Source organism: Mercenaria mercenaria, chromosome 18 (genome assembly GCF_021730395.1).
Source record: "Mercenaria mercenaria strain notata chromosome 18, MADL_Memer_1, whole genome shotgun sequence".
Classification (NCBI taxonomy): domain Eukaryota; kingdom Metazoa; phylum Mollusca; class Bivalvia; order Venerida; family Veneridae; genus Mercenaria; species Mercenaria mercenaria.
The window spans coordinates 37,399,252-37,471,340 of NC_069378.1; the positions used below are offsets into that span (position 1 = coordinate 37,399,252).

Consider the following 72,089-nt stretch of genomic DNA (forward strand, 5'->3'; position numbering starts at 1 on the left):
TTTAATGGTTTTATATGGTGTATATAAATTGTAAATTTGATCAACTATCCACCTGGCACTAGGACGCTTCCATATTAAAACGATAGCTCTCTTTTGTAATAGAACAGAACGGAACAGAATTCTATTAAAGACTTGTACAAATGCATAATAAACAACATACTATTATAATACAATGTCACGTTAAAGCAAGATAATTAAAATAATCTACAACTTCTATCGGTTGGTTATTGTAAAACCATCTTTTTCTAGCGAAAGTAGTTCCCCTTTTTCTAAATACAACAATTTTAGTTTTTATAACATTAACTTCTAATACCCATTGTATACAGTTTGTGTGTAATAAATCAAGGATATTTTGCAGATCTTCCGGAGTTTTATACCCATAATTGCCATATCATCGGCAAAAAGTAATAGAATTAATACAAAGTCGTTAATCAATAAACCAGAACTAAAATTGCCTTGCATTCAAGAACTCAAGGTCTTCTACAAAGAGAGAAAAGAGTATAGGCGAAATTACCTCCCCTTGCCTAAGCCTATTGCATACTGGAAAAATTCAGAATATGAATTACAGCATCTTACGCACGATTTTACTTTATCATACATATCCTTTATAATACACAAAATTTTTCCTTGTCACCTTTTTTAAATACGGGTACAATACAGGGTTTCAGAAATCCCATGTCCGGAGCCCGGGGCCTACCAGAAAATTCTGTCGGGCTACTAAATATTTTCAGAGCGTGCCCGCCAAGCTACCTTAAAACCCTATATCGAGTAGCCCGGAAATCAATAATCTAGTCTTATAATATAATATAATAAGGAATTTGCAAGTTTAAAAAAAATTGACTATCTTTTCATGATTGTCACACTACAATAATCAGAGGGAGAAGAATTCCCAATCTAAATAGTTTTATCTTCTGAAGTGTAAAAAATAATGAGAGAAAAATAGTGTCAGGTGATATTAGTTATAGCTAAATTAGAGAACAAAATCTAGAACAACATACGAGTATGGCTGGAATTAAGAAACCTTATATTAATTTAAGCATTCCATCCCAACTGTAGACTACAGTATACAAGCACTTAGAAAATAATCCAAAACGGTCATTGCCAAATAAACTAAAATGTTCGGGCTACCAGACAAAAATATTGGTAGCCCAACGGGCTAACAGTAAATTTGCAGATTTCTGAAACCCTGTAATAATACCCTCTGTCCATTTGTCTGGGAAAAAAAAACAGACTAGAATAGCATTAAATACATCACCAAGATGAGAACAATGAAATACTCGTTTAAAAGACAGTCTGAACCTGCAGCTTCGTTTGACTGAAGCGACATTACAGCCTTCTGTATTTCTTCACATGTAATGGGGACATTCAATTCTTCATAACTGCAGTCCAGAGAATTAAAATCATGTTCATTACAAAAAGCTTTACATTCATCATTTTGGGACTGAAATACATTGTTTGAAAAATTTTCGAAATAATTTCTAAATTCATCTATAGATATATCTTCTTTTGTAACTGTATACGTATTTTTCTTAAAATGTTTCCAGAATTGCTTGGGATAACAAAACCGTAATCGTTCAATTTCAGAGTATTTCATTTTAATATAAGCTTTCTTTTTTCTACGAATTAGATCTTTATATTCCTTTTTATTTTCCTTTTATGCCGATAAAAATAGTTCGAAAACGTATTATAAAGATTTTTCTAATTTAGCCTTACATATTGCACTCGTCAGTAATAAAACAGCATATGATCTGAATCATTTTTTGTACTTGTATATACATGCGATTCTTCCTACCTGTCCCGATTCGAGCGGTAAGGGAGATCACTGCCTAGGAGTTGGCTGTATAAGAAACTGTTTAATTTCGTCTAAAAATAGATTAGATTTTTGAATTACTTCCCTTTATTCTTATTTTTTTCCTATTTTTGCACAACTTTTATAATGACCGATTCATATTATTTATTTCCTATATTTAATTTTATCTTTTAACAGTTTTTTCACGATTGATGTAAAATTGAGTCAAAATATTTGTTTAAGATTTCTTATTTTTATGTAAATATAGCTGTCGTATATATAGTGCTAATCTTCAAATCACTAGCCCCTCACCGATGTGGGTTTGAGCCTCACTCGGGGCGTTGAATTCGTCATGTGAGGAAGCCATCCAGCTGGCTTACGGAAGGTCGGTGGTTCTACCTAGGTGCCCGCTCGTGATGAAATAATGCACGGAGGGGCACCTGGGGTCTTCCTCCACCATCAAAGCTGGAAAGTCGCCATATGACCTATAATTGTGTCGGTGCGATGTTAAACCCAACAAAAACAAGAGCGTCGCTAATATACGCCCGAAGGGTTACATCAGAGGATGGGAATACAAGTTAAAGAACTTGACTGTTGAAGCCCAAAGGACAGGAACAACAAAAAGAAGAAATTCCAAAAAAAAAAATTCTAAGTCCCCAAAAACATTTTTACCAGGTAAAGTTATGTTAAAATACATCTAAAAAATGGAGGTACCATCCATGTTGTACCACAGAAAAATGGTCTCGGTTTTTCCCTACTGCCAATAATAAAAAAGTTTCAAAATAAGCTATTTATAGTAACAAAAAGGGAAGTAATTCAAAAAAATTATTGTAAGAGAACAAAAAGGGATCTGCCAAATAAAAACAAGAGCACTGCAATGCAGAGCAATATACACAAAGCAAAGTCATATATGACCTTTGACCCCTAAGTGTGACCTTGACCTTGAAGCGAGGCATCCAAAACATGCTCTCTTGCACGTCGCCTCAGTGTGGTGAACATTTGTGCCAAGTTTCTTTGAAATCCTTCAAGCAGTTTAAGAGTTACAGAGCGGACACGAAACACACTCATATGACCTTTGATTCTAAGTGTGACCTTGACCTTGAAATGAGACATCCAAAACATGCGCTCTGCACGTCGTCTCGGTGTGGTGATTCTTTGAAATTCTTCAAGGTGTTCAAGAGTTACAGAGCGGACACGAAATTGCTAACGGACGGACGGACGGACGGACAGACGGACACCGGGACCATAACATAATACGTCCCTTCGGGAAACTGAAACTGAGTAATTTGATTAAACGCCTATTTTTTATACAATGGTGTATTCAATGGCGCTGTACATAATAATAATAATAGTTATTATAACAATATTGATAATAACAATAATAATAATAACAGCCTTATCGTAACAAACAGTCACGACCGCACCCCTCCCCTTGAGGTCATTTTACCCCTGTTGCGAATACCAGTGCTACATTACTTCAATGCAGCAATATAAGTAATACGTTAAGCATGCAATCGTGCTGCATCTGCACCTTTTTATGTTACATATTTGTATCAATATGTAATATTAAATACTAGTAGACCAATTTTATTCTTTACAAGATAAATATTGGCATTCCCTGTAAATCGTAAATGTGTCTCGATTTTAGCAGTACTTGACGATGACGTTTAACAACATTTACGTTAGTTGCGAATTTGTATTACAATTGTTGAATTGAAAAATTTACTCGAAATTTGTCATTTTGATAAAGGCCATAAGGCCGAAACGTGAGTGAAAACAAAGAGTGAATTTTTTAAAATAGATCGTTAAGCAAAATAGAATCAAAGAAGTATAATAACGAGTGATTAGTTATGTAGAATATCACATGGGGGCGTTTGCATGATGTGAAGTTTCTTGATGTTGGCATACATATGTGTCCCCGATTAATGAAACTGTTTGATTTCATTTAAGCAAATTAGAATCAAAGCATCGCAAGGGGGCATTTGAGTCTACTCTCGATTCATGTGCCCCGCCAGCGCTTTGCTTAGTGACTTGCAGCTAGCTCTATACAAGTTCAATATATATATATATCTTCTGAAAAAAAAAAGAGAAAAAAAAACAGAGAAAAGGTCCGTATTCCTTAATTGTCAAAACATTCATAACACGATTTTCATGTGTATATTTCTTTTTTTTTTTATCTGAAAACTGTGCGGAAGTCGAAACAGCAGGATTTTGGGGTAGATAGATCTAGTTTCTAGTTTGGTGGACCCCACTGACTTCTACTGTTGTTTTAGCAGGGTCGGTCGTTTGTAGAAACTTTTTTTAAAAAGGTAGCGGAGTTTAAAGGCAACAGCCCATGAATTAAAGAAGTGGGGTGGCAGCACTTTTAATGTATTGGTGTCACGGATAAGTCGTGACATCAATACATTGTATTTCTAGGGTCGGCTAAACTAGAAGTTGATTTCGCAGAAATGTGTAGAATTATACAACCCGTGCTGCAAGAAATGTGAAATTTGGTGTATAATGTGATATCGTGTTGAATTTTGAAAAATAATTAGATTTTTTATTCTACTCGATACTGCCAACCCAGCTACATGAAAATTGTGTCTTCTAGCTTATAGTTAAGAATATATATTATTTGTTGTTGATGTAGCCCGATTTGTTCGTTAGTTTTCGAAACGCTATAAAATACTGTAATCCAAAGACCAACACGCAGATGTACAATCCTAGATGGTATACATGTGTAGCTTTTGAATTCTGAACCTTTTTCTGAACAGTCCTCACTTATGCCAACCCTGCTAGAACAATTGATAATCCTCGTTTAATTTACCTATCTATTTACCTCACAGTTTAGCAATTGTACAAATAAACTTGAAACCTGGCAAACATTGATAGTCTTGGGAGATGAGCAAATTTATAATCTTGGAGATCTGATTACTTGGAGAATGATCTTGAAGTTGAACGTTCGAGGTGTTGAATTCTTGGAGTTGAACTTTTCTGGGTGTTGTGGCTGCAGTAAGTGCATTCTGGTACTGTACGATGTGCATTGCCTGTAGTCGTCTGATTTTACGATATTATTTTCATATCCTTCTAATTTACGCTTGATAATTCTTTTGATTTACTAATTTATCACCACAATTTAGCAATTCTTGGAAATATGCTTCAACTTACAATTATAGAAAAAAACTTGACACATAGCAAACATAAATAATATTGGAGTTGAAATGTTGGAGATCTGATTACTTGGAGAATAGCGTCTGATACCCTGGTGAGCAGTAGGACCACAGTGACCCTTTTGTTTGTATTGTCTTTCTTAAATGATAAGCGCAGTTTGGGAACACCGGGAGCGCATTTATGTACACAACGATTTTGTAGTTACTATTGAATAAACATGGTTTGGAAAACATTGTCTGCCTAAGCGAGTCCGTCACCAGTGCCTTTGTTTCGGCTGCGTTGACCTACCCTCCATTGTTCTTATTGTTCAGGGTGCACAGACCTTGACTTACCCGCTATTTTTCTCGTTAAATCGTCTGCTCAGATTCTAGATCGATATCGGGGATATATTTTACTACTTTATTACATGTTAAACCTAGCTCTTTGTGTAGAAAAAAAAAAGATGCACATGACTACTTATGGGATTGAAGCCATGGTCACGTGACTGATACACGTGATGGAAACGCTAATATTGTATAGGTAGACATCAGGAAATACATACTTTCACCTTGATTTTACCAAACAGCTTCAACTTACTTTTTGGAAGCATATAACGTAGCTTAAAACATCAGCAGACATTCTTCTTTACAATCAAGCATCAATAAAGCTGATATTTGACATGAAAATAGCCTTTACTAGTCGGTATTATTGCACTATATATTAATATGGACTACATTTGAGTAGACCACGGTGGCATATCCGGCAAATAACTACCTTCATGTCTTTAATACCAGCTCCTGTGAAAGGGAAGGCTCCATACACACTTCTTACCAGAACAACATGTTTTTCTTCAGATCATAATTTGTTAAGGTTTCAACATTTCTGTTCTTTCAGCGCTTTGATAGACGGTTTGCCATAGAAAAATGTATAACTGGCAGAAGTGGTAAACTTGAACTCGAGGAGCTTAAATGTTTGTCGTGTATAAAAGGCTCGTTTGAAAATACACCGACGGCTTTAATGCTGTATTTCATGGCTGAAGTAAGTCAAGTTTGAACTACATAAAATAAGCCGCAAAGAAAGATCAAAAACGCCGGCGACGCGTATGAAGCGACGTTCTTTTAACCAAAACGAGCGCTTAAGATGCTAAAATGCAATAAAATGTAAAGCCTAAGTAGGTTAGGTGGCTATTTAAAGTTCTTCATTTGAACAATATCACCTTAAGGGGAAATGGGACAGTTGCCTATATGTGTATAGGCAAACATTTTCCTACGGGCAGAATTTCTATAAACTTCGTGTACTGACTAAAAATCAAGTTTAAAACGGAAATATGTATTAAAAATCATAGGTACCCAGGCTTGATCTTGAATTATCTGCCCTTGAAAATCAGAAAATACAAAAAAAAATACAATTTTCAAGGGCAGATAATACAAGATCAAGGCAAGAGAACTGTGTATTTTAATTTTTTTTTCTGTTTCAGACTTCATTTGCAATAAGTATACAAAGTTTAAAGAAATTCTGTCCATGGGAAAGACAAGGACTTTGCGATATCATGTTGTCATGTTCATAGTTAAGGACATTTGCAACAGTTTCTATATTGACATGGGGCAAAAAAATTCTTACAGAAATTTCTTCTTTAAACTTTTTTACTGACAATCAAATCAAAAACAGAAATATGAAATAAAACAAACCATAGGAACCCAGCCTTGGTCATGAATTATCTGCCATTGAAAGTCGGAAAATACTGAAAAAAACTCTACTTTCAATAGCAGATAATTCAAGACCAAGCCTGGGTACCTATGATTTATGAGACATATTTCAGTTTTAAACTTCTTTCAGTACACAAAGTTTAAAGAAATTCTGCCCGTAGGATTTTTTTCCCTATATACATATAGGCAACTATCCCATTTCCCCTTTAATGATGAGATTATCAAATTCGTTTTTGAAAAATTAGACTGATTTGTGTTTTATTTTTTTTATAATCGTGAATATAGAAAAAAACGTTAAAGGTAAGTGTAAATTTCATGGAATCATATAGTGCACAGCTAACACAGCCAGAGACACAGACAGCCGAATAGGCCTACCACAAATAGAAACACTTACGCACGCACGAGTACACAAACTGATAGCGAGGACAAAACGAACGGATATGTGTATATTGGGCATCCCTTGGTTAAAGTTTTCTAAAGAAGAAATTACACAGAGAAATGTCTCACAAGAACCAAAATGCCCAGATGGCAAACTTAAGTAGAAACATTCGAACAATGCAAGTGAAGCAAGTGTATTAAAACCCTGAAATGTTTAGAAAGTTTAATATGAGATGATCAATTAAAGTAAATTTGCAGTATTTTACAAGTTCGTGTTTATGTTGGGAGGAAAACCCCGGGTGCCTCCTTTGGACATAACTTTAGCCATGAACTGGTACTTGAATATAGACTCATCCACGCGTTAGATACTACATATTGTCTGTATTCGATAAGACAGATCAGTGAAACAGACTAACTTGAATATAGCCACAAAGCCAGCTTGATGGCTTGCTCGTATTAAAAAATAGACAAATCGTGCGGGGTTTCGAACATACAAAGATACGAGCGGATACAAGCTACAGACCATATCTCAAAGGTGATCCGAATTTTACATTTGAAAATATGAACAATTACTACGTTTACATTTAGTTTAGGTAAATATGCAATTAACAGTACAATGCAACAAGTTTAACATAAGACAAAATGAACAAAGTATAAATATTTATTACAAGTACAAAAAATCTAGCCAATGATTTATATTTAATATACATGTATACTAATTGGATGTTTTATACGTAGATAGGGGAATCAATTTGCGATTCTCTGTCATAAAAGAGATTCTATGTTGCATATCATGTGAGAAAGTCATCCAGCTGGCTTAGGGAAGGTCGGTGGTTCTACCTAGGTGGCCGCCCGTGATGAAATAATGCAAGGAGGGGCACCTGGGGTCTTCCTCCACCATCAAAGGTAGAAAGTTCCCATATGACCTAAATTTGTGTCGGTGCGTCGTAATACCCAACAAATCTATTGTGCATGCAAGTTACTACGGCAACGACCAAGCGCTCGTTTCTACCAACATATTACTATGTATATCCATTAAACCTCGATATACTCAATTTGGGCATATCTGAAAAATTTGTTAGCACAAAAACAGGACACCCGTCTTACTCTGCTGTCAAATTTCAAATGACATTTTTTCGTAAACCAAGAGAGCAGCAACAGAACAAAAGTTATCACAAAGAAAAGTTACGCTAAATTTAACACTCTTGGCGTGATATTGAGGATTTTTTTATGTGTTGCAATTAAATCTATCAAACTATATCTTAATCCAGATACCGAAATACCACTTAGCAATTTACGCAGTTTGAATTTGCGTTTGCAAATATTAGATGTTGTTTACAATAACTAGAACAAGAGCTGTCGGAGGACAGCAACGCTCGACTATTCAACAGCCTTGTCAATTGAATGAATACAAAAGTCAATAAAAGGGGCATAATTTTGTAAAAATGGGAAAAAGGGTTATGGAACCTTCACAGAGCTTTATAGCTCATAAAGTGAACAAGTGCGTGAAGTTCTAATAATTTCCCATAAGTGGATACTGAAATACCAGCTTACATACACAAACTTAACCAAAAACTGCTAAGTCGAAAAAGGGGCATAATTTTGAAAAAAATGCAAAGTAGAGTTAAGGGACCTACACAGTGCATGTCAGATCTTGACAGTGAACAAGTGTGTGAAGTTTCAATCCGTTCCCATTAGTGGGTACTGAGATACCAGCTTACATACAAAACCTTAACCAAGAATTTCTATGTCGAAAAGGGGACATAATTTTGTAAAAAAGCAAACTTGAGTGATGGAACCTGTCCAATGTAGGTCAGTGTATCACAGTGAATAAGTGTGTGAAGTTTCAATCCATTCCCACAAGTGGTTACTGAGATACCAGCTTACATACAAAACCTTAACCAAGAATTTCTAAGTCGAAAAGGGGACATAATTTTGTAAAAATGCAAAATAGAGTTATGGAACCTGTGCAATGTAGATCAGTTTATCACAGTGAATAAGTGTGTGAAGTTTCAATCCATTCCCACAAGTGGTTACTGAGATACCAGCTTACATACAAAACCTTAACCAAGAATTTCTAAGTTGAAAAAGGGGCATAATTTTGTAAAAAAGCAAAATAGAGTTATGGAACCTATGCAGTGTAGGTCAGTTTATCACAGTGAATAAGTGTGCGGAGTTTCAATCCATTCCCACAAGTGGTTACTGAGATACCAGCTTACATACAAAACCTTAACCAAATCGGGACGCGGACGCCGACGCGGACGCCGACGCATGGGTGAGTCCAATAGCTCTACTATTCTTTGAATAGTCGAGCTAAAAATGTTACGTTTCGCGTGAGAAAACTTAAAATATTTCCAATGTGTGGGTAGATACATTTATCAAAAACCTGACAAAATTCGAATGCAGAAGTCATGCATTAAATAAAACACTGATGAAGATTTCAAAAATGATAACAACAAACAAACTAGTACAAGTTAACGTTCCGTTCATTGCTTAATAAGTATGCAATCTTTACAATTGTAGAGGATATTAAATAATAAATAATGATAATAACAGCTTTGCACACGGTTCGAATATGCGATGTGGCATGTGTAGCAGTTGGGATTAGATAAGAGTTAAGATGCAGTTACCCTAACAGACACATTGCTAGGTCCATTTGGCGATACACAATATGCCTGCGCGGGTCTTAGCAGTTGTACAATAAAATATATCATAGAATGATAGTGTTTCAGTGACGCAAATATTTTGAGCATAACTATATATCTACTGTTTCTGTTGATTTAAAGTTGTTTTGCTCTGGAGTGTATTGTATAGAGCAATTCACATAACTTTGACTTTTCAACATATTAAGTCTGGCATAATTGTTATTTATCGTTGTATCGAAGTAATTCAAGGAAGTATCTGCGAAATAGATATTAAACATTTTAAAATCTTAGACAGAATTATTAATTATTAACGGGCCAAGTATCGTGCCAGAGCGATCGAGCACACACTTTCCAGGGTAAAGTTACATAGAACTCTATACGAAAAATGGTTATATGGGGCTGCTGCAGTCACTGTCAAAGATCCCTGCCTGTAAGCATGCGCGGTGTGATCAACTATGAATTTAAATGATTATCTTCGAAATATGTAGTACAAAATGAGACAAACAAAATATATGTACGCTGGAATATAGCAAGAGAACGCTTTTCAACATTTTCAAGGAGAGGCACCAAATACCCAGTCCGCCGGGAAGATGGAGACCACCTCCCTCACCTACCCCACACTTTCGCAGTTCGTAGCTATGCTGCTCATATGTGGCGTACAGTTCAAAATCAACAATGTACAAGTTATGGCCAATGAACTGCCAAATAACTAGACGTATTATCAGCTTGTGGCGCGCTCGAATGTATAACTAAATGTTTATTACCTACAGTCCTGAAAAAATACAGAAATGTTAATCTTTGATCTGCATGTTAATATGCAAATTTTTCACCTGCATGACTATAGTTGATCAGTTTTCAACGAGGGTCAAATTTTCACGCGTGGATGGATCATCAAATAATGGGCGGGGTCAATTTTCAACGTTGAAAATTGGTCAATACAGAATATTACAAATGCGTTAGAAGAAACTTTTGCTATGCTAACTATGCCAAATCTTGCCATCATCATCATTATTATTATCATTTTTATTATTAGTAGTAGTAGTATCATTACATTTTACTAAATGAACACCAGACAAATTCCCATGTAATTATAATGCATATACTTCCCCATTTAGTGTATTCTGTACCAATGAAAATGTATTGATATTTTCACAGCTTTGAAACAGTCAGCATTTCAATTTTTGTCACCGATATATATTCCAGAACTTCACGGGAAAAGCATATGATAAATAAGTATCATTATTTTAAACCTAAGACTTGAACTTATGCACTATAATGTGACCTGATGGACTTATTAACTAGAATTAATATATTAAATAGAGGCTTAAATCGTAACCTTCACAGGGTGTATCGAGATTTTTCCCCGTGAATCAAATGTAGACACACCTGATACGCTAGCATAACTAATCATTTGCCACTGGTTTCATAGACCGTACAAATGTTGAAATAGAAGCAAAAATGTAAACCAAAGCATCAAAGGTGTCGCTGCCCACACTAACATCCCAGATAACAGAGAAACTTTTTCGTGCAGATGCGTCGTAATTAATCACTCAGGCCTTCGGCATATGTGATAAGATTACTACGCGTCTGAACTCAAAACCGTGTTTTATTTGCAAACAAAACACAAAAAAACTAAAATCTATTTTACTTAGGCCAGCATTTTTTTTTATTTTCTGGTTTTACGGGAGCGCCGCCCCTATTTTATGACAAAACAAAATAAAAATAAAAGTCAATTTCAGTACTTTTATTTTCATTTTACCCGCCGACCGTCGATAATTGCTACTGCCAAAAATAAAAGTTTTACTGTAAGGTAGAGGGATTTTCATTTCATCAAAATCAGCAGATGCATGAAAAATGGCGGCCTGCATGAATGTAAATTGTGTGAAATTAAATAGGAAAAATATACAAGTAAACAGACAATAATCTTTGGAATAAGTTGGCAGAGTATTGTTAGTATTGTAAACAAATTGGATATGAGTAGAAATTAGACCAGCTGAAGCTCAACATTAGGAATAATCACGTAAAACTACCTGCACTATCAACGCTGTCCAGATGTTGAAAAATCTGGCGTATATTATAATTGGACAACGATCTAATTCATGTGCGACTGTCAGAAAAATACCACAATTGATAAAGAAAAAGGAAAGAAACCAAAGAAATGACAAAACGGAAGAGCAAAAACACTAGTACCAACTTGCAAACACATTTTTCTTTTTACTTTGAAATTGAAGTCTTGAGGGTCAGAGAAGAAAAAATAACTAATACCAGAATTTGTAGCAGTCAGGCTTGTGCCCAATTATAATGATAATTTGATTAATTATAATTAATTAACAAATTTGAAATAATTGAAAGTAATCATAAATTGAGACAAAAGTCAATTAAAAGAATTGTAATTAATTAATTACTGACTCAGATTTGACCAATTATTGTCAATTAAATCTAATTATTCTTAATTATTGTGTCTCATCTATTAGTGCTCAGGTGAAATTTCACACTGTAAAGTAGTCATAGTTTATACCTAATTAATTAGTTTATACCTAATTAATTACAATTATTCAGGACAATTAATTAATTATAATTAATTTTTATCAAAGCATGCCTTAAAGTTTCCACTAATGTATCTGTCAGCAAAATAAAACGTTTCAATGCAGTCAAGTTCATGGTGTGCCCAAACAAACCAGACTTATAAGTTATGTGTTTCCTTCAAGTTGGCCTGTGTATATGAAGTGACACTACTGTATTCACTGAAAATTACTCTACAGTTATATAAAATCATTTTATATTGGTAAACAGTACTGGACAAAAATTTGCTTCCCTGCTACTTTTTTCAATAGATTAAAAAAGGCAAGACCGAATTACTATCAGATACATTATTTTCATCAATACAATATTTTGTAAAGAAAAATAATGCATGTAATAAACATTTCAATTACTAAATGATAAGATGATACTTTTAACAACAAACAGTATTTCTTATACTCTAATCCACAACAGTTCATATTCATAAGCATATCAAATTTTAACACATTTGGTCTGTTATAAAATCTTGGTTTAATATATTTTTTTCTAGCATGAGAAAAGGAAGAACATTCTAATAAATAATGGTACTCGTCTCCAATATCACTTTGGCATAATGTACATTTTCTATTTTCTAAAGCTATACTGTTCCAATTTCCCGTTTCTACAGGTAGTCTGTTGTTTCTAGTCCTTCTAGTCCAGTAAATAATTTTCAAATTTGAAATCATGTTTGAACAGTTTATATATCTTACAATTACTACAATTTTCAAGTAAAGAGTACCAGTCATTTAAAAAAACAATTCTGTCAGTCGTTGCTTTACGATACTAGAAATTCATGTGATAACCATACGTCATGCATACCACATTCTTTAAATATACCTTGTAAATATTTTAACCATTTGAATAATGTTACATTTGTATGAAAGTTAAAATTTTCAAGCAATACAGAGGATAGTTTTCTATGTTCTGGCTTTACAAGTTTTGACCAAAAGGATATCATTCTGGTTTTAACATCGACTTTGATTGGCATCACACCAGTTTCGCCATAGACCATAACATTTGGCGTAGAGCTTTTCAGTTGCAGAATATGCTTCAGAAATTTGAGCTGCACTCGTTCAATAACATCAATATTTCCAAAGCCCCATATTTCACAACCGTATAAAAGAATAGGTTTGGCAATCTTTGAAAACAATTATTTTTGTAAATCTATAGAAAGACATAAATTCTGTGCTTTTTTAATAAGACCGTACATAGCTTTGGTTGCTTGTTTAGCTATCTCAAGCTTTGCTTTGTAAAACGAACCACTTCTGCTAAAAAGCGCACCTAAATACTTATACTCTGGAACAACTTCTAATTTCTCTGTTTTATAATAAAAATTACAGGTTCTTGGTCTACCTTTTCTAAAAATCAAAATTTTGGTTTTTGATACATTTAGCTGGAGTTTCCATTCTTCACAATATGATGCATATACATTTATTGCTGATTGCAGGTCTGTAGCTGATTCTGCAACAATAACTGTATCGTCACCATAAAGTAGTATAAATAATTTCAAATAATTTGTAAAAACATTTTCTACGGTTATATTATTGCATGAGACTCCTATTACATTTGCATTGTTTTCAAAATAGCTATGAAGGTCATTGAAAATAGTAAAGGTGATAAATTTTTTACCTTGTCTTACATCAACATTACAATTGAAAAAATCAGAGCATTTTAGATTCAAAAAAATATATGACTTAGCACTATTATACATGTTTTGCACGGTTTGCAAAAATTTACCATTTATATTTTCTCTGATCAATTTGGCCCAAAGACCCTGCCTCCATATTGTACCAAAGGCACTCTTTAAATCAATAAATGCACAAAAAAGAGTTTTCTTGCTATTACGTAGAATATCAATAAGAGATGATAGTCAAAACATATTATCTGCTGTTGTATACCCTTTCCGAAACCCTGCTTGATATTCATTATGATATCATTTTCAACTATGTATTTCTGTAATCTATTATTTAGAACTCCGGTATATAATTTACCAAGACAACTAAGTAACATAATAAGGCGATAATCTGCGGGATCACAAGGGTCACCTTTATTTTTGTATATAGGATTAATTCTCCCAATAGTCCATCCATCAGGAATTACACCAGTACTAAAAGTAACATTGAACAACTTCAAAAAATATATGCTTAGTTTTGGGTAAAGACATTTTTATATGCTCATTTAAGATTCCATCACTAGCTTTATTATTTTTCAAGGCATTTACCATTTTTGACATTTCATCTTCTGTAATAGACCTTTCTTACTTAAACGGACTTCGTAAATCGGAAATAAATGGGGTTTTTCTCAACACATTCATGCTGCTGTTTATGGGGAATTAGCCTGGCAACCACCACATGTGAAACAGTTAAGATCTGTTAGTCAACAATGGCATAGATTTATGAAAATGGAAACTAATAGAGTAAATCATAAAATTTTCAATACAGGTCTGTTGAAAAGTGGTCAGAGATGTAAAAATTGGCAATTTGAGTATCTTAGGTGTTTAAAGAAGTTAGATTTAGTTGAAGTTTCAAGACAGTGTGCCAATATGTCATCTAAAAACTACTGTAATAAAATTGTAGAAGCAGCTATGTTAGTTTATAAAGCTGAATGGAAAACTCTTATTAATCGAGACACTGGTACAAGCAGAAGAGGGGGAAACTAGAAAATGCTTTTGTAAAAAAGCGCATGTCTCCACCAATGCAAAGTCCTATAGGCAAGAAGACAATAGGGGTCAGGAGCGAAAGTCAAAGAGACACTGATGGTCGGCTGCAATAGGGATCATCTACTTGGCATGTCCAGTCATCCCGCTAAATTACAACACTCTTGGCCTAGTGGTTCTTAAGTCACTGTTCAGGCTCCTGTGACCTTGACCTTTGATGAAGTGACCTCAAAATAAATAGGGGTCATCTACTCTGCATGTCCAATCATCCTATTAAGTTTCAACATTGTAGGTCAAGTGGTTCTAAAGTTATTTCCAAAAAATGATTTTACATGAACAGGCCACTGTGACTTTGACCTTTAATAGACTGACCCCAAAATCAATAGGGGTCATCTACTCTGCATGTTCAATCATCCTATGAAGTTTCAACATTCTGGGTCAAGTGGTTCTCTAGTTCAGGCCCCTGTGACCTTGACCTTTAATGGAGTGACCCAAAAATCGATAGGGGTCATCTACTTTGCATGTACAATCATCCTATGAAGTTTCAACATTCTGGGTCAAGTGGTTCTCTAGTTATTAATCGGAAATGGTTTTCAATGTTCAGGCCCCTGTGACCTTGACCTTTGAGGGAGTGACCCCAAAATCAATATGGGTCATCTACTGTTCATGATCATCATCCTATGAAGTTTCAACATTCTGGGTCAAGTGGGTCTCTAGTTATTGATCGGAAATGGTTTTCCATGTTCAGGCCCCTGTGACCTTGACCTTTGACGGAGTGACCCCAAAATCAATAGAGGTCATCTACTTTTCATGAGCAATCATCCTATGAAGTTTCAACATTCTGGGTCAAGTGGTTCTCTAGTTATTGATTGGAAATGGTTTTCAATGTTCAGGCCCCTGTGACCTTGACCTTTGACGGAGTGACCCCAATATCAATAGGGGTCATCTACTCTTCATGATCAATCATCCTGTGAAGTTTCAACATTCTGGGTCAAGTGGTTCTCTAGTTATTGATTGGAAATGGTTTTCAATGTTCAGGCCCCTGTGACCTTGACCTTTGACGGAGTGACCCCAAAATCAATAGGGGTCATCTACTGTTCATGATCATCATCCTATGAAGTTTCAACATTCTGGGTCAAGTGGGTCTCTAGTTATTGATCGGAAATGGTTTTCCATGTTCAGGCCCCTGTGACCTTGACCTTTGACGGAGTGACCCCAAAATCAACAGGGGTCATCTACTTTTCATGAGCAATCATCCTATGAAGTTTCAACATTCTGGGTCAAGTGGTTCTCTAGTTATTGATCGGAAATGGTTTTCAATGTTCAGGCCCCTGTGACCTTGACCTTTGACGGAGTGACCCAAAAAACAATAGAGGTCGTCTACTCCAGCAGCCCTACAACCCTATGAAGTTTGAAGGTTCTAGGTCAAATGGTTCTCCAGTTATTGCTCGGAAATGAAGTGTGACGGACGGACGGACGGAAGGACGGACGGACGGACAGGGCAAAAACAATATGTCTCCTGGGGGAGACATAATAAACTAAGGACTTATAAATTACTAAAAGAGGACTTTGTAACTGAAGATTTATACGTGAGCTTGAATATGCCTTTAAAACACAGAGCCTCTCTCACTAAATTTAGATGTGGTGTAGCGCCAATTAGATAGAAAACCTCCCTATTGAAAACAGAATATGTCCTATTTGTAAATCGTCAGTAGAAAATGAAAAACAAGTACTTTTCGAATGTTGTTCATATAATGAATTAAGGCAACCAATGTTAAACAAAGCATCTAATATAAACATGAACAGAAGATGAAAAACTAGTTTTTGTACTCTCCAACAAAGATATGACTATTGTGACCGCAAAAACCTGCTACAGTATTCTTCAACTTAAATTTAACATCCTGTATAATTAGGTATAATATTTAACATTGTATAAAAAACACCGATGTTTTATCATTATAAATAATGTCTTGATGTAACATCTTGTTTTACTCTGTAGTATGTGTTGAGTATTTTTATCAAATCTGAGAAGCAGTTGCTAATTAGTTCATCCTTGATCTGATCCAGGGTGATATCTGATTTTTTAAAACCATTTCTTAATTGCGCGGTAGTGCCCATATTAGTGGTCAGATTCTTAATACCTTTTTTTGGTTTTAAGACTTTTTTAATTTTCAGTTAGCGACTGCTCCTGAGATTTTATCATATAAATATGGTTCATGTAAAAAGATGTATGTGTACAAATTAACAGTGATAATAATTAGTCTCCTGTAATTCTGTATTGATATACATACTAGTTTTGCATAGGAAGTACCTTAGTTGTTGTCAGAGGTAATACTTTACAAACACAGGCTCGCACACACACACATACATGCATGTACAACACAACACAAACACAACACAGTGCATACATACATACATACAACTTAAGTACACACAAGCACACACACACACAAACACCACTCGGAATGAACACAACACAAAATACAACAGAATACACTTGAAATAGTTTTACTGTGATTTTAATAGTGTAATGTACTTTTTAGCTCGACTTTTCAAAGAAAAGGTAGAGCTATTGCACTCGACCCGGCGTCGGCGTCGCCGTTGGTTAAACTTTCAAACTTAAAGTTTTTTGATAAAGTCAAATATCTCTCTTACTATCAGAGCTATTGACTTGAAACTAAAAATAGTTATTTACTATCAAAGTCTACACTAGGAGAAACAATCCTCATAACTCTGCTTTAAAGTTTGATGGAATTATGCCTCTTTTTAACTTAGAATTTTTGGTTAAAATTTTTGATAAAGTCAAGTCAAATATCTCTGTTACTATCAAAGCTATTGACTTGAAACTTAAAATACTTATTTACCATCCCAGGAGAAACAATCCCTATAACTCTGATTTGAATTTTGACAGAATTATGCAAAAATCTAAGTTAAAAAGGGTTTTAACTTAGTTTTTTATTAAAGCTTTGTACTTGAAACTCAAAATAGTTGTTTACAATCAAAGTCTACACCAGGAGACACAATTCCCATAACTCTGATTTGGATTTTGACAGAATTATGTCCCTTTTTAACTTAGTATTTTTGGTTAAAGTTTTTGATAAGTCAAATATCTCTGTTACTATCAAAGCTTTTGGCTTGAAACTGAAAATACTTACTTACCATCAAAGTCTACACCAGAAGAAACAATACCCATAACTCTGTTTTGGTTTTTGACAGAATTATGCCCCCTTTTAACTTAGAATTTTTTGTTAAAAGTCAAATATCTCTACTATGTTACTATTAAAGCTTTTGACTTGAAACTCTAATAGTAATTTACAATTAAGGTCTACACCAGGAGACACAATTCCCATAACTCTGATTTGAGTTCTGTCCCTTTTTAACTTGGAATGTTTTTACTGGCAAAGCTCTAATTCAGAGTCAAGCACTGAGAAAAGTCGAGCGCGCTGTCTTACGGACAGCTCTTGTTTTTTAGATAGTCTCTTGTAATTCCATATAGAATGGCCATTTACTGATGATATGTATGATTTTTATTGTTTGTATATATGTATAAAATGTAGATGGATGAGACTCAAATAAAATATTAAAACTTCATGTGACTAAAGTTGAGCTTTATAATCAACGTTTTGAAATATATTTCCTGACATGATCCTGACATGATTCCGCAATGCGTTGTTCTTTTACTTTTATTTTTCGTGTAGGTTAACGTAAGTCAGCAATGTATTGTTCTGTTTTACTTGATAATTACCATTAAATTCATTTCATTGCATAATGGTTAAACAAACTCCTCGTCTTTATTGGATTATGTTTTGGAATTCATTCGTAATTTTCAGTTGAAAGTGCAGGCTCAGTTTGCCTTTTTGTTGAAGTCATGTGGCGGAAATAACACTGAACCTGGTAAGACACGGATGCAAAGCCGCGAAACTCACTAACCGGTGCTAGGAGATTGACCAGAAAGCTTTACACGTTTTACGGACATTCTAAAACAAATAGCGATAGTGTCTATGTCAGTCACCTGAAGTACTTTTTTTAAATATTAGAAAATCCCGTCGACACGTTATGTCAGGTTCTTAAAGCTATGGGCTAATACTTGCACTTTTAAGAAACTATCTCCGATCTAACCTGAACTGACAATATATTCGCCACATCACGGTGGCAAAAAGGTAACGTAGGTTTCTCGCGCATTGCCTTCCTAAGGTAGGTATGCACGTGCATATACCTAAGGCCTAAACATTTATATATATATATATATATATATATATATATATATATATATATATATATATATATATATATATATATATATATATACAACTTATTAGAGATAACAACTTACTAAGCTTAACTATATTTCGGAGCGCGTTTGGAAACAGTTCTACTTACGTAGACCTATCAAACAGAATACAGAATGACATTGTATAATTATATGTACAGGTACATAAATTTTCTTTCCTTATCGACATGTGTCCGCTATTATCAGCAGCAGCAGTTTTTCTTTTGATCTTTCTTGCGTGGCGTGAGGGTATGGGCCATCAGGGGGGTAGGGTATGGATACTACAAAACATCATCAAGAAACACAAGATAAAATAAAAAGAACTGGGGTAAATCCCACATAAAACCCCAAAACACAAAGTCGGACGCACGGAGTGCAAATAGAAGTGACTCCTCTCCACCTCTGCTCCCTTCCCCCAACCCCCCCCCCCCCCCCCCCCCCGCGCCACCACCGAAAAAGAAAAAACAATACAAAACATACATGCTGTGAAAAAACATCATTGACTGTGCTCGCTGCTAAAATCATTTACGTGTTCATAAAAAAGACAGAAAAGCCTATTTTCTAAAAAAAAATATGATTTCAGCAATATATGTTGACATATTTAAACAAAATAATAATTCTGTTTGAAAAACAATTAAGTGTAGAAAAAATGATAAAAAAGAATACATATAATTGTCAGTTAATCATTTATTTCAAATTGTAATTTAATACAGATCGTTTTGTTTGTCACATCGAATTGAAATGACCCTGTCAGCACTAAGTAATGCGCAAAAATTCTGCTATGTTTCTTTCGGCAGGCCTACTTTGCGATGAATGAGTGTCACTATGTTCTGTGCTCAGGGCGTCCGGGAAATCTACCCTTACCTTTTAATTTTCTTATGTCAGAAAAAACGTGACTTAAGAGAGTCGAAAATGTTGCAAGATAAATAGAATAACTCAATAAGATAGGATCTCCGTTGAAAATGCTTTAGGAAAAATTTAGAAATATAAATCGACTAGCCATTCTATGCATCAGATTCGAATATGTCACAACTATTGGTATTTTTGGTGAGACGCCAAAAACAAAATGAAACAGCTTATGCATAAAATTCGCATTTTTTGCGGTGATCATAGTTCAAGTACGACTAAATTGTTGTAGATCAAGATTTTTTCGATTCGCAAAATTTAGATGATAGATATGATGAGTATAATGTTGAAATGACAAATTTTGAATCCCCTTCAAGTGTATACAAAAAACGTATAAACTCAGTAAATAATTATGGTTACAGATTAATAGATTTTCTACAGTTGAATAATTTGTATATTTTAAACGGAAGAACTAGGGGCGATGTACCAGGAAAAGTTACATGCAAGAATGTTAGTACTGTAGATTATTTCTTATGTACATCAAATTTGTTTAAGAATGTAAGTTCACTACAAGTGTTAGATTTTTGTCCTATGTATTCTGATGCACATAATCCGTTATGTATCTCGTTTGATATTGAACGTTGTCATGTTAAAAATGATACAACACCAAATGTTCCAACTGTAAAACTCTGGGATAATGCAAAATTGAATAATTTTGTTCAAAACTTTGATAGACTTGAAGTGCAAAAAATTCAAAATAAATTACAGGAGCTAGAACAACTTAATTCATTTAACCAAGAAACAGCAGATGATGTTGTAACATCAATATCTGAACTGTTTTTAAAATGTTCGCAGGAGTCTTTCGGTTATTATCATAATTATAATTCACTTAGTAACAAAAATAGCAATAAAACGTCTGACTGGTTTAGGTTACAATGTAAAAAGGCTAGAAGGGACTTCCATAGGGCTAAGTATTTATATAAATTAAGGAAAACTGAAAATAATATAAGTAATCTAAAAATACAAAGTAAGAAATATAAGAACACTATGAAAATTTTATCATGACAAATCCCATAAAAGATATATTAAAAAATTACGCAAACTTAAAAACTGTGACCCTGGGAAATATTCAATGGAAAGTTATAAATGAGAAAAATCAAAATAGTAAACCCGAAGCAAATATTACAGACCTGTATAATTATTTCAAAAATGTAAATTTTTCCGGCAATATCGAGGAAGGCATTACTGATATTGTACCAAATGAACAACTGAATAATAACATAAATATTCCAATTACGGAAAATGAAATTGATTTTGCAATAAAATCATTAAAAAGAGTAAAGCGAGCGGAGTGGATAAAATTGTAAACGAACATATTAAGGTATATATCTGAATCGTTTTAATCTTGTTTTTAATAGTGGAGTTCTTCCAGAATCGTGGACTGTTGGTATTATAAATTCCATTTACAAAAACAAAGGTGATATTTTAAAGCCAGAAAATTGCCGACCTATTACACTTCTAAGCTACTTGGGTAAATTGTTTACGTGTGTAATTAATAACAGATTGATTAAATACATAGAAGAAAATAATTTTTTGCACAACTGCCAAGCAGGATTAAGGAAAGAAATTTCAACATCTGATAACATGTTAATACTCCATCATTTAATTCAGTACCAAAGTACTAACAGGGGAAAATTGTTCTGTGCCTTTATTGATCTTAAACAAGCGTTTGATTTGTATGGCGAAACGGACTTTGGCAAAAACTTTTGAACCTTAATATAAACGGCAAATGTTTGAAATTAATCCAAAATATACATGTACCAAAACATAAAATCTTGCGTTAGAGTAAATTCTGATTGTTGGCAATGTTTTACATGCAATGTCGGCGTTCCACAAGGAGAAAACTTGTCACCTCTTTTGTTTTCATTATATCTAAATGATCTCAATGATTTCTTTCTTCAAAATAACTTTGAAAGTGGTGTTACTATTCCAAGCTATCAAAACGGTGCACTACGTGACTTTTTAAAGACTTTTTATATTACTCTATGCTGATTACACTGTTATATTATCAGAATTAGAAACAGGCCTGCAGAAAGCTTTAGACCTTTATGCCCAATATTGTATAACCAGTGGAAACTGACTGTAAATACTTCAAAGTCTAAAATAATAATTTTCTCTAAAGGACGTATGGAAATAGTAAATGAATATAAATATCTAGGTATTTTGTTTAGCAGAAATGGCTCTTTTAATAAGTGTAAATCCCATATTGCATCTCAAGCAACACGAGCTATGTACAGTTTGATTAGAAATTCACATAGCCTTGATCTACCAGTAGATCTTCAAATTGATTTATTTAATAAAACAATCAAGCCGATTTTGTTATATGGTTCTGAAATTTGGGGAACAGGAAATAATGACGTAATCGAACGAGTACAGTTGAAATTTCTAAAGTACGTTCTTAAACTTAAAAGGTCAACACCGGGTTACATGGTATATGGCGAGACAGGTTGCATGCCTATAAATATCGATATAGAAGAAAAATTATATCTTTCTGGTCAAGAATTGTCAAAAATAAAAATGATAATTTGCCAATCAAACTCTCCTCCATTATCTATAAAAATATGTATGCTATTAGCAGAAATTATAACCATGAATCTTTTAAGAAAAAAATGTCCGCGGCTGTATGCCGTTCAATCTATTTTAATTTAGTGCGGTTTTAATAATATATGGGATCAACAAACATTAACAAATAGCAGATGGCTTAAAATGGCAGTTAAGGACACGCCACGGCTGAGATAGTTTAGGGTGAAAACAAAACACTGACCGGACCACAGACTACTGACCAGTCAGTTAACAGACCAGGGGGTACAATCTACAGACCACTGACCACTGGTTTGCAGACCTAGTTAGATAACAAGTATGTAAGACTAATAAAAGAACTTCTTCTAATGGAGATAAAAACATCTGTTTAGATAACCTTGTTGAAATATTTTTTGACAAGTACAGTAGATTGTTGTGGTGTATGTTAAATTTTTATTGATTAATTTGATTGCTATTATGCAAATGAATCTAAAAATGTGGTATTTCTTCCAAATTGCTTTAACGAATAGGCCTAATTACATTTTGTTTTCAACATCTTTTTTTGTGAAAGTTGAAATATGGCATTGATAATTGGAGATAGTCAAGCTAAGTAATTTTAAGAGTATCTGAAAGATGATCATATTTTATGTATTTCACAATCGGGACCTAAACTTGAAGAAATTTTGTCCATTCCGAATATTCAAACTTCAATCAAGAAGGTGTCTGTATTTTTATTGTAATTTACGTTTGTTTAAAGATCCTATTTTTTGTAGTGTAGAAAGCTTTTGTTAAATGACTTGTAACAGTTTAAGTTTGAAATCAAAAAAAAAAAAAAAAAAAAAAAAAGTAATTTTTGAAAAAAAATCTATATTTTCTAGAACATGAAAATCAAAAATTGAAATGTTCTTTGACAAGTCTAATTGCCTAAAAATTCTCTTTGCATTCGGTAATAAAATTAAATAGCATCTATTTAAAAGAAGAAATTTAGCATTCAAACCAAAGGATTATTAAAACAAGAGCTGTCACTAATGGTGACAAATGCCCCCGCAGCGCCTTGACTTTTGACCTGGTGACCTTTGACCTGGTGACCCTAAAGTCAGTAGGGGTCGTGTACTCAATAAGTACTATCAGCATGTGAAGTTTGAAGGTCCTGGGTGCAGTGGTTCGCGAGTAAAGTGCCTTCATGCAAAAAGTTAACGTTGTGACGAACGAACGAACTAACGGACGGACAGTTGAAAACTAATATGCCTCCCTTCGATTTTTTTATACAGGCTAAAAGTGCAATATGTGAACAGAACATAAGAAATTTTGGTTTTTAGTTTGAATGTTATTCTTTAACTTTATCATAAGGACGTATTATGTGGTGTCCGTCTGTCTGTACGTGAGTAATTTCGTGTCCGCTCTGTAACTCTTGAACCCTTTGAAGGATTTCAAGGAAACTTGACACAAATGTTGACTTTGAATATTTTTGTTGTGGACTTAGATTTGTTTTTTGAAGTTTACCTTTTGTTGTTACACTCCTTTGGGCTACAACAGTCAAGTTCTTTAAATTTAGCTCCCATCCTATGATGTAATCCTTCGGGCGAATATTGCCCCGCTTGGCGGAGCTCTTGTTTTCAATGTTTAGGTCTAATCTGAATAAAAGTGATTCCTTTGCATTTTGACCGCGCAATTTGAGATGGATTTTAGTCAGAGTTTTTGAAGAGGATAATTAACAAAAAAAAATAAGTACTAAACAAATGGCGTTTGAAAAAAGAAAATGGACATCAAAACCTGAAGGGCTTAATGAGAATTTTTCATGTCAATGTTAAAACTACTTCATGAATATTTTCATTTACATGGACTTGACACTTTAGTTTAGTATTTGTTAAACTGCATAGCATGGGAGAGTATTCCACATACACTTTCCGAAACACTTTTGTATTAAACCATGTCAGTTTATATACTGAAGACTTCTTCAGACAGTTTTCATGAGTTTAAGGAACAAATCAACAAAAAAAAAAAAAAAAAAAAAAACAAAAAAAAAAAAAATTCAATTCAGTTTTTTCACTGATTTTGTGAGCTGCCTTGAATGACATAATTACTGTCATCTCCCTTCATTGACTATACAGTAGGGTACATTTTTTTAATTAAAAATTCATACATTTTATGTAATTAAATGTCCTCTGAACTTTTACAGAATCTATGCCATTTCAAACAGTAAATTTTTTCCCGAGATGTCAGAGTTTATTATTTTTTGATTTTACATTTTCTACATACTTGAACATGTCACATGATGTGCACTAAAAGGCTATTCATTTGGTAAAGAAATTAAATATTAGTACAATCTGGAACAACTGATACGTATTAGACCTTCCTGGTACAATATACCAATATATATGAGCGAAGCTACCTGAATGTGTAGGAGAAAGTGTTTAAAGAAACCAGATGTTGATCCACCCTCATGTATATGTAGAAACCCATTTATGCCTGAATTTTTATTTTTTGTTTAATGTTTGTAAATGTGAAGATAACCATAGTATAAGATGGTATTTGGGTTTATTTCAATTATATATACAGTGAGCATAATGTTATATGGTATTTTGATTTTGTATACTAAAGTCGACACTAGGCACAAGTGGGTACTGGTAAAACTGAACATGTAAATGTCTCAAAACTGGTAATCATTATTGATATAATGTTCTATATCACTCCTAAAATGTTATAGATCATATAATTATGTACATTTTTTTTAATCTTATGTCCTTGTTACATCATTTCATGACATGCGAACTTGTATAATGTGTCTTTGTCTCTTTTGAATTCATGACCTGTTCACTGTTGCAATCCACCATACAATTCTCATTATTGAGTATATCTGCACTGATCGCATTTAGACCACATGAAACTGTTCGAAACACTTCTGGTGGACACCAACATCACATATGGAGCACCTTGTCTTGCTCTGCTTACCAAAAAGAGCACATCTGACCATTTTTGAAGAACGAGGATAATGGTCTTTACCATCGAGACGGATCTCATCTAAGACGCGTTTACTTAGCGCCTTTGGTCGTTCCAGTGGTTGTCCTGGATGTGCACGCCTTCTACCACCAGCAAATAGCACAGTTGCCAGCTCTCGTCGTATCCCTAGTAGATCCAGTGGTCTTATCCTACTTTCATGCAAATGCCATGTCTGCTGAACGGTGAGGTCGATACAATAGGCAAATACTGGTCACCACCACTTCTTTGATCGAATAGAGATACGATATTTACCTACATTCTGATCCATTCGATCAACCCCTCCCGTGGTTTGATTGTACTGGCTTATCGCATCTGGCTGTTTGATCCGTATTCTTCTTCTCTCCGCTCTTGACCATCTAGATGCAGTTTGTACAGGTTCAACACCGTACACATTTGAAACCACATTGACAATGTTGTTGTCATTCCATCTTATAACGATCAATCCATTGTTTGTATCATAGGCCTTATCATACGTTCCTCTCTCTGTTTTTGCCATTTCCTTCACTGATCGTAATGGGCAATCTTCTACCCTGTTGGAACGTACTGTTCCAGTACATGCTATGCCCAACTTTGATAACTCATCTACCAAACGAAGCGATGTGAAAAGATTATCAAATGTCAAATGATTTGCATTGTCTTTGTTGAGTTCAACAAGCAAGTCCATCACTACTGCACCGCCCATACCAAGGCGGTTTGTGTCAGCTGCTTGGCGTCCTCTAGCTCCCTGGTATTGTTCATATTGCAACAAGTAACCAAGAGGTGTTGTGAGTGCCCACATCTTGTATCCAAAACGAACTGGCTTTCCTCTTATGAACTGCTTAGCTCCATGCCGTCCGTAGTAGGGAATCATACTCTCGTCTATCGATAGATTCTGCTGTTTCGGAAAATAAAGCAAGAAGCGTTCATTTAGTAGCGAAAGTAGTGGTCGCACTTTAGAAAACTTGTCATCTTGGTCTAAGCTGGCATTGTCACAAAGATGAATGTACCGCACCAACGTATCAAAGCGGTCTCGTGTCATGGTGCTTGCGATTGCATCGTTTCTTACATCAGTATCATGACTCCAGTACATCCTCCGGCGTGGAACAATGCTATAACCAGACACTATCAATATAGCCATAAAAACGCCCAATTCTTCTCTTGATGTAGTGAATGTGTGGTTCCCTTTTGATCCAGCATACCTAATGCTTTGTTCTACCATCATGTCAAGAATGTCGTCATCACAAAACAGTTCAAATATGCCCTTTGGTGTCTGGGGCAATCTTGATGTATCAGTATGTGGATCTCTCCAGGTAAATTTGTCAGCCTGTTGTCTAGGTATGTCCCGGTTTGACCATTTACGCTTAGTTGGTGGAGGTCGTTTAAGTCTCGGTGCAGAAGGAGGATCACGCAGAGCAACTCTTATGCCTGTCCTAGATGTTGAAGGACTTGATAGCACAGCAGGAACTTCATATTCATCTGTTTCTGAGCCAGAGGCCGTACTTCCAGTATCACTCTGCAAAGAAAGCGTAGGTCAGTCAAGAATACGCCCTTACTAACCTACGCATTGCTAAAATGTACAATTATGAAAAATAAGTAAATATTTTACAATATTTACAATATTTTATCAAATGATAATGTTTATAATATTGTTTATAATATTTTGCAATAATATCATTATTATATGGACACACCTACAAAATAGAGGAAAAGATATATGATTGCACTTCATGTGTATAAAAAAAATAATAATTACATTAGAATCCACAGCTCTATCAATAACTTGGCGGCCTTCAGGATGTATCAGAGTTACAGTAGCTGGCTGTTCCAGTTGTCGTCCACTTAGATTGTCGTAAGACACATCTTCATCTTCACTTCCACTGTCTTCATCTGTTAGTTCATCTGGAGGGGGCGGTAAAATATGTATATCAGCTCTCTGAAAACTGGCATCATCTTCTAACATGGACACAACTTCATTTACAGTGAACCTGCTGTAAATAAAAATAATCACACTGATAGTTTGCAATATAAATACATGTACCCTCTCAGTCCTAGTGTATACTTTGGTATACACTTATATAAAAAAACATAATAAATCAACGTCACACAAAATTGTACTAATACAGTCACTAAAAATACAAACAATGATTATATTATATAACTAATTATAATGTTTTATAATAAATGTAAAATGAAGAGTATTTTTTCACTCACCTTTTCTTTCTAGCCATTTTGTGTTTTGTTTACCAGAAAAATATAGACTTTCCTCAGAAAAATGACCGCTATCTCTGTTAATTGGTGATAAAATTAGCTTATTACCCATCCTAACCATTTTGTTGAGAAATTGCAGGTCAACCATCTGTAATGTTTACTAAAGTATACGCTAGGCTCAAATGGGTTTTAATTAATTAATCTTTGATTGACCATTATTCATATTTGTATATATGTTTGTATATTGTTATAGACCTGAAACTGTAAAGTTTAGAGTCTATTAAAACATTCTTCTTCTACTTCTTCTTTATAAAATCAATGAGATGGTTTTTACACAAAAGAGTTATATTTTGCCAACAGCAAAAGTTTTTTGAAAAAAAAAAACAACGCTAAAATAAATATATATACCAAAGCTTGTATTTGAAAAAGAAGGTCAGTAATGAATGAAAAACATCTTACAATTTTCTGTTTGCATAAACCAAATACCCACATGCTGATTCTTAATACACTATGGCTCAATTAATCAGCATGTTGATATATGTATGGTCTATGCAGAAAATTGCTATCATACCACTTGTCATTAACCCAGTTAATTGTAATTATGGCTCATTAGCATAATGATGGCTGTGAACTAAGCAACATTAATGATTTGATTCTTAAATGTAAAATAAATAAATAAATAAATAAATATATAAATAAATAAATAAATAAAAGTGGTCAATCTCTGTAGATATTTTTTGACAAGCGACATGGCTGGTTATGTAGATGTTTGAATGCATGATTATATCTTTTTTAATATTAATCTACCCCTGTGAAAAAGGTTCATGAACTTCATGAATTTATTCATGAACAAATTCATGAAATAGTTCATGAATAAATATTCATGAGAGTAAAAATTTATGTTTCATGAATTTCGATATTCATGAACTTGTTCATGAATTAAAAAAAAATACATGAACAAGTTCATGAATATTGAAATTCATGAAACATAAATTTTGATTCTCATGAATATCTATTCATAAATTTTACTTCATGAAGAAGTTCATTAATATCGAAATTCAGGAAACATAAATTTTGATTTTCATGAATTTTAGTTCATGAACACATTAAAATTCATGAAACATAACTTTTGATATTCACGAATTTTTTTTAATGAACTATTTCAGGATCGTGAAAAATTGTGACATTTTAAAAGGCTTTTATAGTTTTTAAAATGAATGATTTATGACAACACCATAATTACTTACTTGATATTCAGTATACTCATGTTCCTTTTAAACCATTCCTAACTGTACAGTAGTGTGATAAGTATTTCCTTCTTATTTGCTGCACAAACTTCTCAAAAATTGCTGAATCGCATGTGCAAAACATTTCCCAGCATGCAACAAAATAATGGAAACTGATCATGTGACATTAAAAAATTTAATGTTCATGAACATTTACGAACAGTTCATGAACTTATTCATTATTGTTAAAGGTAATAAACCTAGGTTTTATGTTTAATGAATGAACAGTTCAGAAACTCACAATTGGGTTCAAGATCTGGTACTGAACTAGAACTAGAAAAAGGTTTTGAATTTTAGTACTTTTAATGAACATGTGTTCATGAACAATTTTGGTTCTAATACCAACAGTAACTGTTCAGGAACTGGTAAAGTTCTGTAAGTTATTGAACTTTTGCAGTTTTTGAACCAATGGTCAAGAACCATCATTGCTCTAGAACCACAGTCTAAGAACTGTTATGCTGGTTCAGGAACAGTTTTTTTTAAATCTTCAGAAGTTCTTGAATGTTCAAGAACTTAATACTAGTTCTAGAAAATCTTTTACAGGGGAAAACCATAACCTTGTAGTTCCTGAATCACAATAACAATCATTATCTGAATTTCATTTTCAAGATCATGAATTTCTTAAATTATTTAATGGATTTTCTGAAATGTTCATGAACTACATTTACAAGTTCATGAAATGAAAGTAACATTCTTGAACTTGAGAGTTCATGAATTTAAGTAAGTGACCTTTTCCTTGTAGTTCATGAACTCTTGATAATTCATGAAATAATTCATGAATTTGATAATTCATAAAATAATTCATGAATTCTTACAAATTCATGAGTTCATGAACCTATTTCACAGGGGTTTGAAACTGCCTATATTTTATAGTCTTTCTATTTGCTTAAATGCATTTTCATTGAGTAGCCTATATCGTCACCTTAGCGCAAAAAGTGAATAAGTCCTTCTTTAAGTCAATGCAGTTATCTACTTCTTGCACTGAGGTGACGATATATTTGTTGGATGATTTTAGGTTGTTTTGTTTGCTTCTTGTTTATTAGGAATTAATTTATACCCAATTTATAATCTCCCTGTAAATACTCACAATATTGTATGTGGACTTCAGGTATGTATGTCGCAGATATTAAAGGTGACTTCTTAAATTTCTTATGAGATTTTATAACAGATATAACAAAATTTCCAACTGGTCACTCATCTTTCCAATAGAGAAGAACATTTCTTATCTTATGGACATACTACCAGATCAGTAGTATTAAATATAGCGTGGCGGAGCCCAATTTGACCCCATTTAACCTATGACCCTTGTTCAGGACTGGTCAATGCCGGACAATTCAAAAACCACAGGTTTTAAACTCAGTAAAAAGTTTTAAACACATATAATATAATGAGTTTACAGAATAAAATATATTGTTTGAAAGAAAGAAGATTTACTGATAATATAAACCCTCATTATGCTACAGCAAAAAACGGGAGAAAAATGATAATGGCTACCTGTTCATCTTGCGGAAAAATGAAATCAAAGTTTGTTAAAAGTACAGGAGGTAATTTAGATATTCATAAAGCAATTTTACCTATGTTACCTAAGAAAGGTTTAACACTCCCAGGATATAACTATTGTGGACCAGGAAATCCTTTGAATAACGGACCTCCTGTTAATGAACTGGACGCAGTATGTATGGACCATGACTTTTGCTACGGCAACGGTGTAAAAAAGTACATGTGACAAACAAATGCTTTCCAACTTAAAAAACACTAAATCAAAAACATTTGGGGAAAAGATAGCAAAACAATTAGTTGTGAAACCTATAATTAAAACGAAATACAAACTTGGGCTAGGACAAAAACGAAAGTCAAAAAACGGGAAAAGTGGGTAGAATATATCCCCGAAATCACTACACCAAGCTACCGCTGGAGTGATGAATTAGCAGAAGAATTACATAAACCAATTAAAAGAAAATTTAGGAAACGACAAGTGATTGTTAATGATATTGATGATACTTGGTCTGCTGATTTAGTTGACATGCAAGCTTTTTCAAAATATAATAAAGGTGTAAAGTACTTGTTAACCGTTATTGATATATTCAGTAAATATGCTTGGGTTATTCAATTAAAGAATAAAACTGGAGAATCTGTTACTGAAGCATTTGAAAAAATAATTTTAAAAGGTAGAACACCAAAAAATTTATGGGTAGATGAAGGAAAAGAATTTTATAATAAAAAGTTTGAATCATTTTTGAATAAATATAATATTAACATGTACCATACATTTAATGAAGGAAAAGCTGTCGTAGTCGAAAGATTTAATAGAAGTTTAAAAAGAATAATGTGGAAATATTTTACAGCAAATAATACTTATACTTATTTAGATAATTTGCAGGAAATGGTTGATAAATATAACAAAACAAAACATTCTAGTATAAAAATGACACCAACCGAAGCCAGTAAAAACTTAAATAAAGGTATTGTTTACTTTAACTTATATGGTAATTTAAAGATACCAAAAAGTAAACCAAAATTTAAAACTGGTGATCAAGTTCGCTTAAGCAAACTGAAAAGACATTTTGAAAAAGAATATACACCAAACTGGACAGAGGATATATTTATAATTTATAAAATTAATAATACAAATCCCAGAACATACACTATTAAAGATTTAAATGATGAATAATTCAAGGTTCATTTTATGAGCAAGAACTTTTACCTACTAAACAAGAGGTTTTTAGAATAGAAAAAGTTATTCGATGAGACTATAAGAAAAAACAAGCTTTAGTAAAATGGAAAGGTTACAATGAAAAAATTAATAGCTGGCTACCATTTAGTGAATTGAAAGAAATTTAAATTGAAAATGTATTATAGAAATGAGTGATAAAAATCTAACCTCTAAAAATGGAATAGAAACAATAGATCAATTAATTATCCACTTAACTAAACTAGCTGCTGCTTACAGAAAAGGTTATAAATTTTGTGGAAGAGTAAATACAGGATTACAGATTACAGCAGGTATTTTTGGTTGCTCGGCTGCATTAGCACTTGCTCCAGTTATTCCTATATTTGTAGCAGTTGCTGGCGCTGTTCCATCAATAATTACTATTTTTATTAATAGACTAAAAGTTGAAGACAAAAAAGCTATTTTAAAATTGCATCACCAGAAAATAAAACAACTAATAACAAAAGCACGGATCGGAAAAGTAAATAAAGAAGATCCAAATAAAGTTATTCAGGATATTTTTACAATACTGTTAGAAATGCAGAAAGAAAAAAACTATTCAATGCCTCTTGAAATGCATATGAAGGAATTTAAACTTAACGGATATAAAAGTAAAAAAGACGAAGAGCTGTATTAAATTTTACGTGCGTTTTTTAGAGATTTTTTCTATAAGTATATTATATATAGATGGTTAATAGAAAAGTAGATAGAATAATTATGCCAAAATTATCTAGTATTTTAGGAGAAATAATGAATCCAGACAATAATACATATAAAAAAGTACTCAAAAGAAGAAACGTTATTAAATCAAAACTTAATCAAATAGTTAGCGATGAATATAAAAATCATGTCATTGATAAATTACAAAATGTTATAGATCCTTATTTATTAGAAAAGAATTTATTTGAATGGGACTGTGGCTGTCTATTAACTGAAGAAGAAAATGTCGAAAGGTTATGTGATTGTCCCAGACCAAATAAACACCGAAACAACCCTAAAAGTGTTATTGCAACCGATTATGACACTAATGAAGAAAAAATATATAGAAGCACTTACTCAGCATTTAAAGACCTTAATATTAATTCTGGATTAATAAAAATGTGCTGCGAAGGGAAAAACAGAGTAAAAAGTGGAATATCAAAAACTAACGGAAAAAGATATAAATTTAAATATTTTATTTCTTCTTAAACTTTATTTATTTTATTATTTTTTTAACCCTTTTTTGCTTAACGAATTTTTTTTTCTAAATATAATATATAGATGGAAATTGAGAGATCAAAAAATCAATATTATAAGAAATTTGAAATTAAAGTTGAATATAGACAAGATCCAAAAAATCAATTATATTTAACTATAAACGACTCATTTGATATACTTCAATCTGAACTTAAAGCTTTAAAAGGTATAAAAATAAACGTTGTTTTAAAAATAACTTTTGTAAAAATGAGTGCAACAGATACAATATATAAATCAGCTTATTTTCAATCAAAGGCTTTAGAAATTATTAACACAAACGAAATAAAAAAACACTTTACGTGAAGCCTTTGATGAAATAATAAATAGAATTCGCAACTGGATTTCAGAAGGAAGCGGCTGGAGAATAGAATCAGTTGATGCTCATTATATAAATAGATATAAGTATAGTCCATCGGCTGCTTCAAGTTATTTAGAATTACCAAAACCATTACAAAATTCAATGAAAGGATTAATAAATATAAAGAATGATGATAACGAATGTTTTAGATGGTGTCATTTAGCTTACAAATTTCCTGTAACAAAACATTCTGAGAGAGTTTCAAATTATAAAAAAACATATAAACGATCTTGATTATACTGGAATAAAATTTCCTGTTACATTAAATCAAATACCTAAAATAGAAGTTTTAAATAAAATATCATTTAATATATTTGGTTATGAAGAACCTACAGGTATTTATCCATTGTGCATATCAAAATATCAATACAAAGAACACTGTGACATGTTGCTAATTAATAATAACGAAATAACTGATGATGACTGTAAGTGGGCTAAAGCCCCCGAGGGTTCCGAGGAACCGTCCTCAAGGACTGTAGTCCAACATTATGTTTGGATAAAAGACTTTAATAGATTAATGTTTAAAAAAAACAAAATATCAGCATAAAAAACATTTTTGTAAAAGCTGCCTGCAACATTTTTCTCAAGAAAGAATATTAAATGAACACATACCAAACTGTTTAGCTATTAATGGTACCCAAGGCGTAAAAATGCCAAAAGAGGGAAGTAAAGTACAATTTAAAAATTATCATAAAGGTTTAGCAGTACCTTTTGTAATTTATGCTGATTTTGAATCAATGACTAAGAAAGTTTTAACTGCTTTACCGTCACCTGAATCTTCATTTACTGAACCATATCAAAATCATATAGATTGTGGTAACGGCTATAAAGTTGTTTGTTGTTATGACAACAGTTATACTAAACCAACCCAGATTTATAAAGGCCCTAATGCAGTTTATAAATTTATTGAAAAAATGCTTGAGGAAGAGGAATATTGTAAAGAAATATTTAAAGAATATTTTAACAAAGATTTGAGAATGTCTAAAAAAGACGAAATTGAATTTAAAAAGCAGAAATCTTGTCACATTTGTGAAAAAGAATATAAGGAAAATGAAAATCCTGTCCGTGATCACTGTCATATAACAGGAAAATTTAGAGGAAGTGCTCACTCAGAATGTAATATTAATTTTAAACTAACACACAAAATTCCTGTTATTTTTCATAATTTAAGAGGTTATGACCGTCATTTTATTATGCAACAAATAGGGAAATTCAAAAAAGTGATTATGGTAACAGCTAGAACGGAGTACAAGACTTATATTAGAAAATGTAGATTTAATCATGATAAAGAGAAAACTTCAAAGTTGTTAAATGCTAGAGTTAAGAATGCGAAATTATACTGGTCTATGTTAAAAGATGCGGCAGGTGTGAAACAATCAAATATACCATTGTCAACCTTTGAAAAATATTTTAAAGCGGTTAACGATCCGGATGATAGATTTTTCTGTCCGAATGAAGATATTTTATTCTTCAATGAAAGGTATCAAAGTAAGGAATTTAGTATTATGTTTGAAGAGCTTAATGACTCGATTTCTACTGATGAAATACTGTCAGCTATTAAACAACTGAAAAATAATAAGTCCGGAGGTCCAGATTTATTGTTAAACGAGTTTTTTTTATTGTTGGTAAAAACACACTTGTTCCTGTCTTGTATATACTTTTAAATAAGATTTTTGAAATGCGTTATTTTCCTGAAAAGTGGTCAGATGGTTATGTCATTCCACTACACAAGAAAGGTAGTATTAATACTGTTGATAATTATCGTGGTATAACATTGTTGAGTTGTCTTGGAAAACTCTTTACACGTATCATTAACAACCGATTGAAAAGTTGGGCTGAATATTACAATGTATATGTAGAGGCACAGGCTGGATTTAGACCTAATATGAGTACCATTGACAATGTCTTTGTATTGAACGGTTTGATCAATCATGTTTTGAATCAGGGGAAACAACTTTTTTACAGTGTTTATAGACTACACAAAAGCGTTTGATTATGTTGTTAGAGATAATTTATGGTATAAAATGATACAATTAGGACTTCGTGGTAAAATTTTAAATATAATAAAATCCATGTACCAATCAGTCAAGTCACGTGTTAAATATTTAAATAAACTTAGTGAAGAATATACATGTACGCTCGGGGTCAGACAAGGGGAGTGCTTATCTCCCTTTCTCTTTACACTTTTCATAAATGATCTAGAAGACGTCTTTATTCGCAGTGGCACAGAGGGGATTGATGTTAATATGTTTAAGATATTTCTCCTATTATATGCAGATGACATTGTTATTTTTTTTCTAATTCAGCAGAAGAATTACAACATAGTCTATTTGTTTTAAGTGATTATTGTAGACCATGGCAACTTAAAGTAAATACAGCAAAAACAAAAGTTATGATTTTCAGAAAAGGTGGTATGTTACCAAGAAATTTATGTTTTTACTATGAGGGTGAACCAATTGAAATTGTTAATAAATTCTCATATCTAGGAGTACTATTTACATGTGGTGGTTCCTTAAGTACAGCCCAAAGTACTTTAGCTGGTCAGGCACAGAAGGCCATATTTAAGTTGAACAATATATACCGCCTAAACATAAATTGGAGTTATTTGATAAACTAGTAATACCGATATTAAGCTATTGTAGTGAAGTATGTGGTTTCGCAAAATATTTGTCTTTAGAAAGAGTGCATTTACAATTTTGTAAAAGTCTTTTAGGTGTGAAAAAAAAACAACATAAAAAGATTTTGTATATGGTGAGTTGGGCAGAACATCTGTGAAAGTTTTTAAGTTACACATAGTAATAAAATTATTAAATATTGGTTGAAAATTGTACAAACACCGGAAAACAAATATATTAAAATGGTATATAATATGTTAAAAGCTGATCTTGAAAGTGATCACCGAAATGTGAATTGGTGTTCTATGGTCAAAAATTTACTATGTACGCTTGGTTTTTATGAAGCGTGGTTGGAACAAAATGTTGGTGATGTAGATTTATTTTTGAATTTAGTTAAACAAAGATTAACAGATCAACTTAATTAAAACTGGCATAGTAGATTAAATGATTCTAGTAGAGCTTTGTTTTACAAAAATATTGCGTCTTTCAATTTTCAAACATATTTAGACTGCTTTTCAGTAAATAAATTTTGTCAAGCATTAGCTAGGTTAAGGACTATGCTATTTTGACAATGCAAAATTCCTATGTAAAACTGAGAATGTCGTAACAACACGAGAAATGCACGGGGATCAAAGAGAAAGTAATGATAATGAAAAAATGTATCTCCGAGTAAATTATAAAGTATCAGTGACACTCAAAAGCATGTCCCAACAGTGTACTAGAAGGAAATGCATAGAAATTTTCGGTGCAAGTATTTGGTACCACAAGTCTCTCATATTTATATAATATATATATTCATCAATCAGGGATATGTCAGTGTAAATGAGCTGAGCGTTAGTTTTCTAAGAAATCGTCGTTAAACTGTGTTACACAAATCACACGTGCACCGCTTTTTTACAAAAATATGTCAGCCATGTTTTCTTCAGAGAACGAAATAAAAGGAGTATTTTACCTTAGGTTTCCTTATTGTATAGTATGATTCACTTTCTAATCTAAATAAAGCATCACTTTTTTTATAACATTCCACTGTCCGATATTTCTGATCACTTAACGATCACTCACAATTACAAAATAAAATCAACGTGTCATCAAAATTATCACATTACACGGCTTCATGGACATCACACCCTACTAACATTAAATTTGTAATCATGCGCCAACCAAACAAATGATGAATGATCGGGACTTTTTCAAAGATATGTTTTATTTCCTGTAATTTTCTGATATTCTAACCTTTAAACAACCGAATTGTATGCACAGAAATAACGAAGAATTTATGGAATATAGCTTTTAGTTTAAATTTTGGACCTATCTTTTTCCAGCCCAACAACAGACATGTATATGTCACAAACCCGGCTTGTCCTCGAAATCAGTGTCAAAGGTTACTAGAACATAAATACAATAAATAAACAATCGCTTACTATGTTGTTAGATGAAACGGCCCGTGTTTATACATTCATATATATTCCGTATCGGGAACATTGACAATCACACTGTTCGATCTTTACCACGAACATGAAAACAGTTACTTTTATTCCTTTGTTTACATTTCAAACAAGACGATTCACATATACGTTTAAGAACGTAAATTCCGTGCTTTCCGACCCTCATGGTGTGTAAACTTTTGTAATTAAAAGTATGGTGTATTCGGCCAACCATTTGTAATTTCTGACGGTAAATATCATTATGAGTATCATTTATGTTCACGAAATTTAATTGAATATTTAAGTTTTATACTAGCAAAAGAAAAGCGTGATATACATGGTCGCTGGCTTTGAATTCCTCGCCCATCACCCACGTGGGATCGAAACCTCACTTGAGGTGTAAAACTTTTCACGTAAGGAAGCCATCCAGCTAGGTACTAGTCTGAGCTCCAAAAAAATGTCTGGAGGGGCACCTGGAGTCTTTCTCCACCAACAAAACCTGGGAAAAGTTCATTGTGTCGTTTCGGTGTTACTCTCAATCAAACAAAATAAACATTGTTCCCGCTTTGGTTTGTTTGTTTGTTTGTTTATATTTTTATATAAATGAATATGCAAAAAGGGTATTTGTTTGTTTCAGTGAAACGTCAAGACATGATATTACAATTATATATCAACAGTGAACGCCACATGCATTATATTTTCACGAGGGGTTAATGCCTTGATCTTACATGTAAAACGAACATATTCCTAGTGTATAAAGGTAAAGGTAAATATATATGTATATGTGTATGTACTCGCGGAATTAAATGTTAAGTGTAAAAAATATGTATTCACAGTGCAAATCATCCATGCTAAATAATACGTACGATATGTTTGCTTTCTCACTGTCTTACCTGTCCGAAATGGTCTATGCGATTTTTATCATAAGAGTTCTAGTTTAATTTTCATCTTAAATTAAAGCAAACGTGTTCAATATAATTTTAAACTTAAGCTTTGAAGTTTAGTAGGTTGTAGCATTCTCTAGGTCAAGAGTATTTTTATTACCTTCTGTAGTTAGTAATTATCTATTGTAAAAATGCTTTTTTAACCAAAGTGGAAGATATCAGGTACTTGAAAATGCAGCTTTCTAAAGGTCAGTTTGAATTCTCGATGTCATTTGTCAGACATACCTCATAAAAATAATATTATTACAAAATTAATACTGCTATTTCTTTTGTTGCACTTTGCGGACTTATGATAAAGTTATATATATATTTATCTGAGCAGTACAATCCGTGTAAATGAGCACTACGTAAGCGCTCAGGCCCTTCTCGCACACCATACCTATAGTTCGGACTTCTTTAATGTGTAAAGGCATATGCACAAAAATGACAAATTTTGCCATCACCTGGTAAATTGTAATGTGTTTTTTAGAAAAGTAATAAACGGAAATAGAAAAATAGCTCTCAGCTCATTTACACGGATAGTTCAGCTTTATTATGTATGCTATACTTTTTCGCAGTTATGCATGATTACATAGAATACTTGCACCGAAAATTGTGACATAACCATACTGATAACTTTTCCCACTTTAGTCTTTTAATTAAAGTAAGAGACCAGCACTTCATGGTTTTAATGTATTGTCACATTGGAATAACGTTTGTTTTACAGTACCTTCGAAATTCCTCAGAAATAATATCATGTACCCCACCCACCTAATTCATAATTTCGAAATAGCATAGTCCTTAAGAGTTTCTTCGCATAGGCTACAAATCGAGTCTGGAAGATGGATAAAACCAATACGTATTCCCGTAAATGAAAGAAAATTTTGCATTTGTAATGTGCTTGAAGATGAATTTCATTTTGTAATTGAATATCCATTATACAATGACTTACGAAAACAATTCATACCGTCTTACTTTTGGAAAAGACCAAACATGATGAAGTTTATAGATCTGATTAAGTCTGAAAATAGAATCGTGATAAAGAAGTTAGGAATGTATGTTCACAATGCATTTACCGTAAGAAATGAATATATGTTTTAGGGCTAGAAATTGTTGTAAACATGTTTATATCTATATATCTTGTGAGTTATGTAATTACGTTAGATGTTTTGGTTGTATGGAAATATTACTGCGGTTGCAAAGACTTAGTCATATCGTTTTAAATATATGTTATTACTTCATTGTCTCTGTGAGACACATCCCTTAAAGATTAATTATACATATGAGAATAGCCAACATGTTAACCTTTATGTGTTTCGTTTTCGATAAAGGTCGACTGTAGTTGGAGTACTATTCCCATTATACGCTAGATACATCTGTTACGTCATATTAGAATTACGTATTTTCCTGTTCCTTTTAATTTAATAATTTTCTAAAAATGTTAATAACGTATTAGTATATAACACTTTGTTATTGATATGAATGTAACCTTCTCCGACATGCAGTGTATGATATATGTATGTATTATGTATTTGCATTTTTCACTGTTCGTCATACATGTATTGAACTGTTGTCCTCATGGGCTTATGAGCCTAATGGATCTAATAAATAAACTTGAAACTATTACAAACTATTGAAACTATTTAAATTGGAACAACTTATAAATACTGAAAATAAAAAAGAATTTTTAAAACTGTGCAAATTTGTTAAAATAATATTGTCACAGTTACGATAAATGGTATTTTGTATTTTCATCTCCGTAGATCTAATTATACATTTTGTGACTCTCCGATGCCCGAATGGGGGCATCATTTATTTATTTATTTATTTATTATAGTGTAATACTGGCATATTACATCTAGATATGAAAGGCGTTTGTGTAAAAATTCATCTTATTTTGTTAGAATTGAATTGTATTATTATTTTCTTATGAGCCTCCAACATAAGTTAAAAATCTCACCTCATTATTCATGAAATGAGTGAAATAAAGTTTTTGACTTGACTTTTTTGGACTTGACTTTTCTCAGTTAAGGTATTAGGTCACTAATAGAGAACCTCCTTTTTGAAGAGTATTCATTTCCTACCATAAACCTACTTTTACTGCAATTCTTAGGGGGGCGTAGGTTCAAGCCCTACTGGGACCAAATTTTTTTTTCCTTATTTTCCTTTTTTTTTCTAGTAAGTTTTTACTTCTTTCAAGACTTATTATTGATTTTTTATACAAAAATGGAAAAAGATGAATCTTATAAGCGATTTCTTGGTGTTCAAAGTGAATTTACTACTTAAACAGAAGGGGTAGAGTTACACATCTTTAAAAATATTGAGTTACACGCGGTGAAAGTTCTCTATTTTGCTGTCACTCTTAGATTATATATTCTGGAAGAAATTTAGGTAGGTTTTACGTCTGCCCTAAGGTTATTTTTAAATGAAGAAAGCAAAATTCAAAACAGAAACACAGCATTCGACCTTATTTTTTCAATGTTGAAGTATGAATTCTGTCTCCTTAAATCTGTTTACTTGAGACACCATAGAAAAAATGATATTGACATTTTTATTTTGTGTTTTATAATTGTTTACCAATAGTTTGATGTTTCTTTTATTGGAATTAATGGTAAAATAAGTTCTCTGCAAACGTTTTGGATAGTGGCTATCACTTTGAAATTTGTCTCTACTTGAGCTTGAGAAGATACCATAAGTTATTCAAAACTTATAAAAAACGGCACGGTAAAAGTTGTTTAAAATTTGCAAAATAGTGCAAAACACGGTTACCTTTCAGAATATACCAAGCAAAGGCCATTTTGTAAACATTACTATTAGTGACCTAATACCTTAATAATTATTTTCAATTATTTCAAATGTGTTAATTAATTATAATTAATTAAATTATAATTATAACTGGGCACAAGCCTGACTTCTACAAATTGTGGTATTAATTATTTCTTCTTCTCTGACCCTCAAGACTTCAATTTCAAAGTAAAAAGAAAAATGTGTTTGCAAGTTGGTACTCACTTTTGCTCTTCCGTTTTGTCATTTCTTTGGTTTCTTTCCTTTTTATCAATTGTGGTATTTTTCTGACAGTTCCACATGAATTTGATCGTTGTCCAATTATAATATACAGACAACAAATCTCGTACATGTAATACGCCAGATTTTTCAACATCTGGACAGCGTTGGTCAATTGATAGTGCAGGTAGTTTTACGTGATTATTCCTATTGTTGAGCTTCAGCTGGTCTACATTTCTACTCGTATCCAATTTGTTTACAATACTTGTTATACTCTGCCAACTTATTCCAAAGATTATTGTCTGTTTAAACTTGTATATTTTTGGCTTGGAACTGGGGAGCTGCCGCAACCCGAGATCAATATGTTACTAATTCAGTGGTTGGTTGCAGCAACAAGTGACCTGTGACGTAAGTAATCTGGTTCCCTGTCCAATATTGGTTCCCATTCAAAATGGCTTCCAATTATTGGATCAGGTAACCACTAAGGTAGCAGATGGCGGTTTTTTCTAGTACTTCAGACTTCCGAGCGATGTGGCCAAGTCAGACGGCTTCCGATATCTTACGAGATGCAGACCTGAAAATAAAAAGATACCGGTTTACATCTTACTTGAAGAAGAAATAAAATACATAGTAAACTTCATACAAAGCATAGATTTTTAAATCCACAAGCCACCTGAAAGATAATTTCAGCCCGCGAAAATACATGACATTTCAGCCCAAATTAGCCATATCTCCAACTGGCCTTAAAATGTTAGGGGAATGGATAGAGACAAATGGCCACTTGCATTCTGTACTCAGTTTCAAGTATTACTTGCAGAGCTGGACAAAAATACCTGTCAACCGATTACTTTTTTCACTATTTTCAACTGTGTGAGGCCTATATGACATTTGACAGTTCACGAGACGCTCAATGCTGATAGTGGCATATATGCATTTCAAGCAGTTATATGAAAATGATGCCATCAAGCTTACATTCGCATCTGCCAGAATTTCTGCAACATACCATTCTTAAACTTGTTAATCACAAACTCACATCAACAAATATTTCAAACACCAAAACTGCCTTCACTTCAAGGTTTTATCTCTAATGACAGATTTTGACCCTGGCCAATTCGAATCTGTGGCTGGAAACTACCAACTGCTACCTTAAGGACCAAGACATGCATCTCCATGGACTGTCTGGCACCTGATTCTAAGAAAATGATCTATGACAAATAAAATCTTACCAATATTTAAACAATGCTTTGTTCTTCTTGCAAATTGCACATGTCCAAACAATGTCTACAATATTGTGGATTTGGCCCCATTTTACACACATATTTCTTACTGCATCTATCTTTCTGACATTAAAAAAAAGACTTACCTACTATTACATGATGGCCATAAATGTACTGTATTAGCATTGTGCACAGCCCTGCATACTTGAGGAACAGAATTAAAAGCAGCACAGCTTACTTACCCAAGACTAACTGTACTTCAAATCCGCAAGCTCAGGAAAAGCCGCCCCTGTTTACAAGTACTTTTTCATATTACCTTACATACAGTAAGTATAAAATAGCTTTAAATAAATATTTTACAATGCACTTTTGTTGTTGTTGTTGTTTTTGTTGTTGTTGTTGTTGTTGTTGTTGTTGTTGTTGCCAAACTTACCTATTTTAACGAATTCGAGCAATCTCCCAGTACATCTCCGAGAAACCGTATCTTCTCTTAATTAAAAACAAATATCTGCAAATGTTCCCTCACTCCAGGACCTTAAATGCACCCAAGATGTATCCACTCTCTACACTTTTCTTCTGTCGTCATGTCCTGACACCGATAAAGCCACAATAGAAATTTGTAAGAACTAAAATCATACCTGCCACTCGAGAAATATCTTCGAAAGAAATATCACCACAGAATCCAGTTCCGAGCCTTGTGAAACAGCCATGTGTTTACAAAATGCCAAAAAGTTGCACCTATATTTCCTTTAAATAGTCCTTCTTCCTTTAAATTTGATATAAACTACAAAAGAAATGTGTTTCCCGCTAGAAATTTTAAGAAAACCCTACACTACAAACAAAAATAAGATTTACTTACCCGGTAAAATCAGAGTTACCTCCCCTTAACTTCTACCATATCAAACAACATCTGTCTATGTTATGAATCCATTCAGCTCGGATTTTTAAATAACACATACTGGAGAGCTTGAACAACACAAAAGAAAGCATGAAATAGTACTTACAAAAATTGACAAATGTCTTAAGGTAGCAGATGGCGTTTTTTCTAGTACTTCAGACTTCCGAGCGATGTGGCCAAGTCAGACGGCTTCCGATATCTTACGAGATGCAGACCTGAAAATAAAAGATACCGGTTTACATCTTACTTGAAGAAGAAATAAAATACATAGTAAACTTCATACAAAGCATAGATTTTTAAATCCACAAGCCACCTGAAAGATAATTTCAGCCCGCGAAAATACATGACATTTCAGCCCAAATTAGCCATATCTCCAACTGGCCTTAAAATGTTAGGGAATGGATAGAGACAAATGGCCACTTGCATTCTGTACTCAGTTTCAAGTATTACTTGCAGAGCTGGACAAAAATACCTGTCAACCGATTACTTTTTTCACTATTTTCAACTGTGTGAGGCCTATAAGACATTTGACAGTTCACGAGACGCTCAATGCTGATAGTGGCATATATGCATTTCAAGCAGTTATATGAAAATGATGCCATCAAGCTTACATTCGCATCTGCCAGAATTTCTGCAACATACCATTCTTAAACTTGTTAATCACAAACTCACATCAACAAATATTTCAAACATCAAAACTGCCTTCACTTCAAGGTTTTATCTCTAATGACAGATTTTGACCCTGGCCAATTCGAATCTGTGGCTGGAAACTACCAACTGCTACCTAAGCAAAATACAGAGTTGGTGCGCCCGTGATATATTACAGACTCCGGTATATACCGTATTAACTAAATTTGAACAAAAATACCTTAAATGTATATATTTTGTAACCATGGTGATTCTAACCCTAACCTTTAGTCAGTATATTGTGCACATTATACCCTAAATGCGTGCGGACATGCAAAAATATGAGTATTTTTGCCGTGCGTTCCATTTGATAATAATTCCGCGCAAGCGCAGAACGGCTGCACCAACTCTGCAATGAGAAACATTCAAGCAAGGCTAAATAGCCAAAATTGTGGCTAACAGACTGCGTCGTATAATAATATTTGAACAAAGCTGATTCCGTAATCGAAATATGAGCCGTGCCGTGGGAAAACCAACATAGTGGGTATGCGACCAGCATGGATCCAGACCAGCCTGCGCATCCGCGCAGTCTGGTCAGGATCCATGCTGTTCGCTAATAGTTTCTCCAATTCCAATAGCACACTCTCGTATGTAAGGATCTGTGACGTCACCGATAAGGTCTGCTATCTAAAAATAGCACAGGACTCAATTTGCGGACAAACAATCAGTGCTTTTATTGTACAATAGCATAAGGAAACCATAGATTTTGCATTTATTTCGTTATTTTTGTTCGGGTTTCTAGCCTGCACATCGCAAACAAATGTTTTTTCTTTATTTTTAATTTCAGTAAACTAGCCAAGAAACTCTTTATTTTATATCCATGTTAGAAATAACATACCGCTTTTTCATCAATATATATGTATGAATTGATAATGTTATTATATTATTCTGTTCATTTTGTGACACATCCAGTTTTGAAAAAGAATATTTAGAAAAAATAGAATAACGCGGAAAAATGTATTAATACCAAATGGAAAGCGTTATTTTTAACAAAAACGTATTCACAGATCGAAATTGTTCTTCTTAGTTACCGTCCGGCATTATATTAACATTACATTTTTGTAAAAAATTCTTCCGTTTTAAGTGTTTAGAAATTTAATAGATCTACCTGCCAATGTAAAAAGAAGTCTTATGATCGCATAATTTAAATTTATTGAAATTTCGAAATGTGATGAACAACATGTATATTCTAAAGTAAACTGTCATACACATTATAATTTTCGGTCACATATTCAGTTATTCGTTGAAACAATTAACACTTCTGTGATATACATATGTTGTGTTTTATTACAAATGACCCCTTAGTGTGACATTAATAAATTAAAGATATTTGACTTTTGATAATAATATTTAGATGTTATCTGATAATAAACATGTTGTTAATCTAATGCAAGGTCATTATTTTCTGCCAAATCATGCATACTGTATATATGTATTTGAATAAGGAAATGTTCGACAAGTCCGCACCGACCACAGCTGACATCGGGGATCATAATCAAGTTTGGCTGATACATTGAATTAACATTATAAGTTTTAACCACAAGTTCTCTTCGGTGTGTCGCATTCGAAAACATTGTATTTTTTTCTTAAAACTGTAACCGTTCATCTGATGCAAGATTTTAAAAGTATTATATGGGGTAATGTGCATGCATTGTGCCTTTAAACAGTGCTCTTTATTTGCTTAGTAGGCCAGTTTTGAATCGTTTTTGTTAAAATAATATGTCTGTATATTTTGAGCTGATCTTCCGTACATTCGTTCCAATATATTTCTTTAATTAGCCATTTATAGTTTCATCTCTTTTATTTATTCTGTTAACAGGTGCGACAATTTTATACAAGTAGCATGTTACTTTTTTAATTCCCATATAGTTGATGAATCTTTCTATATAGAAAACGCTCCCTTGTCCGCAATTCGCGCATTGCATTATGGTATAACTGCCGTATGTTCTATTTATAGAACACGAGAGAGCGCTATAGGCTTTAAAAGCGAACAGCATGGAGCCTGACCAGACTGCGCGGATGCGCAGGCTGGTCTGGATCCATGCTGGTCGCATACCCACTATGTTGGTTTTCTCATGGCACGGCTCATATATACCAGCCAAGCACCTGAATAGCTCGGCCAATGAGATAGTGTCCTAGATTTTACCAACCAATGAAATCGTGTCCTTGTTTCCAAGGTAATTAAAGAATGACATATCGACAACAACAACATGAAAACTTTTTCCCTCGATTCATTTGGAAAAATTTGAATTTCTATGACGAAAGTACTTCATTTCGTTGTATTTTATGCATGATCATCAGATAAAAACACAACTTATGCCTCAATGTCTTTGTTCAACAAATGAAGAAAAGCTGAAACTACCAGAAAATGCTGCCCAAAAAGGGACACCTGCACTTTACCGGTACGCACATTTAATAAATACACCCCATTTTTTCCAACTGCCCCGTTTTTCTTTAATGAATAAATTATTGTTACAATTTACTGGGACACCTGTACTTTACCGGTACGCACATTTAATAATACTCCCCATTTCGTCTTATGGGGGCTACTGCCCCCCACACCCATGTTTTTCTTTTTTCTTTAAAGAATAGATTATTGTTACAATTTATTTAAGGAAGTGTCTAGAGGTACGGATCCGTACCTCTAGAATCAGATTCTAGAGGTACGGATCCGTACCTCTAGACAAGCCTGTTAGGGGTTTTCTAGGGGTACGGACCTCCTTTTTTTCTAGAGATTTAGGGTTATTTATATCTTAATTTTTGTTGAAAATGAAATAACAGGTAAGTTTTAACTAGTCTTCACTTAAAACTTGGATCTAATTGGTTTACAGATACCAGTGTTCACCCGATTGTTTACCTTCTCTTTCAAAACCTAGCAAACCGAGGATTTCCAAATTAATAAACTGTTCCGTGCCGATTAGTTTGTTGTCAAATAAACTGTTGATAACAGTTAGATTAATGAATGAATCTAGATCTATCCCTTAAATAAAGTCTATTTCAAATTAAGCAAAAAAAATAAATAAATATTAGGCATAATAATATGCACCATTTAATTTTGCCAGTTTGAATCCTCATGATTTATTTGGTGTTCCTCGGTTATTTACGTTCCGAAAGAAAATGTAACAAATCGGATGAACGTTGTTATCTGTAAACCATTTAGATCCAAGTTTAAGGTGAAATCTGGTGAAATGTTATTTGTTATTTCATTTTCAACAAAATTTGAAATGTAAATGACCCGTAATCTCTAGAAAAACGGAGGTCCGTACCCCTAGAAAACACCTAACAGGCTTGTCTAGAGGTACGGATCCGTACCTCTAGAATCAGATTCTAGAGGTACTGATCCGTACCCCTAGACACTTCCTTTATTTAAATGATTGTAACGAGCACATCCTGCCTTTTAAAATCCTAGCTGGAAGTGCGTACCAGTAAAGTGCATTCTAGCCAATTTATTTAAATGATTGTAACAAGCATGTCCTGCCTTTTAAAATCCTAGCAGTAAAGTGCATTCTAGCCCCCCCCCCCCCCCCCCCCCCCCCACACACACCACCAAAAAAAAAAAATAGGCATGCCAGTGACACATGTTGACTCTTGTCAGTCTTGAATTTTGCCCAATAAATTTTATTATATTAGATATTTACAAGTCTTGTCTTTTCAAAATAAGTTCTTTGATAAATGTGCAAAGTCAAAGCTTGTCAGGTTGTTCATGCATAAAACAGTCTCCCAACGTTTATAATCATCATAAATTATATTTGCGAAAATGTGACAAAACCCTTATTTATTTTCATTTATACCTACAATAAATCCCCTCCCCAGTCTCCTTCAAAACAAAACCAGAGATTTGCAGTTATAACTTAATTGTCTTCAATACTGAATGTCCATTCACTTGAAAATGCATATTTTGCATAAAATGCCAATTAAATGTTCATGTACTATTAAATCACTCACAACTAGAATCACTAGTCATGATCAAATACACCCATAGCTTACATTATGTGTGTCATGCATCTTCACTACAGGAATGTGCATGTCACATGATGGCTGAAGGCTGACAATTTTCAATGGAATGCAGTTTATCATAATGTGATACCTGCTATAAGGACCACATTCAGTATTTTGGTTTATGAAGTTGCAAAGTTTCTTGAGGATTCCAAGCATATGACCCCTTGGAACATTGTGTAAACATACCTGAAATGGTGCAAACTGACTTATATTTGAGGCAGTTTGAGCAGGGTGTTTTTTACAAAATGTCACAAGTAAATAAACATCACAGTGAGATGTGCACTTACAGCACAGCTATAACTACTGAACAAATTTTGCAGTCTTGACTATCACTTCAAAGAGTACTTTTCTTTTATTAGCCCACCATCATCAGATGGTGGGCTATTAAAATCACTCTGCGTCCGTGGTCCGTCCGTCCGTCATTCCGTCTGTCCGTCCGTTAACAATTTCTCGTTATCGCATCTCCTCAGAAACTACTGGGGGGGGATTTTGACCAAACTTTGTCAGAATGATGTATTGGTACCCTAGTTGTGTCCCCCTGAAAATCAGACTGGTTCAACAATTTATGAGTGAGTTATGGCCCTTTGTTTATTTCTATATTTTACATAGATTTATATAGGGAAAAACTTTGAAAACCTTCTTGTCCAAAACCACAGAGCCTAGGGCTTTGATATTTGGTTTAAAGCATCATCTAGTGGTCCTCTACCAAGATTATTCAAATTATTTCTCTGGGGTCAAATATGGCCCCGCCCTGGGGGTCACATGGTTTATATAGACTTATATAGGGAAAAAAAATTGAAAAACCTCTGGTCCAAAACCACAGAGCCTAGGGCTTTGATATTTGGTTTGAAGCATCATCTAGTGGTCCTCTACCAAGATTATTCAAATTATTTCTCTGGGGTCAAATATGGCCCCCCCCCTGGGGGTCACATGGTCTATATAGACTTATATAGGGAAAAACTTTGAAAAACCTCTTGTCCAAAACCACAGGGTCTAGGGCTTTGATATTTTGTATGTGACATCATCTAGTGGTCTTCAACTAAGATTGTTCAAATTATACCCCTAGGGTCAAATATGGCCCCGCCCTGGGGGTCATATGGTTTACATAGACTTATATAGGGAAAAACTTTGAAAATCTTCTTGTCCAAACCACAAGGCTTTGATACTTGTAATGTAGCATCATCTAGTGGTTCTCTACCAAGTTTGTTCAAATTATGCCCCTAGGGTCAAAAATGGCCCCGCCCCGGGGGTCACATGGTTCATATAGACTTATATAGGGAAAAGCTTTTAAAATGTTCTTGTCAATAACTACAGCCTTCAAATTTGGACCACATGTATATTTTTGAGTGGCAAGATGAACCTTGACATGAGTTGACCTTGATTTTGACCTTGTGACCTACTTTCACATTTCTGTAGCTACAGCCTTCAAATTTGGACCACATGCATAGTTTTGTGCACTGGAAAAAACTTTGACCTTGATTTTGACCTAGTGACCTACTTTCACATTTTTGAAGGTACAGGCGTCAAATTTGGACCATATGGATAGTTCCGTGTTTCAAAATTAAATTTGACATTGATTTTGACCTAGTGACCTACGTACACATTTCTCAAGCTACAGCCTTCAAATTTGGACCACATGCATAGTTTTGTGTACTGAAAAAAACTTTGACCTTCACATTGACCTAGTGACCTACTTTCACATTTTTGAAGGTACAGGCTTCAAATTTGGACCACATGCATAGTTTTGTATTCAGAAATAAAATTTGACCGTGATTTTGACCTAGTGACCTACTTTTACATTTCTCAAGCTACAGCCTTCAAATTTTGACCACTTGCATAGTTTTGTGTACTGAAATGAACTTTGACCTTTACATTGACCTAGTGACCTACTGTCACATTTTTAAGGTACAGGCTTCAAATTTGGACCACATGCATTGTTTTGTATTCCGAAATAAAATTTGACCTTGATTTTGACCTAGTGACCTACTTTTACATTTTTCAAGCTACAGCCTTCAAATTTGGACCACATGCATAGTTTTGTGTACCAAAACAAACTGACCTTTACATTGACCTAGTGACCTACTTTCACATTTTTGAAGGTACAGGCTTCAAATTTGGACCACATGCATAGTTTTGTATTCCAAAATAAAATTTGACCTTGATTTTGACCTAGTGACCTACTTTTACATTTCTCAAGCTACAGCTTTCAAATTTAGACCACTTGCATAGTTTTGTGTACCGAAATGAACTTTGACCTTAAGATTGACCTAGTGACCTACTTTCACATTTCTGTAGCTATAGGCTTCAAATTTAGACCACATGCATAGGATTGTGTACCGAAACAGACTTTGACCTTGACATTGACCTAGTGACCTACTTTCACATTTCTCAAGCTACAGCTTTCAGTGTTGTGTACGGAAATAAAATTTGACCTTGAGCTAGTCAATAAGTCTTGAAATTTGGAACACTCAAAAATGGCACATTGGTGGGCGCCAAGATCACTCTGTGATCTCTTGTATTTTTTTTTTATTCATTTAATAATTATGACTTGGCCATATCTAAAAGATTTAATAAAATATATATTAACTGTTTACATAAGTAACAGATTGGTCAACACATTCTGGTGTTCTCCAATGAAAAACTTGCATTTGGTCAATCTCATTTAAGAAACATGTTATATATGGCATTTAAAATGAAAAATAGGCATATTCTTATACAACTGGCATCAGTTCCAAGAAATCATTCATAGAACATCCAAAATCATTTTTATGTCTCAGCTGCAAAAAAAGAAAGAAAAAACTATTCCACTATTTTCCATATACTACATACTCTTATGCATTCTTAAGTTTCCTCAAATATGAATCTTCAAAAATTACTTTGCCTGCAGTGCATATAAATTAAAACCAAAATGACTTATAAAGGGAAAATAAAATGTTTTTTTTTTTGTTTTTTAGTAATAAAAATTATAAAAAATATTGTTTGTTTGCAGTGCTCTGAATTATAGATGCTTTTCCCCCATTTCTGCCAACACAGACATGACAAAAATACAGACAAAGAAAATTCGAGCTGTCAATATTTAGGCTAATAATGAATAAATTATTACATTCTACAGAAATAAGTAAATAGTTAATACAATTTTTTCTGTATGCCAGGGATTCCTGCTAGGATTTGAACCTAGAATTCTTACTGAAGTAAGCGTGTTTCCTTACACTACAAGAAGTAACCCCATAGCAACACAGACATTTTAGAGCATCCTAACACTTTCATTTATATATAATATAAAAGTGCAATTAGTTCCCAAATCTGCAATACCATATAGCAGGTTATTTCTACGGGGGTAATGTTTATGCGTTTCTGCGGTCTCTCGGTAGAATCGCAAAAATATTTCCAGCAGAATATTCATCCAGCAAAAATTTAAAACGCAAAAAATCTGCATTATTTTTACCAACATTGTTTCACGCTATGTTTCCTTAGGTAATCCGAAGTTCACAATGGCATGGTCTTATTATTGGAGATTACCGTCGCCATCTGACAATTACCGATAATGGTATAATTAGGTGTGAAGGTCAATCAAAGTCCTAACTGTTAATCCCTCAGGAAACATTTTTCTTCTGTGAATGAAATAAACTGAGTGAATTTCACTTGTGTTATTAATCCCTTGTGAAGATCTTCCGAACTTTACTTTAGTAACCTTTATATAAGCAGTGTAACCGTTATGCCGATATACCGTAGTTTGAAGTTGTTGTTTGTGCAATTGTTGTTAGACTTATATTTTTTCAATTCACATGTTATTATATCCTTCAATGTAATCCTTAAATGCAAAGTTATTTTACAACAGTTACCAGTAATTTAGCTTATTGTTTTCATACGCTATCATTCTCACAACGCCCGAATATGCGAGGAGTTACCTCCTCTTTGGCATAAAAACGCAGAAATTTCTCTTCCTTTTATGTGAAAACGCAGAAATTAAACACGTAGAAATTTGTTTCTGAAGTTTTGGGGCCAAAACGCAGAATATTTTGACCGCAGAAATAACCCGCTATAGGGTAACAGATGATAACTGAAAAGACATATACAAAATGGCAAACCTATATTATATATGTGACGGTGATACTTGTAAATATTTCAACGAAACAAAATTTAATACATCATGCACTGTTGTGATATGTGCTGATAAATTAACAACACTTGGTAGTATGTACATGTAAAAATAGCAAAATGAACCACGCCATAAGAAAACCAACATAGTGTGTTTGCGACCAGCATCCGTGCAGTCTGGTCAGGATCCATGCTGTTCGCTTTCAATGCCTCTTGCAATTAGAGAAACCGTTAGTGAACAGCATGGATTCATGCTGGTTGCAAAATCACTATTTTGGTTAGATCTATACACAGATCTCTGAATTCGGCTACCCCTGTCGGGCCGCAGTCAGATAAAATATAGCGATCAGCTGTTTAGATGGCATAGAAGCTATGAATATATTTTGGTCTTCTCAATCTCATGGTGCAGCTCAAATGCAAGTGGATTTTGTAATTTATTGTTGTTGAATCTTAAGTGTCAGAATTGAAAATACGTTATGTATCATATTTATAAACAAACGGATGCGGTAACCGGATCCCTTGACCCTATGTCTACCGGTCTCAATGTCTACGTCCCCCCAAGGGGTTCGACGGTCACGGAAGATAGATAGTCTGGGTATGTTATAATTTACTGGTAATTGCTATTGGGGAAAACCTGAAGTAAGTTAACTTATCATCAAAATTGCCTCTTTCCATTTGTTATTAAAGAATCTATACATTTGTATGAAAAACAAATATCTATGAGGCATTAGACTTGAACTTAGATTAATAATTAAATGATTAAATCAATTATTTTGGGACGAACTGTCAAAACAAGAGCGAGTTGACTGGGGGCGAATCGGCAGTATGTCATCATTTACGCGTATTTTTAAGACCTTCGTCTACTTAACATTAAACAAACAATGAAGACAGTAAATCTATAACATTTAAATGAAATGGGATTTGTAACTGCCTGTATTGTTTTGAAACAAACCTACATTTCGTCAGAAAATAAAAACTCTCTCGCAGCCGCCACCATATTTATTTACCAAAATCCCATCAGCCAATCAGGCTACAGAAGTTGCTGGTGGTTACCTGTCGTACTTTTTTGAAGTTCGCAGGGGACCAGTCTATGACGTAAGCTGCGCAATGCGGAAATATTGGAAGTTTTCCGATTGCAGTTGCTCTTTTGTTTGTCTATTATTAAAATGGGGGTGTACAGCAATATGAATATAACTATAAAACGTAAGTCCGTACGATAAACTGACAACTTCTCAATTTTGACGTTAACATTATTCTTGATTGAGTTTACATTTATCCATTGTAGTAATTGTTAAAAAAGATTTAACGGGCAGTTGTAAAAATTTGTTAGAGAACACCTCCCCTGAAAGGATGTAACCTGCCAAAAGGTGTCTCAAAAGACATTTTGCCGCCAATTTTTGACAGGACTATTATGGTTGGTTTGACTGTTGTTGTAGGGGTGTTATTAAAACAAGTTAAGGAAGTAGCTCTGCAAGGTATATTAAACCAATTTTTTTTTTCACAATACCACCGTATTTTGTATATCAGTGTTTATAGCAGAGCTACCGGCGCCGCAAAGCGGCGCCGACAGCGTCGCATTACGGTTAGACGTATGAAAAAGAAAATGAATAGAGAGATCTAACTGTGTATACTATCGAGTTGAAAATTCGTGGTACTTTTTGAAATCGGTGTTGTTTGGATTTTTTCAAGTACATTATGCACATAGTAATTAATCAGTAAAGACGTCAGTACCCTTACAGAAGCAAGCCTCTGTGGCGTACATGCTGCGTATTTGCTGTGTATATGCCGCGAACACAGTAGTACGCCAGAGGAGTACATTTTACATACACCGCATGCCGCGTACATGCCGCGTACTATTTCGACGAGTACACAGCATGTACGCAGGAGGTCACTAGTACACTTCAAGTACGCAGCACAGACTCTGAAAATTTAAGGAGTACACTGCATGTACGCAGGAGGGACTTGTACAAGAAAATAGTACACTGCATGTACACCGCAGATACTTTGAAATTTATAACACTTATATTTAGTTGCATTAAAGTTGTTTCCCCTTGATGCAGTTACGCCATTTTCTTCAGATGTTTACCAAATTACATGCTACAAAAATTGATTTATTTCATTGAAAAGTGGATGAAGAAAAGCATACTAATTGATTTGATAACATCAATCTACATTATTTTGGTAAGGGTAAATACTTATTGATGCATGTCACTTATCTTTTTTCTGTTTTTTTCTGTCCAAATGATCAGCATTTGCATAAGAAAGTTGGTGGGGTAAGGAATTTACACTATCACAGCAGTATCGCCATAAGAGTACACAGCATATATGCAGCAGGAGTACACAGCATGTACGCCGCAGGACTCGGGCCAGGAGTACACAGAATGTACGCCGCAGGAGTACACAGCATGTACGCCGCAGGAGTACACAGCATGTACGCCGCATGGGTAGTACACCGCAGGCTCATTTGCATGTGAAAAGTGTATGTGCCGCGTACATGCTGCGTACTATTTCCCGCATACTAAATTCCTCCAGCGTACATCCTGTGTACTATGTAGTCCACAGCATGTACACAGCAAGTAGTACGCGGCAGAGCGCATTTGCATGTCAAAAGTGTACTACAAACGTACTATCGGTGTATGTGCGGTGTATATCCTGCGTACTGTTTAAAGCCCTTGATTTCAGTACACATCATGTATGCATCATATACGCTGTATGTACACAGCAAGAGTACGCAGCTGGCCTTTTTCTTCTGTAAGGGTAGACGCTTACTGTTTACGGTTGACAAAAGCGTCTCGCTTACTGTTTTGAATATTGAATAAAAATTCAAATGAGCGTTCGATAATAAGAAATAAGTGCTAAATACATTTTCTACTATGTAAAAAGAAATAAAATACAATATTTTTAATTTTGAAACGACTTTCGTCACGCTGCCATTACTGAACTTTATTATATATACTTATGTTTGTCCCTCTGACGTCATACTCCACAATGGTGCAGTGGTTAACGAGTTCGCGTTGTAATCCAGAGGTCGTGAGTTCGAACCTTACCTGGACCAGTTTTTTTTTAATTTTAATTTTTTTATCTCATTTTTATTGTATTATTTTGAGTTTTGAAAATATAGTATAACTAAAGTCATTCATGTGAAATTTAACCACACTGGCCATAGCTTTATCAGATCAAGTGGTTCCAACGTTGTTTGAGCGGTGAATTTTACGCCGATCAGATGGAGAAATATGGACGATACTACAAATATCCGGAATTGTAAGTATGATTTAAAGGAATTTCTACCCGTTAAATAACGAATCAAATGAAACCGATGGGTGCACCTGGAGCGCAAATGTGTCTATATTTTAGCACATGTGTCTATTTAGCTGAGATTTGTGTCGTTTATTTAAACACTTCTGTACAGTCCGGCGGGGGAAGGAGATTTTTGACAGTTTTTGACAGTATCGCCTCAAATTTAGTGTTTTTCGGGAGCAAGTAACTGTTAAAACACTTTTTATGTAAAGGGCTACCTCTTAAAACAAAACGTGTGCATTTTCATAGAATTATTCAGGGTTGTTTCTGAACAATTGGCCGAAAAACCTAATGCAACGCCGTTTCGAGTGGGTCGCTATGCAACGCAATCAAGTGGATACCGTTCTGTGTCTTACTTGCGAAGTCTTATTCGTCTTAAAAACAGTCATTAAAGCCTAACAATGAATAAATTTAGTGAGTTTTATATCATTATAATGATCCCGCCATTTCTAATATCTTGTACTAAATATATATATAATACATTTTTATGCTCGCTTAACATTTAACATATTTTTGCATTGTCAAAAACATCAACACAAAAACATAAAGCAAGGATGAACATCGAACAATATCATTAAGTAAATGATAGTAATAGTTTGTAAAAACAAGAACCAGTTCAAGGACATTTATCTCCTCCACAAATGGTATACTGAACAGCATGTCAAAAGCGGGTTGACTCTTTATGAGGATTGTTCAAATATGAATGCATCTGAGCACATAAAAATGTATCCTTGATAGATTTCAATTAAAATTTTATTTGGTCCCCTCGAAGTATTCACCTCCAACAGATTTGCAAAATTTCAGTCTTCTAATCCAATCCTTGAAGCCTTTTTGAAGACACAGCTAAAGTGAACGGATTTTAATGGGTGTGGTATCAATGTATAAATGTACAAATGAAATACAGACACCAATGAAAGAAAATAAACGGACTAGCAATACTAAGAGAGACGTGTTACATTTGTACTATTTAACTGTCTCCAACAAAACTTTTTTTTTTCATTGGTGTCTGTATTTCATTTGTATTTTCATTTTTAAACGGCGGCCATAGAGTTTTATTACATCGTTTCTGTTTTCTGGAGGACAAATAAAATCTTGCCTTTTCCCTGGCCAATTTTAACGGTCTCTGTGATTTATCTCTCTGAAAATAAATGAACGTTTCACCAGGAATATGAATGAAAATATATACAAACAACCGATCAATACTTTTATCATGGACCAAACTTTATTTATTTTGTATGAACAGCTTAAATGCACAACAGATCAGTAATGAAATCACAATGTATTGGTTTTAAGGGATTAAAAGTGACCAACTGTAACTATACTGATTTAAAGAGCCAACCCGATTTCGGCATGCTGTTCAGTTCCATTCGTGGAGGAGAAAAATATCCGTGAACTGGTTCTTGTTTTAACGAACTAATACTATTATTTACTTAATGATATTGTTCGATGTTCATCCTTGCTTTATGTTTATAAATGTGTTGATGTTTTTTGACAATGTCCGCAAAAATATGTGAAATGTTAAGTGAGCATAAAAATGTAAAAGTACAATATATTAGAAATGGCGGGATCATTATGATGATATAAAACTCTCCAAATTAATTTATTCATTGTTAGACTTTGAAAATAATGACTGTTTTTAAGACGAATAAGACTTCGCAAGTAAGACACAGAACGGTATCCACTTGATTGCGTTGCATAGGGACCCACTCGAAACGGCGTTGTATTAGGTTTTCGGCCGATTGTTCAGAAACAACCCTGAATAATTCTATGAAAATACACACGCTTTGTTTTAAGAGGTAGCCCTTTACATAAAAAGTGTTTTAACAGTTACTTGCTCCCGAAAAACACTAAATTTGAGGCGATATTGTCAAAAACTGTCAAAAATCTCCTTCCCCCGCCGGACTGTAAAAGAAGTGTTTAAATAAACGACACAAATCTCAGCTAAATAGACACATGTGCTAAAATATAGACACATTTGCGCTCCAGGTGCACCCATCGTTTTCATTTGATTCGTTATCTAACGGGTAGAAATTCCTTTAACTCATACTTACAATTCCGGAAATTTGTAGTATCGGCCATATTTCTCCATCTGATCGGCGTAAAATTCACCGCTCAAACAACGTTGGAACCACTTGATCTGATAAAGCTATGGCCAGTGTGTTAACATGTGTTTAGTTTTGATGTCAGGTTCCACTGTAGTGCCTGTGTAGTAGTCAGTAGACATAACTTTAAAAAGTTTTAATAAGAATAACAGAAATTATTCAAATACGTATTTTTTTCTTTATCTTGGTGCAAATGTTAATCTATACCGAACTTTCTTTTGATTATATACAGAATATTTGTGGAGTTTTCACATGTCGAGAATTAATCTTGATGCAGTCTAAAACATGCATTCAGAAATCATGAATTACCATTAATACTTATAATTTTAATAGATCTAATAGAACATAAACTTCCTAAACGAATCCATAATTCCAGATAATTCCAGCACCACTCCTTTAATTTTTAACGGGCAATGGTGATTTTTCATGGGAGCTCTGCCTTTCAGGTAGCACCTAATTTCATATTATTTCTGCGTTCGTATTGTAATTACTGGTGAATGCCACGGCAAATCTGGGTTGTTTTTCGTATGTGCACCTTTCTTATGTAATGACCCCTACCCCTACTTGTCCAGTTATATAGATTATGCCAAAACCAGCCATGCCTTTCCTTTTTAGAAGGAAACTTTATTCCTGTTTAATTTCACACAATTTACAGGTATGAAGGTATTAAATGCATCCGCTGCTATTTTCTATATAAAATTAACAACTTATAACATATTTTTATCAAGATTTCTAGCCTTTCACTTCCTGCGAGACTACCCTTGTCTTGAAGGTCTGTCTTTAGGCAATCAAAATATACCCAAAAAATATGGGGTTGACCATAATGCAGTGAAACCATGGTCACGTGACTGAGACACGTGATGAAAACGTTAATATTGCGTAGGTAGACATCAGGAAATACCTACTTCCACTTTCATTTTACAAGGCAGCTTCCAATCATCTTCTGAAGCATATAACGTAGCTTAAAATCATCTGCGGACATTCCTTTTTACAATCAAGCACAAATAAAGCTTATATCTGGCATGAAAATGGCCTTTACTAGGCGGGAAAATTGCACTATATATTGATATGGACTACATTCGAGTGGACCACGGAGGCATATCCGGCTAATTGCCCCCTTCATGCCTACATTCATGCAGGCCGCCATTTTTCATGCGTCTGCTGACATTGATGAAACGAAAATCCTGTACCATACAGCAGTCCAACAAATTTTGACGTGATCCTGGGATAATTTTTTCATATGGGCAATATCCCCACTCATCTGTCACAAATATAAAACAAAACAATCTGAACGTCGAATTATTTTGACTATACCATACAGTAAAACTTTTATTTTAGGCAGTAGCAATTATGGACGGATATTAATAAAGATTAATATATCGTTGGGAGCCCCTGAGGCGTTCCTTCACTTGACCCGCCACCTTAATTGATCTTGATTGGTTACGGTGAAACATAATGAAACATTTACTCACCACGCCTGTGTCAAGTTTCTAATATTTTAGAATTCACCCCCTCTGACTGCTGATATAAATGTGGATACTGGATTGGTTGCTGTCATGTATTTACTGATTAAATCCAGAGGTAGAGTCCCAATCACAGACTGTATTTGGAATGAAGCTTATTTTGATGTATTAGTTCTTGCATAAATTCTGTTGAAATGGTCACTATGCATATTCTTTGTAAAACGAGATGGTCGTTGCAGGTTATCAAGTGGAAGATTTGCCATAGAATTGAGTCCTTTGCAGAAAAGAATTAATCTGTTTTGCTTTCTTCTTTCTATCAATGGAGTAATTTCCAGTTCGCTTAAAATTTTCGTCATAGAACCAGGTTCGTAAATGTAGTTGGAAGAAATAAATCTAGCTGATCTTTTTTGGACGTTTTCCAACTTGTCTTGTAAATACATCTGATGTGGATCCCAAGCTGAACTAGCATATTCCAAGACTGGACGAATTAACCCTTTGTAGGCTTGAAGTTTAACTTCACAGGGACACACAGATAAATTCCTTTTTAGTAATCCTAGGGTTCTATATGCTTTGTTGCAGACTTCATTGATATGTTTATTCCAGTTTAAATCATTTGTGATGTGTACTCCTAGGTATTTAATAGATGTCAGAAATTCAAGACTTATTCCACCTAAAGTGTACATGTAGTTATATTTAACAATATTTTTCTTTCTGGAAAGCGTCATCATATTACATTTAGCAGGTTGGAATCTCATACCCCAAGATTTGGCCCAATTACCAAGTTTATTAATATCTGACTGTAGGTCCAAACAGTCCTGCTGGTTTTTAATTTCCCTATAACAAACACAATCGTCGGCAAACAGCCTTAAATTTGAAGAAATGTCATTTGATATATCATTTATATGGACTAAAAATAAAATTGGTCCTAACACCGTTCCTTGAGGCACTCCTGAGTGAAGAATCTGAACTGGACCTGTTGACTATAACTCGTTGGTTTCTGTTAACTAAGAATGCGTCTATCCACTGTAAAATGTTCGTTGGAATTCCGTATTTGTGTAATTATAATTTTAACAGTTCGTGGGGTACGGTGTCGAAAGCTTTTTCGAAATAAAGTATAAATATATCAACTTGTTTAGAATTGTCTATTGAAGTAGCCCAATCATTTATCACTGTGACAAGTTGGGTTTCACAACTATGATGTTTACGGAAAGCGTGTTGATTTTTGTTTAAAACAGAATGTTTATCAAAATGACTCATTAGGTTTGAGCAAACTATATGTTCCAGAATTTTACAACATATACACGTAAGAGATACCGGTCTATAATTACTTGGTAGAGACCTATCGTTTTTCTTATAAAGAGGACATATATTAGCAGATTTCCAGTCACTTGGGATTATAAGCTGTCAATTGACTTTTGAAATAAATGTGCTAAAACACCTGCAATACTAGGTGCAAGTTCTTTTAATACTCCTGGATGGAGGCCGTCTGGGCCCATGGCTTTGGAAACATATTTAGACCTGCCAGTATTTTTTCAACGCCTTTATTTGTAATAATAATATGATTCATTTTGTCTACTGAAGGTTTCTCATAAGGCAAAGAAGAATATTCTGTTCTAGTAAAAACACTAGTAAACTGATTGTTCAGGGCTTCTGCCTTAGCTTGATCTGATTCTGCAGTTTCACCGTTTTTAGTTTTCAAAGTGGGGATTCCTTGTTTGTCACTTTTTGGCTGTTTATATATTTCCAAAATGGTTTAGTATCCTGTCTAATTTCACCTATCAAGTTGTTTACATAGAATAATCCATCAAAAGCGATTTAGTTTCTTCAACAGTTCTGTTATTATGATATCCTTTAAAATACTGTTTATCGTGAGCGGATTTGACCAATTCCTTTATCTGACGCCTTAATAGTTGCCACTTATTTTTTAATCTGTTATTACCAGTTTTTTTGAAATTTGCATGGGTCTTATTTCTACCTTTCACCATACATCTTATTTCACGAGTAATCCATCGAAGCGCTTTAGATACTTTAGAAACTTTACTAGGTACTTGGGATGTCACTATTTTCAATATAAGGTTTTTAATTAATTGCCAATTTTTTTCAACAGTTCTGTTATTATGATATCCGTTAAAATACTGTTCCTGAGCAAACTTATGGGTTTCCTCCCTCATGGTTTCGTAATCACCTTTAGAGTATTGGAAATAAGTCCGTTTTGGTTGTTTTTTCTGTGGAATGTTACATTTCAACGTTCCCGTAATAATATCATGATCACTTAGTTTGTCAAGGGATTTGACATTTTCATTTTGACCAGGCAGAGTAGTAATTAATAAATCCAAAGTGTTGCTTTCTGTAGTAGGAAATTCAATAAGTTGTTCTGCGCTATGTTCGTGTAGTATATCAACTAATGTTTGGCCATCACTATCGGCAAGACAAGAAGAGGTTAATTTATTGAGTTTACATTTCCAGTCAATTTTTCTAAAGTTAAAATCACCAAGCACATGTATGCCGGGAGTAACATTTGATTTAACCAATGACTTAATTTTGTCCATCTGTTGTTTAAAAAGGTCCATATGATCTACTGGCGCGTCAGGCTCTCTGTACCAACTACCAAAAAATTGGTCTTTACTGTTTAAGGTTAATTTAGCCCACACTAGCCGGATTCTGAACCGTTTTCGACCAGCTTCAATGGCGCTGAACTAAGGTGCCGCCCCCATTTAAGGTCCTATCATTTCTGTAGATGTCGTATCCTAAACTATCATGAATTACCTCATTTGAATTAATACTACTATCAATTTTTGTCTCTTGTATTGCTACAATGTCTGGGTTTTCAGTGTCTAAGAAAGATTGAAATTCAAGCTTTTTCCACCTTAATCCGTTGATATTTACAGATACTAAAACAAGTGTATCACTATTTATTCACGGTTTCTGTATAGCAGCAGGTTTCCATGACTCAGATAATACTTCAAAAGAGTTACGAGATTCAAAATTTGACAATGTACTTGATAAAGAAGTTGATACATTATTTGTTTCACAGTCTGGGCACGCCCAAGCACAATTAGTGGCTTGAATAATCATGTAATCCTCAGGGCTAGCGCATGCACATTTACAATGAATCCACTTTTTACATGAATCACATTCAATGGCGGGGTCATCCCCAGAGACATGTCTGTTGCAGATACCACAAGGCAATACAATGTATATGACACTATGATCGGATTTTTTGCCATCGACTTTTTTTTCATTTGACTAACATATATAAAGTATATTTGTTTGAAGAAAAATTATATTTAACACTGTTAAACAAAAAAATGTACACTGGACCTGTGCCTGTGCCTGTAACAACTTTAAGGGACAGGGTACTAGGCAAAGTTGATCATGAAACACCAGTTCATGGAAAAACACCAATATTTTCCAAAGAGGAAGAGCTTAAGTTAAAAAATCACTTTAAATTGCTGGCAAGTCTTACATCTCTCTATTTATGACAATATTATACATACCAAAATTTATGACAAGAGGGATGATTTTAATTTTAGTATTGTAAATTTTCCCCATTTGGATGGGGATGTACCTCAGGCTACATCTTATGGGGTATATATTTCTCAATTAATTCGGTTTGCCAGAGCGTGTAGTCATGTCAAGCATTTCAATGAACGTAATCAATATATTACAAGTAAACTTCTTCAGCAAGGTTACCGTTATTACAAATTGCGTAAATATTTTACTAATTTTATTATCGTAATTCTGATTTAGTTTTAAAATTCAATAGTAATTTAAAGACACTTCTGCGAGAAGGTATTTCTAAACCCGTTTTTTATGGGGATGTGGTTTACAAACTTCGTAAGATCTTGGGTCATGGTAATTTTCCAAATGTATTTGGAAAGATTATCAAACGTTTTATTAAAAGAGGTTACGACCCAACTGTTTTGAGACATACCGCATGTTTAGTGTTCAACCCGTTTACAGTTGGACACTACGCTTCCCTCTTTGATTGCGTCTGACGGAAGAGGGGGAGGACTCTATGATGAGCAGTTTTTTAAATCCTACCAGGACTGAACTGTTTTGATATTTGTCTTCTGACCTGTTTCGTCGGGCCCTTAAGGGTGTTTCTCTTGTTGCTCTGTCTTCTGAAAAGGCATTGAGTACATACGTTTTTGGTTCTTAAGGTTTGCTTTTATATATTTATACACGAGCATTTTTGTGTTTTACATGCCATGCCTTTTTGTTTCCATTACGTGTGTTAGAGATTCACCTGGAGGGGATTACTTTTATTTACACTGTCCCATGTCTTTGGAACATGGTGGGGGTAAGAGTGAGGTTGGGTGCGCACCATAAACCGGTTTAAGCTCCCCAGTGGTGTTTTTGCCACTGACCGTTCCAAGGCGGTGCCCCACTGTGTTCCTTTGTTTGTTCGTTTTGTCCTTGTGTGTTGACTTTGTGTACGTGCGTGTGTGTATGCTTATTGTTCGTCTTGTCCTTATGTGTTGGCTTTGAGTGTGTGTGTGTGTGTTGTTCGTTTTGTCCTGATGTGTAAGCTTTGAGTGTGTGTGTGTGTGTGTGTGTGGTGCACACGTTTGCGTGCTAGGGGGTTCGTTTTGAGGAGGCTGCGCTTTTGGTGCGTGGCATTCCCTGTTTGATATTTCTCTTTGTTTTTAGCTCACCTGTCACAAAGTGACAACGTGAGCTTTTGTGATCGCGCAGCGTCCATCGTCCGTCCCTCCGTCCGTGCGTAAACTTTTGCTTGTGACCACTCTAGAGGTCACATTTTTCATGGAGTCTTTATGAAAATCTGTCAGAATGTTCACCTTGATGATATCTAGGTCAAGTTCGAAACTGGGTCATGTTCGGTGAAAAACTAGGTCAGTAGGTCTAAAAATAGAAAAACCTTGTGACCTCTCTAGAGGCAATATATTTCACAAGATCTTCATGAAAATTGGTCAGAATGTTCACCTTGATGATATCTAGGTCAAGTTCGAAACTCGGTTACGTGCCTTCAAAAACTAGGTCAGTAGGTCAAATAATAGAAAAACCTTGTGACCACTCTAGAGGTCACATTTTTCATGGGGTCTTTATGAAAATTGGTCAGACTGTTCATCTTGATAATATCTAGGTCAAGTTCGAAACTGGGTTACATGCGGTCAAAAACTAGGTCAGTAGGTCTAAAAATAGAAAAACCTTGTGACCTCTCTAGAGGCAATATATTTCACAAGATCTTCATGCAAGTTTGTCAGAATGTTCACCTTGATGATATCTAGGTCAAGTTCGAAACTCGGTTACGTGCCTTCAAAAACTAGGTCAGTAGGTCAAATAATAGAAAAACCTTGTGACCATTCTAGAAGTCACATTTTTCATGGGGTCTTTATGAAAATTGGTCAGAATGTTCACCTTGATGATATCTAGGTCAAGTTCGAAACTGCATCACATGCGGTAAAAAACTAGGTCAGTAGGTCTAAAAATAGAAAAACCTTGTGACCTCTCTAGAGGCCATATATTTCACAAGTTCTTCATGAAAAATGGTCAGAATGTTCACCTTGATGATATCTAGGTCAAGTTCGAAACTGGGTTACGTGCCATCAAAAGCTTGGTCAGTAGGTCAAATAATAGAAAAACCTTGTGACCACTTTAGAGGTCACATTTTTCATGGGGTCTTTATGAAAATTGGTCAGAATGTTCACCTTGATGATATCTAGGTCAAATTCGAAACTGGGTCACGTGCAGTCAAAAACTAGGTCAGTAGGTCAAATAATAGAAAAACATTGTGACCTCTCTAAAGGCCATATTTTTCATGGGATCTGTATGAAAGTTGGTCTGAATGTTAACCTTGATGATATCTAGGTCAAGTTCGAAACTGGGTGACGTGCGGTCAAAAGCTAGGTCAGTAGGTCTAAAAATAGAAAAACCTTGTGACCTCTTTAGAGGCCATACTTTTGAATGGATCTTCATAAAAATTGGTCAGAATGTTCATCATGATGATATCTAGGTCAATTTCGAAACTGGGTCACGTGCCATCAAAAACTAGGTCAGTAGGTCAAATAATGAAAAAACCTTGTGACCTCTCTAGAGGCCATATTTTTCATGGGATGTGTATGAAAGTTGGTCTGACTGTTCATCTTGATGATATATAGGTCGAGTTTGAAACTGGGTCAACTGCGATCAAAAACTAGGTCAGTAGGTCTAAAATTAGAAAAATCTTTTGACCTCTCTAGAGGCCATATTTTTCAATAGATCTTCATGAAAATTGGTCTGAATATTCATCTTGATGGTATCTAGGTTAGTTTCGAAACTGGGTCACGTGTGGTCAAAAACTAGGCCAGTAGGTATAAAAATAGAAAAACCTTGTGACCTCTCTAGAGGCCATATTTTTCATGAGATCTTCATGAAAATTAGTGAGAACGTTCATCTTGATGATATCTAGGTCAGGTTCAAAACAGGGTCATGTACCTTTGAAAGCTAGGTCAATAGGTCGAATAATAGAAAAACCTTGTGACCTCTCTAGAGGCCATATTTTTCAATGGATCTTCATGAAAATTGGTCAGAATTTTTATCTTGATGATATCTAAATCAAATTCAAAACTGGGTCACATGAGCTCAAAAACTAGGTGACTATGTCAAATAATAGAAAAAACGACGTCATACTCAAAACTGGGTCATGTGGGAACAGGTGAGCGATTCAGGACCATCATGGTCCTCTTGTTTTGTTTTGAAATGGCTATACCCGTTCAGAATGTGTTGACATTGCTGCTGATTTTGCATTTCAGCTAGGTAAAAGAACAAAAGATAGGCCATTAACAATTAAATGGATTCAGGTTTTTTTTGAGAAGATGGCTTGAACCTAGAGTTCTAAAGCCAAGGGGGTTAGAATATGCCCGTGCTAGAAAGGCATCAGAAGCTGTTGTCCAGCAGTACTTTGCAAATTTAAAGAATACTCTTGAAGAACATGACTTTCTACATAACCCCCACCTGATCTATAATATCGATGAGAAAGGGCTCACCATTGACCACAAGTCCCCACATATAGTAGCCAGCGGTGATTACTGTCCAGTTGCTGTTACCTCTGGTAAAGGGAAAACCGTCACTTTGATAGGGGGTGCAAGTGCATGTGGGTCAAGTATACCACCGTTTTTTGTATTTCCGGGTAAAAGACTTGATCAAGAACTGTTGCAAGGAAAATCCCCTGGTGCTGATGGTGCGTTAAGTGACTCAGGCTGGTCAAACCTTGCGCTTTTTAGGCAGTATCTGGCAACACACTTTATAAAATATGTCCCAGGTCGTGAAGGACAGAAGTTGCTGGTTTTGCTTGATGGCCACCGGTCTTATGGTCCAGTTGGTTTGTGTGAGTGGGCTAGGGATCACGGAATTGTATTATTTATTTTGCCTGCCCACACCTCGCACATACTTCAGCCATTGGATGTTTCCTGTTACGGGCCTTTCCAGCGAATGTATGACGCTGCATGCCACAAGCTGATGAGGCAGACAACATCTGTAATCAGTAGGTACAATGTTTGTGAAATAGCATGCAAAGTCTATTCCAAAGCCCTTTCCACAGACAATATGCAGTCTGGTATCAAGAAAACAGGCATATGTCCCTTCAATTCTGATGCTATTCCTCATGAGTACCTGATACCAGCAGAAGTGTATCAAGAATCAAGCAATGAATTAGATCACTGCAGCCAAGATATTGTGCCTGGAGGCATCATTGATCAAGGTAGCCAAGATACCTTACCTGGAGGTATCATCATTGACCATGTATCACCACAGCAAGAGGATCTCTTCAGGCAGAAGGAGAAAAAGCTTAGAGAAGTGAAAAGTAAAGAAAAGAAAACACGTAACACTATTTGTAAAGTTGTGTCAGGTCGAGAAATCACAGATTGTATTTTGATCAAACTGAAAGATCATGAATCTGAGCAAAATGTCCGACCCAAGAAAACAAAACAGGAAACTTTGAAACCAAACAGTATGAATCCGAAGAAACAAGAAAAGCACAGTTACAACACCACTGAGCCTCAGCCAGGTCCATCGCATATTAATATTCAAGACAGCGATGAAGAAACATTATCAGACAGCGACAAAGAGGAAGATAAGTGTTGTGTGTGCAAAAAATTCTCCCCTTCAGAAGTGTCAAAAAGTGTTTCATTGATCTTCGTGAAATGGGCTCAGTGTGACGGCTTAAGAAATGGCCAGCCGTGCAAGCATTGGGTCCACTTAACATACTGCACACCAGTGAGAGTTGTCAGAAGAGGTGATCTGTTTGTTTGTTTGTTTGTTTGTTTTGGGTTTAACGCCGTTTTTCAACAGTATTTCAGGCATGTAACGGCGGGCAGTCAACCTAACCAGTTTTCCTGGATTCTGTACTTTTTTCCTGCACACACTGTAAAAAAGAAGAATAAAATTAAAATGTGTTCATAGTTTTGAAAGTTTTGTTTAACTTTGAAGAGTTTTAACATTTACAGTTAACTGAGAAACACATGAAATAATAACTTTTTATGTCATCGGAATATGGACTCTCGAGGATATATATGTTTGCACTCATTAAAAAGTTTTCTTTTTGAAGTTTGCTAAAGTGAAATATGGATTATGCAGATTGATTTCTTTTATGTTTCTTTGATGTATACCTCCTGAAAATGGTAGGATTTTTGGGTTCTCTAGTCTTAGTCAAATATTTGTTACTCGTTATTCCATTAACATCATTAGATTTTAGAGTTGCATCACTTACATTCTAAATAGATGTTATGATCTGCTTTTCAATGGGAAAAATATAAAGAAGAAATTCATCACTTAACGTTCCCAGTTAAATCCTTTGATCGATAATTATATTTGAAGATGATTTTATTTACAAGAAGTACTTGATAATAAAATTTACTTTTCTTTCAGAAATTTATAGTATAATCTAAAGATTAAATGAAGTAGAGTTCAATCTAAATTAAATGTTTGATTGGATTATCCGCATAATAAATGTGGCATTTACCACCTTCAGTAATTACCATTTAACACCTTATTAAGTGAATGCGTGGATCCTTTTCTGTAACATTCATCAAGGGAATTGTCAGTACAATTTGTTTACACTCAAATATTACTTTGAGAAATAACAATTAAATTGAAAGTTATATATTTCCCTGTTCATATGTTTCTGCTTATTCGTTCATTTTTAAAATGTCGGAAAAATATGCGTGCGATTCTAATTGCAAAATATTCAGTATTTAGAAATATATTACTCCTTTCTGAAAAGAATTAACATATTCAAAAAGAAATTTTCCCCTGTGCGAAAAAGAGTTTTCTTTATTTTGCTGACATTAGAATTTTATTGTAGTTTTCATATTATTACCAATAAGCGTCAAAGTCAGTAATTTAAAAAAATACAACTACTTTTCATGAAAACATTTTTAATTTGTGAACCATTTTAGTAATACTGTGTTGAAAAAAAAGCATTATATTCAGTATGCAGAAACAAGAGGGCCATGATGGCCCTATATCGCTCACCTATTATCATTGCACTTGAGGACAAGAAGGTCCTCAGAAAAAATATTAAGTCTAAAGGACAGTAACAACAAAGGGAAGAAATTTTATCAAAAAGAAAAATAAATTCTTACAAGGTACAATTATGTCAAAATATTATGTCTAAAAATTAGAGGTACTACCATCCATGTTGTACCACAGAAAAGTGGTCTCGGTTTTTACCTACGGCCGATAATAGAAAAGTTACTAAAAATAAGCTATTTATAGTAACATAAAAGGGAAGTAATTAAAAAAAAAATTATTGTAAGTGAACAAAGGAAGGATCTGCCAAATAAATCTTTTGACATATATAAATAAATGAAATTTCAGATCAGTATCTTCATTAGTTACAGAGATATACCCATTTTAATTTGAAATAAAGGGAGGTAATTTGACACAAAATCAGTCCATAGTTATCTACCCTGATTGGCTTAGTCCAACTAATGACAATAATGATCAAATAAGTCCTATAAGTACTTACTGATATAAATCCATTTTGATTACAATCAGGGGAGGTAATCAGATATAAAAAAAACTCTGAACCTACGCTTGGATCTGATTTGTCACCGAATCCAAGAATTATTGTTGTTGAAGTTATTTTGGAAGTTTGTGTTATTTCTTGGCAGCAGATTTAGTAACATAATTATGGTTCAAAACATTTAGCTTACTTTTCGTGTATGATTCAACAGAACGGAAGTGCAAATCAATAGTATACTAGAGATGCTTTTGAGAAAAGCGCATGTCTCCCACAACTGCCCCTTAGATGATGAAAAATGTTAGTTTCTCTAGATGTTTTAGACTAGTGGATCCAATTAGATGGTCTGGATGAGTGGATCCAATCAGTAATTCAAGGGCCATAAATGAAAAGTGCCTGGGCGGATTTGGCTAGTTATCGAACTTGGGTAAGGTCTTATGGCCAAACACATTTTGTTCAAGTTTGGTGAAGATCGGATGAGAAATGTTCGACTTAGAGAGCGGACAAGAGTAAACGGCCGGATTTTTTCGGTAATTCAAGGGCCATAACTCTAAAATGCCTGGACCGATTTGGCTAGTTATCGAACTTGGCCGAGGTCTCATGGTCAAACACATTTTGTTCAAGTTTGGTGAAGATCGGATGAGAAATGTTCGACTTAGAGTGTGGACAAGAGTAAAAAGGCCGATTTTTCAATAATTCAAGGGCTGTAACTCAAAAATGCCTGGACCGATTTGGCTAGTTATCGAACTTGGCCGAGGTCTCATGGTCAAACACATTTTGTTCAAGTTTGGTGAAGATCGGATGAGAAATGTTCGATTACGAGTGCGGACATGAATAAAAAGGCCAATTTTTCGATAATTCAAGGGCCGTAACTCCAAAATGCCTGGACCGATTTGGCTAGTTATCGAACTTGGCCGAGGTCTCATGGTCAAACACGTTTTGTTTAAGTTTGATGAATATTGGATGAGAAATATTCGAATTAGAGTGCGGACAAGAGTAAAAAAAAAATGTTTGGTAATTCAAGGGCCATAACTCCAAGACGCCTGGACCGATTTGGCTAGTTATCGAACTTGGCTGAGGTCTTATTGTCAAACACATTTTGTTCAAGTTTGGTGAAAATTGGATGAGAAATGTTCGACTTAGAGTGCGGACAAGCTTTGTGACAGACACACACACAGACACACAGACAGACAGACTGGAGTAAATCAATATGTCTCCCACACCGCTGTGTGGTGGGAGACATAATTATTACTAAACATTCAGTTTCTATTGTGGTCTAATGTCAGGTCAAGGTCACAGTTAGAAGTCAAAGGTTAACGGGGTCTGTTTGGTGTCCGGTCCTTAACTCTGCCATTCATCAAAGGATTTTGAAATTACTTGGCATAAATGTTCCTCATAATCAGACAACGTGTCATGCGCAAGATCCAGACCCCCTAGCTCTAAGGTCAAGGTCATACTTGGAGGTTAAAGATTATCATGGTCTGTTTCTTGTCCGGTCCATAACTCTGCCATTCATGAAGGGATTTTGAAATTATTTTGCATAAATGTTCCCTATAATGAGATGAGGTGTCTTGCACAAGATCCAAGCCCTTGCTCCAAGGTCAAGGTCACACTGAGAAGTCAAAGGTTTTTCTTGTCTGGTCCATAACTGCCATTTATCAGGGGATTTGAAAATAATTTGAAACAAATGTTAACCATATTGAGAATGTGTGTCACAATTATAACTGGGCCTCTTAGGTCAAGGTCAAGGTCACAATATGATGTGTGATTTTTTTACGCATACAGCTGTAGCATTCTTGGGCACGCTTCGGGGGCATTTGTCACCAATAGTGACAGCTCTTGTTCTTTTCTATTCATTAATAATTACAGATATGAGAATACTGTTCTTCCAACGGCTGTGAGCATGAAATCACCTGGCTTGTGCTGAAGACATCTGCTGTGAATCAATCCACCACATGCATACCTCTAATTAAAGTAAGTATTGTGTTAGTTACAGTTAAACAGGCTTAGCTTAATCAGTTGTTCCTCTTTTTAGCTCACCTGAGCCAAAGGCTCATGGTGACCTTTTGTGACCGCTCAATGTCCGTCAACAATTTCTAAATAATCTTCTTCTTCAAAACCACTGGGCAGAATTACACCAAACTTCACACGAATGATCCTTGGATGGCCCCCTTTCAAAATTGTTAAAAAAATTGAATTCCAAATAGAACTCTGGTTGCCATGGCAACCGAATGGAAAAACTTGAAAAATCTTCTTACCCAAAACCACAGGGCCTAGGGCTTTGATATTTGGTATGTAGCATCATATAGTGGTCCTCTACCAAGATTTTTCAAATTACCCCCCTAGGGTCAAATATGGCCCTGCCCCAGGGGTCACATGGTTTATATAGACTTATATTGGGAAAAACTTCGAAAAGCTTCTTGTCCAAGACCACAGAGCCTAAGGCTTTGATATTTGGTACGTTGCATCATCTAATGATCCTCTACCAAGTTTGTTCAAATTATCCCCCTAGGGTCAAATATGGCTCTGCCCCGGGGGTCAAATAGTTTATGTAGACTTTTATAACTTTGAAAATCTTTTTGTTCTAAACCACAGGGCCCAGGGCTTTGATATTTGGTATGTGACATCATCAAGTGGTCCTCTACAAAGATTGTTTAAATAATGCCCTTGGGTAGAAAGGAGGCCCCACCCAAGGGATCCCAAGTTTTACATAGATTTGTATAGGAAAAAAATTAAAAAATCTTCTTGTCTGAAACCACAAGACCAAGGCCTTTGATATTTAATATAGCATTGCCTGGTGGTCCTCTACCAAGACTGTTCAAATAATTACCCTGGGGTGAAAAGAGGCCCCACCCCAGGGGTCCCAAGTTTTAGAAAGATTTATATAGAAAAATTTATTTTTAGCTCACCTGTCACAAAGCTTTTGTGATCACGCGGTGTCCGTCGTCCGTGCGTGCGTCCATAAACTTTTGCTTGTGACCACCTTAGTGGTCACATTTTTTGTGGGATCTTTATGAAAGTTGGTCAGAATGTTCATCTTGATGATATTTAGGTCAAGTTC

At 34.4% G+C, this 72,089-nt stretch overlaps 2 protein-coding genes and 1 long non-coding RNA gene across 3 annotated transcripts; 1 reads left to right on the forward strand and 2 right to left on the reverse strand.

The window, feature by feature from the left end:
- Positions 1-25,772: 25,772 nt before the first annotated feature.
- Positions 25,773-27,768, reverse strand: LOC123538127 (piggyBac transposable element-derived protein 3-like). The gene is made up of 3 exons (XM_045322094.2): positions 27,752-27,768; positions 27,294-27,528; positions 25,773-27,053 (listed from the first exon to the last, which is right to left on the reverse strand). The coding sequence occupies exons 1-3, from the start codon at positions 27,766-27,768 to the stop codon at positions 25,773-25,775; spliced, it is 1,533 nt and encodes a 510-aa protein (XP_045178029.1).
- Positions 27,769-41,721: 13,953 nt separating this feature from the next.
- LOC128550645 (uncharacterized) lies at positions 41,722-44,583 on the reverse strand. The gene is made up of 3 exons (XR_008368354.1): positions 43,891-44,583; positions 43,525-43,633; positions 41,722-41,877 (listed from the first exon to the last, which is right to left on the reverse strand). It is a non-coding gene; the product is annotated as an uncharacterized LOC128550645 (long non-coding RNA).
- A 17,789-nt stretch (positions 44,584-62,372) lies between these two features.
- On the forward strand, positions 62,373-67,942 carry LOC128550546 (uncharacterized). Its single transcript, XM_053529785.1, has 3 exons — positions 62,373-62,494; positions 65,883-67,307; positions 67,933-67,942. The coding sequence occupies exons 1-3, from the start codon at positions 62,373-62,375 to the stop codon at positions 67,940-67,942; spliced, it is 1,557 nt and encodes a 518-aa protein (XP_053385760.1).
- Positions 67,943-72,089: the final 4,147 nt, after the last annotated feature.

Bases quoted from the DNA above. Each gene is read 5' to 3' on its own strand.
- LOC123538127 (XM_045322094.2), bottom strand. The intron at 27,054-27,293 runs GTAATTATTATT...CTTTCTTTGCAG, and splicing joins ATAGAGCTGTGGATTCTAAT to AGTGATACTGGAAGTACGGC.
- LOC128550546 (XM_053529785.1), top strand. From the start codon at position 62,373: ATGTACACTGGACCTGTGCCTGTGCCTGTAACAACTTTAAGGGACAGG. The intron at 62,495-65,882 runs GTTAAAAAATCA...TTTTTTGAGAAG, and splicing joins TCCAAAGAGGAAGAGCTTAA to ATGGCTTGAACCTAGAGTTC.